This window comes from Carassius auratus, unplaced genomic scaffold, assembly GCF_003368295.1.
Source record: "Carassius auratus strain Wakin unplaced genomic scaffold, ASM336829v1 scaf_tig00020715, whole genome shotgun sequence".
Taxonomy (NCBI): Eukaryota; Metazoa; Chordata; class Actinopteri; order Cypriniformes; family Cyprinidae; genus Carassius; species Carassius auratus.
The window spans coordinates 198,790-260,891 of NW_020525049.1; the positions used below are offsets into that span (position 1 = coordinate 198,790).

General features: G+C 36.9%; 3 protein-coding genes across 3 annotated transcripts; 2 read left to right on the top strand and 1 right to left on the bottom strand.

Annotated features, from left to right (window-relative positions):
- Nucleotides 1-6,964: 6,964 nt before the first annotated feature.
- On the bottom strand, nucleotides 6,965-14,246 carry LOC113076558 (hepatocyte cell adhesion molecule-like). The gene is made up of 6 exons (XM_026249257.1): nucleotides 14,239-14,246; nucleotides 13,098-13,105; nucleotides 12,462-12,758; nucleotides 11,948-12,226; nucleotides 7,106-7,210; nucleotides 6,965-7,023 (listed from the first exon to the last, which is right to left on the bottom strand). The coding sequence occupies exons 1-6, from the start codon at nucleotides 14,244-14,246 to the stop codon at nucleotides 6,965-6,967; spliced, it is 756 nt and encodes a 251-aa protein (XP_026105042.1).
- Nucleotides 13,977-16,319, top strand: LOC113076559 (uncharacterized). The gene is made up of 3 exons (XM_026249258.1): nucleotides 13,977-14,686; nucleotides 15,806-16,090; nucleotides 16,171-16,319. Exons 1-3 carry the CDS (start codon nucleotides 14,413-14,415, stop codon nucleotides 16,317-16,319), a joined length of 708 nt encoding a protein of 235 aa, XP_026105043.1. The 5' UTR covers nucleotides 13,977-14,412.
- A 14,819-nt stretch (nucleotides 16,320-31,138) lies between these two features.
- LOC113076560 (uncharacterized) lies at nucleotides 31,139-48,701 on the top strand. Its single transcript, XM_026249259.1, has 7 exons — nucleotides 31,139-31,375; nucleotides 33,824-34,144; nucleotides 40,692-41,039; nucleotides 42,195-42,317; nucleotides 46,610-46,909; nucleotides 47,481-47,789; nucleotides 48,284-48,701. The coding sequence occupies exons 1-7, from the start codon at nucleotides 31,330-31,332 to the stop codon at nucleotides 48,301-48,303; spliced, it is 1,467 nt and encodes a 488-aa protein (XP_026105044.1). The 5' UTR covers nucleotides 31,139-31,329; the 3' UTR covers nucleotides 48,304-48,701.
- Nucleotides 48,702-62,102: the final 13,401 nt, after the last annotated feature.

Here is a 62,102-nt window from a genome sequence, read left to right on the forward strand (position 1 = left end):
TAGGCCCTCTGCTGCCTACGCCCCTGTATGACAGCCTTGTTATACTAGTTAATTTTTCATTTCTCTAAACTTTCTTTATTTTTCTAGATTTAAACATTCTTGGAAACATGTGGGATAGTTTCTGTACACAAGTAAACTAAATATATAACACTGTTCTAGTGTTTTTTGGATATTTAAAAAAAGTCTTACATATTTTAACCCTTTTGCACGTGAGTTTAAAATATTCTATCTGAGCCACCAGCGTGCGTTTCTTTACTGTGCGTTCACACTATACGTGACTTGCGCAAATGGACGCTTGAACATTTTGAGTTTATTCGTTTAATTCGCGTGTGTAATTTGCATCATTTGTGCGTGAAATTAACTTCACAACAGACGCTAATTCACGTCATGGGAGGGGCTCCTGCCAGTTGAGTTCACGCAGCATTGTGATTTCAACCACCATTTACTCAAATATTACACCATTTCAAAATATTACTGTTATCGTGTCATGACATGTAGTTTTAAAAGAATTACAGACTAGAATGTAGTTGTTTTTAAACTAAAATCTGCGGTTTATTTATAAAGACAGTGCCTATTTAAAAATTTTGTTCGCCGATTTCTGAGACAATCAGCTCCATGCGATCAGCGAGAGCTCAGTGCTCATGTATCCGCCGAGAGCACTCTCACCTCGGCTAGACCTTCTGATATGTGCAGCTGGCTCTGATGTCTCTTTAGTTGTTCTAACATAAAATATAATTTGTTTTGGGTAAATCTAACAGGTGATCTTTTGGTCTTGATTTCTTCCCAGCGAGATCCTTTTTATTCCTGTTTCTGTAAAAGTATGAAGAAGTATCATACAGCTCCTGGTATGCACATTCATCGATGATAAGTTTGTCCTCCATTGTTGTTTCGGATTTTCCTCTCCGCTTGCTAATCGTAATCACATCACTACTAGAGCAAGCTCCTGATTGGTTAACGCAGCGCGAAATTTCGCCAAAGTTCAGATTTTTTAAATTGCGCGTTTCGCGCGTCAAAATGCTCGAAACGCTTATTTCGCGCCGCAGGTTGTCTATTCGCATCTTTGCACTGATTTAACATGTAAAGCACTCACGCTTAATGCTTCATTCGCATCAGGAGTGAACACACCATTAGGCGACCGTTATTTTAGAATGTATCACCTTATTGTTTCGCTTTTATTTAATTTTCCCTGTTTTATTCCAAATATTTGCAAACATACTCACTATATTATGAAATATCTGATATTCAGATTCTGCAATATGTACAAGTAAATATATTTGGTACTTTAAACACTTTTATATCGACCATGTTAGTTGATCTATATCGGGTGATGGGCGCTGCCATGTTAGTTCGCGCTGAATCTGAGCTGTGGGATTCATCAACACGCACATTCATCCTCTCCTCCCGAAACACGTTGAAATAGGTCTCCGGTAAATTCAGAGAAGGGCAGAGTAAACTTTATAGCTACTTAGACAATCTCTATATGATATCAATAAAAACAGGAAGTCAGATTATATTTGTAAGGATCATTATTGCCGTTTCCATAGACATCAGCGTGTATTTTACAAACTGCAAATTTATGGTTTTGTGGTTGACGCACTGAATGTTCTAATCACACCGGTGTGATCATGCGTTTCAGGGACCAGCCAAGACTGATCACACCGGTGTGATCGTACACGTTAAAGGGTTAAGATATGTAAGATACATAAATAAATCCATGCATCAGCACTAAAAGGTTATATACACATGACCAAAGAGTGATAAAGAAACATGCATGAATGAGAAAATGAAGAGTGGAATGCGCTAGATGTTAAATAAGCACAGCCGGAGCACGTATTAAGTGGACAGCAGCATCGTTTACTTGCCTCTTATCATTAATGTTGAACAAACAACAAAAGGCAAAAAGAAAATGCTCTTGACCGAATCTCTTTTGGATCTTTTATTAGAATTAATTCATGTTTGATTAATATGTGCAGTGTTTTAGTTATACACTTGATTATTCTTTTTCTTTATTAGGCCTATTTATACATGCTAAATAAACCTACTTAGCTCAAAGTATCTGTTTATTTGATCTTTCTGTCAGATCATTACTGCATTCTATTTAGTTGGTAATGGCTGTTTGTTTTACAAATTCTAATCAAATACACGTGTGCTGTATGTGAAAGGTTTTTATTTTAAATCTCATTAAGTTCTGATATTCTGTTGTGTAACGGTTACTCTGTTGTTACCAAATGCTTCTGAGTGGCTAAAACATGATCTCGATGCACTTGCATTTGCAACAACAGTAAAATATTGGTAAGGCAAAAATGATCGTAGTTGTTGTTTTTTGAGCAGTGTGGAATACAAACAGAAGAATTATTAACATAATGAAAAGCAGTGGATGCTGTCGTCATTTATCAACACTTTAAGGCAACTTGCATTCAGTCACCATGACCAATGCACAAACCTTTGTATTTTATATGGTATTTAGATGTGATGTATTGACCTTTATATAATATTATTAGGATTGTTTTGAGACAATCTCACCTAGATTGTAAAAATAGGCAGCTGCTGTGAAATAAATGCAATCAAGACAAACTGTTCTAACTTCTCAGAGCGGCTCAGGCACCTAAACTATAAGCACATGTGTCTAATTCTGCTCATAGACGGCCTAAAAATCCCCTAGAAGGCAATTGTAATTCTACATTAACATTAAAAAGTTTACCATACCAGACTTTGCCTTTAATTTGCTGGAATCATCTCCCACAACTATGTAAGACACCGGAAATGATGTCACTCTCTGATAAAATCTGAACCACTGAAAAGTATGTGTATTTGTCTTGAGTGGGTTTTGAGGCTTCATCTAGGTCAGGGGGTTTAATTAGTGACCCCTGCTCACTGGGGACACACTGGGTTCTCTCAAAGCCAGAGTTGTAGATTAGCTGTAGATTAGCTGGATGGGCCAGAATGTCATGTGGCTCTGAGGATAACATTTTCTCTGCTCTGGCATGTCTGGCTGCTTCCTCCTAGCGTCGTAACTCCATCACCACCATGGGATGGCGCTCAGCTAGAGTAATCTTTTCCTGTGTGGGTGTTGTTGTTACCAACCCAAAGCCTCCACTACGTGCCCTACTATCCCAGTTTCTGAGGGCAGCCTTTGCATTTGCTAATGCTGCACCCAGCTTCCATTTCTTCCCAGTTGCCAAGGTGGCAGCATCACCATGTACTAAGGGATAACCCTGGGACTCGGGGAGAAAATATCATCCCCTGGAATTATAAGGTTCTATCTGACGTTTTTGTCAAAATTGAGTAATTCCCATATTGTTATTCTGTGACAACTTATTTACATTATGTGATTTTTTTTTATGTTGTATACATTGGGATACAGGGGGTTTTATATATATATATAAAAAAAAACAATAAAGTTATATCTACACACTCGAATGGAATGCAAAAACTTTGAAGCTCGATATCTCAATACTACAAAGAATACAGATAGAACTTTATAATTCCAAGGGGATGATATTATAATCTGAAAAGTTCTAATACCAAGAGTTTTGTGTCACCACAACATTAAAATGAAAACAGATTTCATCACTGGTTACACAGAGGATTATTCAAAAGTATTTTAATAATGGTTCCATTTATGCATTTCTCTTTGCATTTATGCTAGCAAGTGGAGTTTTGGGCAAAATTTATTTTATAAAAATAGATTTGTCAATTCTGTTTCTGTCAGACTGTGTTACGTACCAAAGTAGAGAAACAATGCTGACAGTATGTAACAGAATTGACAGTCCACCAGTCAATCCTGTGAATTATTTTGCTTTACACTTCTGTTACTTGATGTTACCTAAAGTTAGAGAGTTGGACTTGTAACCCGAAGGTCGCAGGTTTGAGTCTCGGTGCTGGCAAGAGTTGTAGGTGGGAGGGAGTTAATGAACAGCTCTCTCTTCCACCCTCAATACCCATGACTGAAGTGCCACTGAACCCCCAGTTGCTCCCCGGGTGCTGGATATATATATATATATATATATATATATATATATATATATATATATCCGGATGGGTTAAATGCAGAGCACCGATTCCGAGTATAGGTTACCATACTCGGGAAATGTCACGACTTTCACTTTCACTATAAAGGATCTACTCTGTTTTTGAACTATTTTCACAAATAACCTTTTTGCACCCCTATAATAATATAAAAATATTTTTTTTATTTTATTTTATTTATTTTTTTTACTTGATGTCGTCTAAAGTGGACACAGACAGTGAAGGAAGAAAATAATTGTTGAATAAATTTTTTTATGCCTTGATCATGGTTGCATCTTTGAAGTAGGTCAGAAAGCCCTTGGATTTTAATAAAAAATATCTTAATTTTGTTCTGAAGATGAATGAAGGTCTTAGTGTTTGGAATGACATGAGAGTGAGGAATTAATGACAGAATTTTCATTTTTGGGTAATCTATCCCTTTAATGTACACAACGCACGTGTGTGTGTATGTGTGTGTGTGTGTGTGTGTGTTAGTCAATTTTCTCTCTGTAAAATTAATTTACCCATTAAAGTGAGGCAGTATATGTCAGTGTAAATAAACTAGTATAACTGAATGAATACAGTGTAATAGAAGATATGGTTTTAAACTTTGGGGTCTATAGCAAAGTTGTCATGTTCATTATACTGAGTGTCTCACAGAAGCCTGATGAGGTTTCGCTTGGTTCCCAGACAGCAAGCTCTTTCGGCTGGATGTGGGCTGGATCTGGGCCAAAAGAGCTTGCTGTCTGGGTTCCTTTGGGATGTCCATGGTCCATCGACTGCGTTAGAAGCTCCTGCAGCCAGACTCGGGACTGAGCATGCGCAGCTGCTCCAGCATCAAATAAGCTTTTCACGTGAGCAGAAGAAACAGCATTTATGGGGAAATTCAATCACATTTGTTGAGAATTTCCCCATTCAAAAAGATAGGGCTTGGTATTGAATGCCCAAAATATTTCCCTGGATGCTTTTCAAAAATTGCTTAGAGAATGAAGACTTTCGTTGAAAAGTTATTGGATGGATATTATTAAAATACAAACAATTCAAATAAGTTATCACTGACAAATTTCCATATACGAGTGTTTAAAAACCTAAAAACAGGCCTATGTGTGAGCTGTTTCCATATTATCCCAGTAAGAAGTTTTAGTTTTTTCTTCTTTCCTTCAAGTAGTGAAAAGGTTGTGATAACGTTTTTATCCTACGTATATGACAATTTTTTATATATATATATATATATATATATATATATATATATATATATATATATACTTTTCACAGTGTTGCAGAAACGCATTTATAACGTTTTTATCACGTTATCGTGTCTCCTTGCAATGTTTAAGAAACTAACTTACCACGTCCAAACTGGTACATTTCACGTGCTGTCATCAAAATACAGTCACAAGAGGGAGCTAAAGCAACATCACCTGCATTAGGAGAGTCATGTTGCTGTACAACATCATATGAAAACAGTAAAACACCATGAAAATGCTGAAAAAAGAAAGTATTGAATGTATTTTATTTGCATATATTTTACTGGGAGGAGACCATTTCATGAACCCATCTCAGATGAACAAACAAATGATTTTAATCACTATCACTATAATTGACATTAAAGACATCTGGTCAGAGTTCAGTGAGGAAAGTGAGCTGTAATAAGTCTGTTGACATTTCCTGACCAGACACACAATATAAAGGTTTTCACAGGAGCTCCTAGTCATGATGATCTGATCAAATATGAATTCAAATCAAAAACAGGATCAGGCAGTGAGAACACATAAATAGTTTAGGAAAATATATTTGAAAATCGTGTTGTCTCTAATATTTTGCCTAGGCTATATATATATATTTCTAATCCTGTATCACAAGGTTAAACATGAATACAACGAGTTAAAATAGTTGTGATGAGAGATTAAAGATCAAACTAAGAGCAGAACTAGGACAGAAGTTCACACTTATTTTTGCGACCGTGTGATTGTCAGCTTGGTCTCAGCTTCTCAATTCACACGCAATGCATCTTTCCACTTCAGGACTCCAAAATGAGTAAGAATGCAACCTGTATGACTATACCTCAATGAAATCCGGTTTAAACTGGGAAAACCCTTCGTGAGAAATCACTTTTGTTAACTTTTTAATGTGCATATATTTAAATTCACAAAAAAAAAAAAAAAAAAAAAAAAAAAAAGTTACTAAACCAAAAACAGAATGCCAGTTTGATCAAGAGTTGGTCAGTGTCTCGAGAATCCAGCGTTCGCCTCATTATCTGCTCTTTACACCTCTGAAAGAAAACACAAATGCATTTTCACAGATGTATTTTTTTCCATGAAGACTATAAAATGTAACCCATGTCTATACATTCATTCTTGTTAAAAAGTTTTTTTTTTTTTTTTTAAGCTCTCTAGCTCTTTTCATTTAATTTAACACAGGCAGTAGCTTTCTCGTTTTTTGAGTTTTTGTGAAACTCTGCAGGACTGTGACCATCATGTTCTAGTGCGTAACCTGTACACATACAGTTCAGTAATTTACGGGAGTGTCAATCGCATTCTAAAAACCAAATTAACTTACCAAATTAACTTAAAATGAGTTTAAAAATTCTACACAGTGTGTACGGAACCGAACAACTAGTTAAGGATTAAATTGCGTGTTTAAATGCAGATCAGGGTCGCGTCTCTCTCTGTATCTGGGGAGCAAGAAATAACAGGGAACGAGGTGGCTATGTCTTGACTCATGATGCCAGATCTTGCTTTCAAAATAACCACAGATTAAAAAAATAAATAAATAAAAAAAACTTTCTCAAATGCTTTATCTTGGAAATAAGCTACTGTATATATGAAAGTCATTCGACAAATGTCATTTGTGGTGCTGTGTTTGTAAATCATTAAAAACACTCCTTAATCTGAGTCCAATAATCCAGACACACAGCATACACAGAAATTAACTCACCAACTGATTTCAGTGCTTTTCATTTGTAGAATATTGGATCCGCGTAAGTGATCTCTGCTCCAGTCTCAACAGTTTCAGCTATGATTTCAGAAACAAAACACTAAATGAAATTATGTCTGAGAGTTAGAGAAAATAAAAGAGGTAGGTATTCAATACTTGCCTTCTTGGTCTGTTTTTCTGTGTTTCCTGCAGATGAAGAAGATCCCAACTGCAGCTATGATCAACAGAGACCCAGGAGCAGAAATCAGCGCTATCCAACTTACATCTGGAGGACATGAAGGAGACAGTCATTGGTGCAAATGAATGTGTACATTAATATACACCTAAAGGATTATAAGGAACACCTGATCAATTTCTCATTAATGCAATTATCTAATCAACCAATCACATGGCAGTTGCTTCAATGCATTTACAGGTGTGTTCCTGGTCAAGACAATCTCCTGAACTCCAAACTGAATGTCAGAATGGGAAAGAAAAGTGATTTAAGCAATTTTGAGCATGGCATGGTTGTTGGTGCCAGACGGGCCGGTCTGAGTATTTCACAATCTGCTCAGTTACTGGGATTTTCACGCACAACCATTTCTAGGGTTTACAAAGGATGGTGTGAAAAGGGAAAAACATCCAGTATGCGTCAGTCCTGTGGGCGAAAATGCCTTGTTGATGCTAGAGGTCAGAGGAGAATGGGCCGACTAATTCAAGCTGATAGAAGAGCAACTTTGACTGAAATAACCACTCGTTACAACCGAGGTATGCAGCAAAGCATTTGTGAAGCCACAACATCCACAACCTTGAGGCGGATGGGCTACAACAGCAGAAGACCCCACCGGGTACCACTCATCTCCACTACAAATAGGAAAATGAGGCTACAATTTGCACGAGCTCACCAAAATTGGAAAGTTGAAGACTGGAAAAATGTTGCCTGGTCTGATGAGTCGTGATTTCTGTTGAGACATTCAGATGGTAGAGTCAGAATTTGGTGTAAACAGAAAGAGAACATGGATCCATCATGCCTTGTTACCACTGTGCAGGCTACTGGTGGTGGTGTAATGGTGTGGGGGATGTTTTCTTGGCACACTTTAAGGCCCTTAGTGCCAATTGGGCATCGTTTAAATGCCACGGCCTACCTGAGCATTATATCTGACCATGTCCATCCCTTTATGACCACCATGTACCAATCCTCTGATTGCTACTTCCAGCAGGATAATGCACCATGTCACAAAGCTCGAATCATTTCAAATTGGTTTCTTGAACATGACAATGAGTTCACTGTACTAAAATAGCCCCCCAGTCACCAGATCTCAACCCAATAGAGCATCTTTGGGATGTGGTCGAACGGGAGCTTCGTGCCCTGGATGTGCATCCCACAAATGGGGGCGCGGCCTGCTGCTGACCCTGTGTCTCACTGTTTTGTGGTATTTGTTTGTTTGTGGATCTAAGTTGTTATTTTATTCGTTTTTAATTTTGGTTTCTTAAATTGGGAGCAGTATGAATGTGTGCATGATCTGCATGGCCTTGGCGCTAGTTGGATTGGTGCTGGCGGGCGAAGCCTTTGAAGATCAACTGGTTTCTATGGTGTCGAGTCGAACTTATTCAAGAGACTTCTTGTTATCGTTACGATATACTAATTATTCCATCGATTTAAAGATTCCAACAAGTGGATGTTTTCGTAAAAGAAGGAGATCAAGAATTAAGAAGCGAGGGTCGAGAGGAGGAATTCGCAACAGATTGCGGAGGCGAGGAAGCCGTCATCCCCTTCCAGTGATCACGCTGTCTAACGTGAGATCTCTTAATAACAAGATGGATGAGGTCTTGCTTCGAGTTAAACAAGAGGAGGAATTTAGGAGCAGTAATCTCATCTGTTTTACGGAAACATGGTTAAATGAAGATCATAGTGTGGATATCGGGGGATTTACCACTATACGAGCCGACAGAGATAAGGTAAAATCACGGAAATCTGTTGGTGGGGGACTCTGCATGTATGTTGATAAGAACTGGTCATCACAGTATACTATAATTGAACAGACTTGTACCACGGACTATGAGACTTTGGTTGTATCTTTTAGACCATTCTATCTGCCGCGGGAATTTGGTCTAATAACCATATTCCTAGTATATGTACCAGGTCCTAATAATAACGAGGCAGCGGAGCATATTGCAGAGTGCTTTACAAGGATCGTAACAAAGTCGGCAGATCAACCAGTCTTCATACTAGGGGATTTCAATACACTTTCATTAACAGAGACTCTTCCACACTTGCAACAATATATTGATTGTCCAACCCGTTTCTCACGCACACTGGATTTGTGTTATGGCAACATTGACGACGCATACAAGGCAGTATGTTGATCACCGATTGGCAGATCGGATCACAATGTTATCCATCTACTGCCAAAATACAGACAACTTGTTAGAAGGGATAAACCAGTGGAAAAGAGAATTCAGGTTTGGAGTAAGGACAAAGAAGACATGTTAAAGGATTGTTTTTGCACTACAAACTGGGATGTCTTTTTTGATTCATGCAGAGACCCCCACGAACTAACTGACTGTATTACCTCTTATATTCAATTTTGTGAAGAAACAGTTATTGACACTAAAATGGTTCAAATCTACTCAAATAATAAGCCATGGCTCTCTAAAGATTTAAAGAAACTCCTTAATGAAAAGAATTGGGCATTTTGTGAAAATAATCATGAGGGGTTTAAACTTAAAAGGAAGGAACTGAGAGCTATGATACAGAAAGCAAAAATTGATTTTAAACATAAGGTAGAGGATCAGTTAGCGAATCAAGATGTAAGGAGTGCTTGGCAAGGCTTGAATAAGATGATGGGGCGTGACTCAAAAAATGTAAATAAAGATATCACTATAGGGACGGATGGTTTTAAATGGGTTAATGATTTGAATTTGTTTTATGGAAGATATGATGCAGCCGACAACTGGAATAAGATTGAAGAAATAAGTGATAAGATTCCAGTGGGGCCGCCCATTCGGTTGACAGGGGACCAAATTAGAAGGTCCCTTAAATGCATAAAGCCCTATAAAGCGCCTGGTCCAGATGGCCTTAAGGGCAGAGTTTTAAAGATATGTATAAATGAACTAACCGACCCCTTAACAAAATTATTTCAGGTTTTATTAGACTTACAGACGATACCAAGTATGTGGAAGTTATCATTTATACAAGCATTTTTGAGAGCAATAGACTTAGATGACTTTCATCCTGTGGCATTAACCTCAATACTAGCTAAATGCATGGAAAGAGTAGTTAGTTATCATCTAAAACCATACATTTCTTATTCTTACTTAAGTGACATTCAGTTACTTAAGTGACCCATACTCAGAATTTGTGCTCTGCATTTAACCCATCCGAAATGCACACACACAGAGCAGTGAACACACACACACAGTGAGCACACACCCAGAGCAGTGGGCAGCCATTTATGCTGCAGCGCCCAGGGAGCAGTTGGGGGTTCGATGCCTTGCTCAAGGGCACCTAAGTCGTGGTATTGAAGGTGGAGAGAGAGCTGTTCAAGCCCGAGACTAGAACTCACAACCTTTCGATTGGGAGTCCAACCCTCTAACCATTAGGCCACGACTTCCCAGCCGACGTAACAGAACAATTAGAACAATTAGATGTACTGTAATTTGCATATAAATCGCAAAGAGGAACAGAGGATGCAACGCTCACTTTGGTCGATACAATTGCTAGCCATTTACAACAAGCAAAGGCTTATGTGCGTGTTCTTTTTATAGATTACACCTCTGCCTTTAATACCATGCAGATACATTTACTCTTGGAACGTCTCCTGGTTCTAGGTGTGAATGGGGGAACAGTACATTGGATAAAGAATTTTTAACAAATCTATCACAGCGAGTTTGTGCTCGGGGTTTTAAATCAGATATTATATCCTTAAACACGGGGGCACCCCAAAGATGCGTCCTGTGACCCCTTTTATTTTCTGTTTATACAAGTGGTATAAGAGTGCAGCATGAGAATTACAAACTATATAAATATGCAGATGATATGGCACTTGTGGCACTTTTATGGAAAGACTGTGTACATCTTGAGTACGAAGAGCAGGTTTTGAAACTAGAAAAATGGTGTGAAGAAAGTTATTTATTGATAAATGTAAGTAAAACAAAAGAGTTGATTTTAAATCATCCAGAGCCTCTAACAGAAATAATGTTATGTGATCAAACTGTTGAAATTGTGAAGACTTTTAAGTATTTAGGAATCATGATAGACTGTAAATTGAACTTCTCTGATAATGTGGCTCTTATTTGTAAGAAAGCAAATCAAAGGCTATTCTTGCTAAGGAAACTGAAAGAATTTTGTGTGAGCAAAGCTGTGTTGCAAAGAGTTTATACAGGCTTAATTGAGAGTGTTTTGGGGTATAATATAACTCTGTGGTTCGGACGAGTTACTTCTGTGAATAAAGTTAAATTAGACAGAATTATAAGAGTAGCTGGGAAGATTATAGGAATAAAGCAAAAGTCAGTCACCCACTTATACCAAATTGCTATTCAGAGAAAAGCTTTGATTATAGAACACCAAAAGCAATGAAAGCAATATATAAACAAACCTTCGTACCAAATGCAATAAGTCTTTTGAATAAGAGGTAGGAATGTATATTTTAATTTTGTTATTGTGGATGTGTGTATGGCTAGATGTATTCATTGGATGTTGTGTATTGTTAATTGTTTTGTTTTGTGATTGCATGGCAAGACCAAAGATCAATTTTCAGCTTAGGCTGAACAATAAAGTACTACTAACTAACTAAAAAATCCCCATCAACTGCAAGATGCTATCCTATCAATATGGGCAAACGTTTTTAAAGAATGCTTTCAGCACCTGGTTGAATCAATGCCACGTAGATTTAAGGCAGTTCTGAAGGTGAAAGGGGGTCAAACACAGTATTAGTATGGTGTTCCTAATAATCCTTTAGGTGAGTGTATATATATATATATATATAATACAATATAATATAATATAAAATCACAGACATACCTGAACATGGCTGACAATATTCAGTGTTGTTGAGATGTGTGGTGTGGTTCCTGATGGGATTGTTCACCACACAGCTGTAGAAATCATCCAGACACTCCAGATGTAAAGAAAGACTTCTGCTGAGATCAGACACACTGATGCTGGACAATAAACTGTTTCCTTTGTACCAGGAGAGAGTCACATCACTCACATTCACCACTGAACACAGAAATGAACATGATGATGATGATGGTGTATTCTGTGAAGATGTACTGCTGATGAGAGGAACAGACAGACAAGCTGAAATAAAAAGAATAAATGGAATTAAAAGAGGTTTATATTTGTTAGAATTGAATTGTTCAGTCAGAAAAAGGGCTAAAAATGTCATTGTATATGTTATGGAAATCTTCATGAATTAAAAAAAAAAGACATGTACACAAGGATCAGTGAGTCTCATTAACTTACTACTTTTTTGTCAATTTAGAAGAAATTTTACTATGAAAGTGTGTGAAAAGTAAACCTACTTTTAACTTACCAAAGACAGTGAGATTGAATGTATTGAGTGGCGTCTCTCTTCTGCTGCTGGTGACTTTATAAAGTCCAGAGTCAGTGGTTCTGGTGTTTGTGATGATCAGAGATCCAGTCTGATCCAGCTTCAGTCTGTCTCTGAATCTCTCATCATAAAAATCTCTCTTATTGTCTTTTCCGTTGATTTTAGCTATGAGAACGAGTTCAAATGTCCACATTATCAGATCATCTCTCTGTATTTCAGTAAGATCAGTCTTCAGAGTGACAGAATCTCCCTCCATCACTGACACTGACTTCACTTCATCACCAAGCACACCTGAAGAACAAACAGGAATATTTATGCAATAAAAGACACCATGTTTAAGCTATTAAAACATTTAACCGATTTATAAGCATTTATAAGCATTTAAACATATATTTAAAAAGTCATTGCAAAACAATAATTTACCCTGCACTGATATTTATTGAAGGGCACAGCAGCACGAATGATAAGCATTTGAGTATATTAGTCTTATACAGGATTAGAAATATATATATAAGCAAAATATTAGCGAAAACACAGAGTATATAAATATCAGAAGTGTGCTTGAGGACAAATTAAAATACATAATAATAACAGAACTGAAGCCATAAAAATACTTACCAGCCAGCCTGCATGAGATCAAGCAGATGAAAATAAACATTTTCTTCAGTAGTTCACAACAAAACTGTGATAATAATGGAGCCCTGCTGACACTCTTGAAAGTGAATGAAGCTGTCGGTCTGTAATGAAGAGGTTTAGTAAAGCTCTGCTGCGAGTGTTGAAAAACTCCTCCTCCCTTCGTAGACTGAATATGACTTCTCAAAATGACACTCTCTGATCTACAGAAAGAAGAGGAGCAATCAAAGAGTATTTATTATTACTGTTATGTTGTTAATATCAACAATATTAGTATATATAGTGATAATTGTATTTTACAGAACAACAGTAAAATGACAATAGTATTATTTTATGGATGTCTTTTTTATCGTTATTTGATATATTTATTTGTTACTGAAGTTATATCACAGAGATTTCATTTGGTCAGAAATAGGAGACCTTAAATCTTCTCGTTTGATGAAAATATCATTTTAAATGATTCCTGTAATAAATTTGGGAACATGGTTAGCTCATGCTGCTTTTTCAGAGATGTAGATTAACATTTGCTGTGGTTCTACTGTGATTTATTTGGTGAAATGTTCTTTGAACGGAAAAAATCAAACAAAATGTAAAATGTAAGCTACTTTTTTTCTTGTGTATGGAATTGATATAAAATCAAAATTAGAGTCATATTTAGAATCTTGCTGATAATCAGGGTAAAATAGCACTCCTGATATTGCTTAAATATGATATTAGCCATATAGACATAAGGAACTTGTTATTGTAGGGTTTGTTTGCTTGTTTTTTTCTCCCCTTAAACTTGAATTTTGGAGGTACTTTTTGGTCTATAAGCCCTCTTTTAAGTCAGACGTTTGACGTTTTTAATATCGGCAGGATATTTTAAGTAAGCCAGTTTTTACACTTTATTAGTTGCTGAAATAGGTTTGTCTGTGTGGGAGGAGCTACTGGAGGAGTTTGTTCATTGACTGCAGGAATCACTTTACACATTCAACTTTTTCAAGAGTGTCAGGGTGCGATTATTATAGCAGTTATCGGTGTTGGGAAACTGGCTGGAGAACTGTTTAAGAAAATGTTTATTTTCATTTGTTTGTGCTCATGGAGTCTGGCTGGTAAGTGTTTTTTTTTTGTTTTTTTCACGTTTTACCTGTACATGATTATGTTCTTTATTGATTCCATCATTCATTTTGCCTCTAATATTCTCAATTTTCCATAATCCCCTTGAGTGCGCAGTAAAATTCCAAATGTGAATGAAAATCTCTTATAAGTAAATATTTGTTCTTCAGGTGTGCTTGGTGATGAAGTGAAGTCAGTGTCAGTGATGGAGAGAGATTCTGTCACTCTGAACACTGATCTTACTGAAATACAGAGAGATGATCTGATCATGTGGACATTTGAACTCGTTCTCATATCTAAAATCAACGGAAAAGACGATAAAAGAGAGTTTTATGATGAGAGATTCAGAGACAGACTGAAGCTGGATCAGACTGGATCTCTGATCATCACAAACACCAGAACCACAGACTCTGGAGAATATAAAGTCACCAGCAGCAGAAGAGAGACGCCGCTCAATACATTCAATATCACTGTCTATGGTAGTAGTATCCTTATCCTTAGTATCCTTATCTTATATACATCTTTTGACACAAACACTATCAGAATTATTGAAAGTGTTATAAAAGATAGACAATTATGTGATTCATTTGCACATTTTATGCATTCTTGTTTATAAATTAGGGGTGGGATGGTTTGCGGGAAAAAAATCTAACCATGCGGATCTCCACGCACGGTTCGGCATTCACTAGTACTGCGGTTCAATTTAAAACTGACAACTCATCTGTAAAATGGTTTCTTATAAATCACACATAAAAAACAGGGTTAGGCTAATGTATGTTCTCTTGATGGATGCTCATTCTAACTTCCCAGTACATTACAACAACAGTGTCGGGGAAACAAAAATCTGAATGCCGTATGCGGGTCGGGTGATGATAGCTCACGCACAGGTGAGACCTGAACAGCACACGTTGATATCTTTTTAAACTATACTAATTTAAGCATTGACACTTTTGACATTAAAGAGCCAGAGGACGCAAGCTTCTGCGCTCAGTGAGAAGATTTGCTCATCCGAATCGTGCAAACCCGCGTCTCAGAACACACACAAATATTAAGCTTTCTTTGAAGTATTGTGTTAGAATGGACGAATTCACACAAAAAGTATGTCAAAATGCCCGTCTTGGTAAGTATCTTACTTATCAGCGCATTCTCTTAAAGTGACAGTCTCTATATTATTCAAACAGGAAAAACAAAGAAATCCCTCACTGCTCCTGACTAAATAGCTTTTGTAACTTTAATTGAGATAAATCTTTAATTTATACAGTCAAATATGCAATTCTGTTCTACATTTGATAACTTTATTCAATTTCTGTACCTTGCTAGACCTACCTGAAAAATCCTGAAAATCACTGTTTATTTTATTTGTATCTTTACTCTTCTGTATTTATTTGTGCTGTTGCTTTTAGTTATAGCGAGTATTCTATTCGGTGATACAAAGCAGACCGTGAAAAGTTGAACCATTCCACCCCTAATGTAAATATATTTATAATCACCATTTCCTAACATTTGTTTCTCTGCGACTTTCAGTCAATTTTAAATATTAATTAAATATCACTGCTCTCTTATTTACTGAATTAGCTTTATTCTCCATTATCTTCCAGCTCGTCCACCTGTTCCTCTCATCAGCAGAGACTGTTCATCATTATCATCACAGCAGAATTGTTCATTGTTGTGTTCAGTGGTGAATGTGAGTCACGTGACTCTCTCCTGGTACAAAGGAAACAGTTTATTGTCCAGCATCAGTGTGTCTGATCTCAGCATCAGTCTCTCTCTACCTCTGGAGGTGGAATATCAGGATAATAACACCTACAGCTGTGTTCTCAACAATCCCATCAGAAACCAGACCAGACACTTGGACATCACTCAACTCTGTCACACATGTCCAGGTTTGTCAGTGGCACTTTTTTTCACAAACCAAATGGACCACATTTCACATTTTACAAGTGTTCCTCATTTCTTCTCTCAGAAGTCTGCACCTGCTGCTGTGGTTCTACTGAAGCTGTGATCCGATTGGCTCTCTCTGTTCTGGTGGGCGTGGCTACTGTTGCTGTGCTAGTTTATGACATCAGATACAGATGTCTTCAACAGCAGAAATCACAATCAAATGCTGATTAATCAGATAGTCAGGAAGGTGGAGATGTTTTTGAACTACTTTGAGTATAGGCCAAGGGTAGTGATCTCTGGTCCTGGAGAGCCGCAGTGCTGCAGAGTTCAGCTCCAGCCCTATAAAACTCACCTGCCTGTAGCTACCTAGTAACCTTTCAGACCTTGATTAGCTTGTTCAGGTGTGTTTGATTAGGGTTGAAGCAAAACTCTAGGTGTTTCTCAATGTCAAGGAAGGATCCTTGGAAGCCAGTATTTCGAGGATGCTACGTCATCGACATCCGTCGAAGGACTGTTCCAATGTCGAGGATCCTCGGAATTTCAACCAAGGACTGAGTCCTTCGTTTGAAAAATATGCCATACACAGGAAAGGATGCATATGTGTATCCTTCGCGCTCTTCGCGCTCTCAAATCACCCACAATCCTATGCGCGCAGCTTTGCTATCTTGTTCAAAAATAAAAAAATGTTGAACGTTAGCGGAGTCAGAGCGTTAATGGTTTTTATTTACGTTACCAAACATTTGTTATAACTGTAGTAAATATAAGTAAAGTTTGACGTTTAAATGCCAGTACAAATTACCACCATATTGATATTGTAAATTATACAAATACAATTGGTTAACTGAACTGGACCTGTCATTTTACAATTGTTAACTTGGTTGTGTCATCGGCGTTTCTTTTATAAATAACTAGTTAAGTTGTCCAAAATAATTTAACGATACCATTCACAGCGTTATTCAAACGGACCTTTTCACTGACGTAATGACGCAATTACGTGCACTTGCTAGCCTGTTCCATTTACGTGTTCTCCGAATGCTAAAGAGGAGTCTTGCCTAGCCTCTGAAGGAAGTGACTTGGAAGGATCAGTCCTGCCAAGGAAGTATCCTTGACATTGAGAAAAACCTTCTGCAAGGCTGTGGCTCTCAGGGACCATCGTTTGCCACACCTGAAATAGGCATATCCCCCATAAATATATATGTACTTTAAGTGATTATTTTATGTAATGCAAATGCTCTAATAAATTAGGTTTCCCTTATCAATCCATTATGATTAAGCAGACCATAAAGAAAGCTAATGTTTTTCCATGTATTCTGTTGTATTACCCTTACGAAAAAGACGTTTATTCAAGTGTGCTATTAGTATAGTTCTTTTAAACGAAAAATAGGAAAGTACGCTTTTAATTTACTTTTTATGTACTTCTCAGAAATGGTCTTTATGTACTCCTCAGAAATATACTTAAAATGACATTTAAGTATACCGTATTTTTCGGATTATAAGTCGCACCTGAGTATAGGTTGCATCAGTCCAAAAATACGTCATGACAAGGAAAAAAAACATATAAGTCGCACTGGACTATAAGTCGCATTCATTTAGAACCAAGAACCAAGAGAAAACATTACCGTCTACAGGCGCGAGAGGGCGCTCTATGTTTTCAGTGTAGACTACAGGAGCACTGAGCAGCATAGAGCGCCCTCTGGCGGCTGTAGACGGTAATGTTTTTCTCTTGGTTAATTTGTCTTGGTTCATGTCAAATTAAGTTTGATAAATAAGTCGCACCTGACTTTAAGTCACAGGACTGGCCAAACTATGAAAAAGAATGCGGCTTATAGTCCGGAAAATACGGTACTTGACTTATACTTACAAAAAGTCTGCTATACTCTTGAGTCCATGTTTTTATTGTTATATGATAGAGGTCGCTAGTACACATCTTCTGCACAGAATTTCCAAAAAAAAAATCACAAGTGAGGAAGAAAAAAGAAACAACAGATACTAACACATGTAATCTTACACGATCATCTGACATGAAAAAACATTAAAACTGTAACATTATGGAATAAAATGTCGACCGATAAAGAGGTAATAATTAAAGTCAAGCTTTGGGGTGTTGAATGACTCCGTCTATGTTTTGATTATCATTGTGAATCCAATTCATAGTCTTTTTTTTTCAGCTTTTTGTTCAAAATGTTATTGTTTTATGTTTTATGAAACTTACCCACATTAAACTGTAAAAAAAAAAAACAAGCAGATTCCCTGCTCTTTCTTTGGATGTTTTGTATGTTAAGATTTTCATACAAAAAATATATATTAACATGAAAACCTAAATAGGGACATAGTAGTTTACTTACAGTATGATGTAAAGTTCACTTAAAGAAGACTTATGAGTATACTTGCAGTATAAAACTACTAGTTTACTGAGAGTATACTTCAAAGTATTTCATTAGTAAACTATCAGTATACCTATAAGTTCACTTTTAGTATAATTGCAGTACAAACTACAAACATAGAGGTAAACTAGTTGTGTACTCAAAGTTTGCTACTGTTATACTTAAAATATACTTAAAAGTATACTTTTATATACTAGAAGTGGGCCAATTTAGTCCTAAGCAGTATTGAAACATTACACTTACAAGTATACTACTAGAACACTGACATTTGTATACTTGCTACATAAAGTATACTTAAAAGTATATTTGAACTTTACTTAAGTATACTTAATAAAATAAACTTGAAGTTTACTACTTTTTGGTAATTGTAAGATGAGTTGAAGGCTAAAAGACTCCAACTGCGTGAGAAAATGATCTATACACCTGTAAATATCTTAAAAGGATTTGTAATGGTACAAAAGGCACACAAGTTATGTTTAAAACAGTAAAAATGCACAAGAAAGGCATAGGCCTATTGATTTATTAGAATTCATCGGACTCTCCAATTTTGTATTTTATATATATATATATATATATATATATATATATATATATATATATATATATATATATATATATATATATGTATGGAGAGAGAGAGAGAAAGAGAGAGAGAGAGAGAGAGAGAGATATTCTAACAAGCACTCAATATTTATATAGGTTCTATAACCTTCAAAGAGTTTCAAAGAAGCAAATTTGAATGTCATTGCTTAGTATACAAAGCAAACTTTCCAGTGCATTGGTCAGTTTCTGCTTTGGTTTTCACACTTTATCTTTCTCACACACATCTGCATGCATAGAAAAGCAGAGGTAACTGCAGCTTTTTAACACTTTTGGCTCCTGCGAGGTTCAGCTTCTGTATAGGACAGCTTGTCTGCATTTATTTTAGCAGAAGCACATTTAAACCACAGCGCATTTACAAATAAAGTGTTTCTATACTTCTGTTCTTCACTCCGCTCTCTATCTTGTATCTGCTTTCAATTGATCACTTGCTATATTTGCACAAATATACACAGCGAACACCAGTGTTAAATGAACACTGTTCCGTGTTTATATAATCCACATAACCCCAGTTCCACAGACAAGGCTTAAGCTAGTCCCAGACTAAAATGCATGTTTGAGCTGTCTCAGCTGAAAATATCTTGCTCTGACATATATTAAAATATGTCAGTGTCATTGTTCTGTGTCAAGATGCACACCTGTAATGTTTTCTTCTAAGGCATTTTTGTAAAAGTTGCTTAATATCTCAATTTAACTAAGGCCTAGTCCTGGCTTAAGATAAACCCCCTTTGTGAAACCGGGCCTTAGAGTCTTTAAACTTAACACTAAGGCCCGGTTTCATGCACGGGGCTTAGCCTAAACCAGGACTAGGTCATAGTTCAAATCATAGAAAAAAGCATTACTGGTGTGCATCTTAAGACAAAACAACGCCACTGACATGTTTTAAGATCAGTTAGTACAAGTTTCTTTCAGATGAAACCGCTCAGATTTACATTTTAGTCTATAACTAAGCTTGTGTGTGAAACCGGGGGTAAGTAGTGTTAAAGTTAATGAGATATAGTGATTAATTAAGTTCTAAGATTAATTAACCAAAATGTGAGCATTACAGTGGGTTACTTCCTGATGGTAAAAATATCATTGTGTAATGATCTGGTCAACTGGTTTTATCTGGAGACTAGTCTATGCTATTACTTTACTATTAGTTACTATAGCAAATGTGTTTTAATGCAAAATCATTTCTGTTTGATAAAAAAAGCTAATCCTGCAGATTATATCATATATATTTTTGTCTATTCTTTTCAAATGATTTTGTTCATGAACCTCTTTGTAACATAGAATGCCTAGACACACAGAGAGCTCAAGAATCAGTGTATGAATTTCAACAATGGTGACATGCTTCATGCCGCAATGCATTCTGGGTGTCATGGATGAGTTTTGAATGACGTACCAAAAATACATTGCTGCATGAAGCATGTCACCATTGTTGAGAGTCATATACTGAATCTTGATGTTTGTGTGACAAAGAAAAGTATTTTTTTCCCCGAATTCTTGAAATTATATGATTTATATTCAGCTGGGTCTCAGGCTGTTGACCCATTGAGTCGCTTCAATAAACAATACACAACGAAATCCATATGTTAGGTTTGATGAAACCATCTAACCAGACCACATATGCAGTGATGTTTTAATCATCAGCAAGCAACCAGCATTACGCACATGTTCTCTTGCTGTTTTTGCCATAATAAAGATTACAGCAGTTAAAAATCCACACTGCCAAGTCAAGTGTCAAATTACACAACTAAAGCCAACACTTACCACCATTATGGTGACATCAAACCAAACTATTACTTTTAAACAGACATCAACATCCAACATCTAAACATATGCTTAAATCTTAATTAGAATGTTAGAGGATAATGTTCTAATAATGTTATTAATAAACATTTTTAGAATGTTTTTAGAGAACGTTATCCTATCTTTTGAGAGAACATTCTGGGAACAAAAATAAAACTACTTGCTAAAAACATTGTTAGAACAATTGGTAATGTTCTACGAACATTTTTAGAAAAAAAAAATTCTAGCTGGGACAGTGGTCTGAACCACTGTTGATAAATTAATACTCTTTCACTGTTAACCTTATTATTATGATATTAGTATGAAAGATGCACTTTTGTCATTTTATAGATTTAGATTTAGAAGTCTCTTGTCTTGTTTTATTTTGTTCTTCTTACATCAGTGATCTCATTATAATTATCTCATGAACTTCAGGACTGCTTCAGTGTTGTGTTTTAACACGAGTTTGGTTTAACGCTGAGTAGTGTTCATCAGGTTTTGTTCACATAAATGCTGAATCCTTAGAAACATCTAAATGATTGTTGTATTACCTGTGGTTGTCTTGCTGAAAATCTTTTCATTTGGTGATTCAAAAATCCCCTGACCGTTCCTGGAAAAGAGTCAAAGCTTCGTAGAAAACAGCGCGCCATCTGGTGGCTGGTAAAAAAAAAAGAAAAGAAAACAAAATTGTGGCCTCATAAACCAAACATTGTTTTTTTGAAATTCAAAAATTGCCTGCAGTTTTCTGTGAGAGTTATGTTTAGGGGTGGATTAATATAGAACATATGATTAACTCAATGTAAACCATTACGTCTATGAGAGTCCTCGTAAACCACTGGATATACAAGTGCATGTGCTCTATAATAAATTAATTCACCCTATATATTTCCTCAAAAATTTTTGAGGTTCCTGGAGATTGCAACAGTGGGGGAACCTTAAAGGTTCATTTTTTTAACCTTTTTGAAAAGGTTCTAATTGGAACCTTCACTTAAAGGTGCATTAATGACCCTCATTGGTTTCTTTTTTAACCTTTTTCTAGATAGCAATAGCATTAGTAATATTATTGTTGTTGTTATTATTATTATTATTATTATACATTACTAATCCAATTTCACTACAAAGACAGATTGTCCATAAACTGTTTAATACATATGTATTACAAAAAAACCAACAAACAAATAAATAAACAACAATCATCCATAAATATGTATTACAAATATATATATATATATATATATATATATATATATATATATATATATATATATATATATATATATATATATTTTTTTTTTTTATTAAGATTCCAAAAATGAGTCAGTAATAAATATTTGACTTTTTTTTTTCAACCTGTCACAATGTAATAGAGGCTCTGAAAAGAAACATGAGGCAGTGTAGTGGTCATGAAAAATTAAATTACGCAAGAGTCCCTTATATTATATGTTGACATCAGTGAGAAATTATAATTATAAATATAACAAATTGTAATCAAAAGTATATGGCCCCATTAAAAGGATATTTTGTCGTCATTTACTCTCCCTGATGTTTTTCCAAACCTGAATAACATTTTTTCTTCTGCAGAACACAAAATAAGATATTTTTTTTAAGAATAAGAGTGTTAACCCTCTGAATGTCCATATGATGAAAATAACTGGGTACCAGAAATCATGTCAGTGATTTTCAGTGACATTCTTGAAAATAATTTCTTTCACAGAACAAAAGAAAGTCATTCAAGTTTGAAACAACATGAAGGTGAGAAAATAATGACAGAATTTAATTTTTTGTTTGAATATTCCCTTTATTCATTCTTGCTGCTGTTCCTGTGGAACCTGCATGGAAACAGTTCCACAGAATAACCCTATAAACAATGTTTAGAAGAAATCATAACCAAGGGAAGGGGTTGAAAAAGAACAAATGATAGGTTTAGATATTATGGATACAAATACACTCACCTCACTGATGACATAAAGAGATCTCAGACTCTGCTTTAATAGAAGTGGAAACAGCAGGACAGCAGCATGAGACCTTTAATGGAAAATGTGTTAAATTGAATATGGCATACTATGATTCTGATCATTGTGATTCTTAGCTTTACTGTTCATGCAAATCAGTGATTTATTACATATATGTGCCAAATCAATTTGTTTTTCTTCATCCAACTCAGTAACGATATCTACCCCAACTGCTCTTCTTTGGTTCTCGTTGATCACTATTTGTGCCACCAGTTTGTGACTCTTACCCCAACTGACCTTGGCTTCCTTTGATACAAATCTTGACCGGACAGATCATATGTAAAAACACATACCTGAAACACTCTCACAGGATAATAGAAAGAGTGTGAAGACACCTTGTTGTGTTCATCTTTTGCATACCTGAAAATAGAGAAAAAAAAAATTACCCTCACCATTCTCTAAAATTATAAATTTACTGCATGGGAATTACCATGTATATCTGTATTTAATCAAACAGACCTTTAATTATTTTTGATCTTATTTGCTTTGTCCTGTCAAAGAAGAAATCTCTGGACTAAAGTCATTTTTACTATTATTATTATTTATTTTTTTATTGCTACAAACAAGCAATATGTTGTCTCGAGATTGATCCAGGTGAAATATCAATAGGAAGTCCTACAAAAAGGTTTCCAGAAAAGTGCATGTTAGTATGGTAAAAACAGCTCAATGATTTGCAAAGATAACAATATAGTATAGCTAAACATGTGGTCACCTGACCTAACCATCACTCCTAATTGAGCATCCCATTAAAAAAATAAAAATGCAATAAAATTGCTGTGTAATAACAACCAAACGCATAAATATGAGAAAATTCTAAAGTCACTACGTTACGTACATCCCATTAAAAAATTACAATAGTTTATAATAATTAGTAAACACGTGGGACCCACTTTATATTAAGTGGCCTTAACTACTATGTACTTACATTTAAATTATTTATTTGGTACAATGCACTTATTGTGTACATACATGTTTTTACATTGTACTTATATTTGAAAAATATCTGCACGTAATTACATCTGTAATTAATTTCTGTTATTGCATGTATAATTACACGGTTGACCCATCCCTCACACCTTAACACACTCTTAAACTTACCCATACAAAAAAATCTGTCCCTAACCTTACCTGTTTCCCACCTCAATAGCAGTAAAACAAATTAACAATACAATTTGAACACAATAAGTACATGTATTTATTTTTTATGTAAGTACATAGTAATTAAGGCCACTTAATATAAAGTGGGACCATTTAACTTAATCCATAATTTTTGGGAATATTTAAGCTTTCTGTCTCAGTTAGGTTCATTAAAGTGTCTCCATCAATGTCAGTCTCTGTTTAAACAACAGGAGTCATAAAATTTAAGTTAGAAAGTTAGAGTTAGAAAGGCAGTTACAAAGTACATACAAACAGGTTTTTTTTTTTTATCCCACATATTACCTATATAGGGACAACGGTGTCTCTTATGAGGATTGATGATAATAGCACCCTCTGTCGTCCAGGTTCAGTTCTTCATGAATGCAGTAAGTTAACATTAACGGCACACGACCAAGCAATCAGTGTAGCTCGCAGCTCTCTCTGTTGGTGAAAATAATAAATACACGAGTGCTCTGGAAACCAGCAGGCTAAAATCTTAAAAAATATCTTGAAATAAGACATCTGAGATGAGATATTGAGTTGTTTTAGTAACCATGATATTTGCGGAATAATTAACTCTGGGCGGTAAACTGACTTAATATTGTGGCCTCATTAACATCGTGTGTGCTTAATTTTTCTACAATTCTGTGGTACGTCGTCATTTATTCATTATGTAACATACAGGTAATTCTTTATTTGTAAGGTTTTGTTGTCTTACCTCAGATATTCGTGCTGCTCTACACTAAGTTCCGCTACTTGCGCTTGAATGTTTGTAACAGTTTTTCCGCGCGACTTATGATCTTGCGCGTAACAGATTTCAGTGCTTTGCGTTGCATTTACATTTATATTTAATCATTTAGTAGGTGCTTTTATCCAAAGCAACTTACAAATGAGAATATTAGAATCAGTCAGGTCAACAAGAGAACAACAAGAGTATACAAGTGCCATGACGAGTCTCAGTTAGTCTAGTATAGAACGCATAGCCAGGTTTTTTTTAATAAATGAAAAGAAAAGAAAAGAAAAGGAAAAGTGCTGGTATTAGTTGGTTAAGTGAAGGCGTTGCGTAACGCAACTTGCGTATTAAGCGGTATTAAGCCCAGAAACCTGATTGTTTTTATTCTCAAAATTGAGACAATATAATAATAATAATAATAATAATAATAATAGTAATAATGATGATGATGATGATGATAATAATAATAATAATAATAATAATAAAACAAATACTAATAAGAAAGAAAGAAAGAAAGAAAGAAAGAAAGAAAAATAATCTTGCTGATGAAACCTTACACAACAGATATGCTTCACATTTGAAGAAGTGTTACAGAATGACATAATGGTGTTCCTCAATAATATAAACGTGCCAGCCCCACACTGAAAAAAGTAATAAGTAAATTTACTTAATTTTTATTTGGCAAGTTTTTGCACAAGCATTTTTCAAGTAAATTTAACACATTTGGAAATTAAGTAAATCTACTTAACTAAGTTAAGTAAAAATAATAATAATAATAATAAGTACATTTTATTGAGTAAAATTTAATTAAATAATATTAAATTAATGCATTTAGTAGACACTTTTATCCAAAGCAACTTACAGTGCATTCAGGCTAACAATTTTCACCTATCATGTGTTCCCAGGGAATCGAACCCCCAAACTTGCACTTGCTAATGCAATGTTCTACCACTGAGCTACAGGAACACTTCAAGATTTTGTGAAAAATAAGTGAACATTTCACTTACTTACTTTTTTATTTTGGAAAAGATTTTACACTAACAAAAAACCCGAAACAGATATTCTAGAAATTTCTAAATGTAAAATATTTTTTTTTTCAAAACAGTTTTATCAAATGAGGGTAAATAAGTCTCTCACTTCTGTCCCTTTAAACCAGTTTACAGCAAAGACAGCACGAAGGACTGGATGCACATGATAAATATTCTGCAATTAAGAAAACAGACAAAAGAAATAGCACTGTAAAACCCGATAAGTAAACTTTACTCAAACCGTTTGAGTAAATAGATTGCCTTGATTTAAACCATGTAAGTTTTAAAACTTTGCATTCAAGTAATTAAGTGATTAACTAAGTGCTGATTGAGAATTAGTGATGAACAGCTGCTGTTAACAAACAGAATCACTGAAGAAAAGAGAAACACAAGAACTACTACAACTGACTTCAGACACAGACTTAGATGAAATCAACTGAAATCAAATACATGAAATCTCTCGAGATCTGATTAAACAACCCCACAAACAGCATCACCAGCTCCACTTATTAATAACCAGACTGACTTTATTGCTGTCAGATGTCTACAGAAGATCTTATTGAGAATGAACTAAGGTTTAGATGTTGATTTATTGTTTCATTTGAAGTAACCATGTTAGAGATCAGTGTTTGCTTTAGTTGGGCTCTTGACCCTTGATTTCTGTCTTAGTCTTTTCTCTGGCTGTTATAACTGTGTGTTTCTAAAACACATTTGTTGTAACTCAAAAGCCCAGAGGAAATGCCATCAGGTGTTAACCTGTACCTAGGTGTAGATTGTTATACTTTGTGTCAGTGATGATAATCATCAATTATTGAACTGTACGGAGTCTATAATCTCTGATGATATATGTGTTGTGTAATATGATTGATTATAGTGAAAGTGATTCTAAGAGGAAGTGGTTCTGTGATAACCAGTTAATCTGAATGACTTTTCAAACAGTGTGGTCTTCTACCATGTCTAACAGTCACACAAAGACATCAATAATCAGAATATGAACCTCAACAATGGTGACCATAAAAAAAAATGCTGCAGAGCATGCTGGGAGCCATGGATGAGTTTTGTACTACAATAGTACCCAGCATGCATTGCAGCATGTTTTTTCGTCACCATTGTAGAGGTTCATATTCTGATTATTGATGTCTGTGTTTGACCAACTACTGGCATAGAAGAAAAAATGTATGTGTACAAAAATGTTTAGAAAGTCATTTTTATGTTAACTGATTATCACAGAATCACTGGCTCTTAATGTCACTTTTACTAGAATCATCTACTAATTACACAACACCTACTTCATTACACTCCATACAGATAAATAATTGATGATTATCATCACCAATATAAAGTATAACAACCTACACCTAGGTAAAGTTTAACACCTGATGGCTTTTCTTCTGGGCTTTTGAATTACAACAAATGTGTTTTAGAAACACACAGTTATAACAGCCAGAGAAAAGACTAAGACAGAAATCAAGGGTCAAGAGCCCAACTAAAGCAAACACTGATCTCTAACATGGTTACTTCAAATGAAACAATAAATCAACATCTAAACCTTAGTTAACTCTCAATAAGATCTTCTGCAGACGTCTGACAGAAATAAAGTCAGTCTGGTTATTAATAAGTGGAGCTGGTGATGCTGTTTGTGGGGTTGTTTAATCAGATCTTGAGAGATTTCATGTATTTTATTTCAGTTGATTTCATCTAAGTCTGTGTCTGAAGTCAGTTGTTGTAGTTCTTGTGTTTCTCTTTTCTTCAGTGATTCTGTTTGTTAACAGCAGCTGTTCATCACTAATTCTCAATCAGCACTTAGTTAATCAATTAATTACTTAAATGCAAAGTTTTAAAACTTACATGGTTTAAATCAAGGCAATCTGTTTACTCAAACGGTTTGAGTAAAGTTTTCTTATCGGGTTTTACAGTGCTATTTCTTTTGTCTGTTTTCTTAATTGCAGAATATTTATCATGTGCATCCAGTCCTTCATGCTGTCTTTGCTGTAAACTGGTTTAAAGGGACGGAAGTGAGAGACTTATTTACCCTCATTTGATAAAACTGTTTTGAAAAAAAATATTTTACATTTAGAAATTTCTAGAATATCTGTTTTGGGTTTTTTGTTAGTGTAAAAACTTTTCCAAAATAAAAAAGTAAGTGAGTGAAATTTTCACTTATTTTTTACAAAATCTTGAAGTGTTCCTGTAGCTCAGTGGTAGAACATTGCATTAGCAAGTACAAGGTTTGGGGTTTGATTCCCCGGGAACACATGATAGGTGAAAATTGTTAGCCTGAATGCACTCTAAGACGCTTTGGATAGAAGTGTCTGCTAAATGCATTAATTTAATATTATTTAATTAAATTTTACTCAATAAAATGTACTTATTATTATTTTATTTTTTTTACTTAACTTAGTTAAGTAGATTTACTTAATTTCCAAATGTGATAAATTTACTTCAAAAATGCTTGTGCAAAAACTTGCCAAATAAAAATTAAGTAAATTTACTTATTACTTTTTTCAGTGCAACCTGATAATGTCTAAAATGTGTTTTGCCAACCGGATTAATTTATAATAATTCACTTTTGTCACTTGTCATGTTCTGAGCTGAATAAGTAGGCTGTCTGAGATTTAAAGCTTGAATGTGGTATGGGGAAAATTTAAAGGATGTGGGTGTAAAATATGAAGATAACCTATATTGAAATTTTACTTCACCCTCTCAATTTAACACAGAACAGCTTCTTTTTCATATATGAACATGAAACTGAACTTAGTTTTTTTCGTGATTTTTAATTTGTGTTCTAAAAGTTGACAAAAACACAGTGCACTAAAGATTATTGTGCAATTTAGAGATATGTGAGGTGGTCATGAGTACAGACGAAACACACTGTATCAACAATGTTGCTACAACTGCTTCTGACATAACAATTAGTAACTGAATAAGAGTAAATTCATTAATACTGAGTATGTTAATTAGTAATTTACTAATGTAACAATTAAGCAAATCATGTTCTAACTTTCTTTACAGTACATCTTAGAAAAGGTTCATAAAAGAACGTTATGCAAGGTTCTAATATGAACCTTTTACCACAACAAAGGTTCTTAAAATAACTGAAAAGTAACCAGTGGATAATTATAGAACCTTTAAGTTCAACTTTGAACCTTTTTGATAGCTAGAAGTTAATTTTTTAACTCTAAAGGTTCAATCTCTTCTAAGAGTGTTGGATTCGAGCAGGAGTGAGTAACTCTGTCAACACGGTGTCTAGATCCCGAAGTACAGATGTTTCCAAACACCCATGTCACGTACACTGAAAAAAGTAATAAGTAAATTTACTTAATTTTTATTTGGCAAGTTTTTGCACAAGCATTTTTCAAGTAAATTTAACACATTTGGAAATTAAGTAAATCTACTTAATTAAGTTAATAAAAAAAATTTTAATAATAATAATAAGTACATTTTATTGAGTAAAATTTAATTAAATAATATTAAATTAATGCATTTAGCAGACACTTTTATCCAAAGCAACTTACAATGCATTCAGGCTAACAATTTTCACCTATCATGTGTTCACGGGGAATCGAACCCCCAACCTTACACTTGCTAATGCAATGTTCTACCACTGAGCTACAGGAACACTTCAAGATTTTGTGACAAAAATAAGTGAAAATTTCACTTACTTACTTTTTTATTTTGGAAAAGTTTTTACACTGATAAAAACCCGAAACAGATATTCTAGAAAATTCTAAATGTAAAATTATTTTTTTCAAAACAGTTTTATCAAATGAGGGTAAATAAGTCTCTCACTTCTGTCGCTTTAAACCAGTTTACAGCAAAGACAGAACGAAGGACTGGATGCACATGATAAATATTCTGCAATTAAGAAAACAGACAAAAGAAATAGCACTGTAAAACCCGATAAGTAAACTTTACTCAAACCGTTTGAGTAAACAGATTGCCTTGATTTAAACCATGTAAGTTTTAAAACTTTGCGATTAAGTAATTAATTGATTAACTAAGTGCTGATTGAGAATTAGTGATGAACAGCTGCTGTTAACAAACAGAATCACTGAAGAAAAGAGAAACACAAGAACTACTACAACTGACTTCAGACACAGACTTAGATGAAATCAACTGAAATAAAATACATTAAATCTCTCAAGATCTGATTAAACAACCCCACAAACAGCATCACCAGCTCCACTTATTAATAACCAGACTGACTTTATTTCCGTCAGACGTCTACAGAAGATCTTATTGAGAATGAACTAAGGTTTAGATGTTGATTTATTGTTTCATTTGAAGTTAGAGATCAGTGTTTGCTTTAGTTGGGCTCTTGACCCTTGATTTTTGTCTTAGTCTTTTCTCTGGCTGTTATAACCGTGTGTATCTAAAACACGTTTGTTGTAAACCAGAAGCCCAGAAGAAATGCCACAGGTGTCAATCTGTACCTAGGTGTAGGTTTTTATAATTCTCAATCAGCACTTAGTTAATCAATTAATTACTTGAATGCAAAGTTTTAAAACTTACATGGTTTAAATCAAGGCAATCTATTTACTCAAACGGTTTGAGTTAAGTTACTTATCGGGTTTTACAGTGCTATTTCTTTTGTCTGTTTTCTTAATTGCTGAATATTTATCATGTGAATCCAGTCCTTCGTGCTGTCTTTGCTGTAAACTGGTTTAAAGGGACAGAAGTGAGAGACTTATTTACGCTCATTTGATAAAACTTTTTTGAAAAAAATAATTTTACATTTAAAAATTTCTAGAATATCTGTTTCGGGCTTTTTTGTTAGAGTAAAAACTTTTCCAAAATAAAAAAGTAAGTAAGTGAAATTTATTTTTCACAAAATCTTGAAGTGTTCCTGTAGCTCAGTGGTAGAACATTGCATTAGCAAGTACAAGGTTGAGGGTTTGATTCCCCAGGAACACATGATAGGTGAAAATTGTTAGCCTGAATGCACTGTAAGTTGCTTTGGATAAAAGTGTCTGCTAAATGCATTAATTTAATATTATCTAATGAAATTTTACTCAATAAAATGTACTTATTATTATTTTATTTTTTTACTTAACTTAATTAAGTAGATTTACTTAATTTCCAAATGTGTTAAATTTACTTGAAAAATGCTTGTGCAAAAACTTGCCAAATAAAAATTAAGTAAATTTACTTATTACTTTTTTCAGTGTAACATAATTAGTCTGGCAATAAATGTCAGCATGAATATGAAGTAATAGGATAATGTGTCAGAGTTCCATAGTATTTTGTTTTCTTGAAATAGTCTAATTCATATTGCTTGCATGATTGTGTTGAATTGGATCAGATTTATGGTTGGAAGATTCCGACACGCAAATGAAGTGAATCTCTCTTTGGACAGAAAGTGACTCTTCTCTTGACTCTGTGAAGCAATACACGCCCAGATACAGACTTCACTGGAGATTGTGCTGCATGCCTTGAAGCTTTAGTGTCATAAAAAAAAACACTTCTTCTGTGTGTATTTAGAGCTTTTGTAAACAATCGTTGCTGTCCATCGATTGGATGAGGTGTTGAAATTAACAACCATCGAAATCAGATTTTGCTGGAATTTATAGCAATATGAAGAGCACTTTAAATTTTTTTGAGGTTTTAATACTAATGTGCGGTAAGTGCGCAATTTCTGTTTCATTTTTTACTTTTTTGGTTTCACTTCGACCCTGGAAACAGTGCTTCATGGAAAATCTTCTTTCATTCCTTAAATTCATTAATCTTTACCTTATTAACTGTGTTTTCATTCATCCATGGATTTTAATTATTATTTGAAGGTGCAGGTAAATGTAGGCTATGTTGTGTATAAATTAACTGAAACCAGGTAAAGCGGTTTATGCTTTTTGAATGTGTTATTCTGAAGCGAAACTAAAAATAAAGATGAGATAATGGACTTCAGTTCCCCCAGACAGGGTGGGAAATTAACACACCACCAGCCTGGCACTGACTGATAATCTTGTCGTAGACTATCTGTCGGCCACCGGGCACTTTCACTCTAGAGGGTCCGACTGAGGTCAGACCCTTATGAAACAAGAATATATGGGAATATACTGTCTGCAACATAATTATAATAATACGATATACTACATATACATTTAGATGTATTGGAAACTAGTGCTTATATTTTTCAATATACAGCAATATATGCATTGGCAATGGCTATATATATATATATAAGATTTGTATTTATTTATTTATGTATTTATTTGTCCCCAGAGAGGAAATGTATGTTCACAGAAGGTGCATATACAACACAATGACAAGTACTTTACAAGTAAGGCTACATACAAACTTGTCCAAATACATAAAAAAAAAAAAAACGAGATTTTTAGTAATTTAAAAATAAACATTAGTTGTTTGATCCTTTATTGAGTATACTGTGTATTGAACTACATCGATGCTCCCATGTAAATGTGAATGTATGTAGACACATATGCATGAGTAAATAAATGTTTAATATATTTTACACACGCAATAGCCTACCACTCGAACTGTGGCATGGTTCGCATGAATATGGAATCAGCACGGACTCGGGTGCGCACTAAAGTAAATAAAGTAAATAAGTAAGTAACCTGCACCTATTTACTTTAATGAAACAGATAATAGTGTTGATGCTTTTCCTTGGATTCGAGCAGCAATCAACCTGCCGTGTATTCATGCGTTGCTCCGCTGAACATATTAGCACTAGATTAATAAAAAAAAACACAATTTAGCTGCGTTCTGTTTTTTTTATCATGTGCTGTGCGCGTTTGTGATCCCAGCTAGATTTTTTTTGTTCTAAAAATGTTCTAAGAACATTCCCATGGATTGTTCTAACAATGTTTTTAGTGGGTAGTTTTATTTTTGTTCCCAGAACATTCTCTCAAAATATAGAATAATGTTGTAACAATGCTATCAATAGACATTTTTATAATGTTTTTCGAGAATGTAATCCTAACTTTTAGCAGAACATTCTGGGAACTAAAATAAAACTAGCCGCTGAAAACGTTCCTAGAACATTAAAAATGTATAGGTGGGATTACGTAATTTGAACACAAACGCGCCACGGTTCCACAAAATCAAGTTTAGTGTGAAATTAGAACCCGCACTTTGATAACAGCAAAATGAGCCCAGTGTGAAAGCCTTATAATGCTCTTAAATAAAATAAAATAAAATAAAATAAAATCACCATGCACCCTTGATTGGTACTCTGACATTTCATATAGATTTCGAACAGACAAGCATGTGAGGCCACTAGAAGACTGGGTCTAACAAAATAATATAACGAACAGATTTATAGGCCTAAGCGTTAAGTTTAGTTTAATTAAATAAAAAGTATTTTTGTGTGCTTATTAGTAACATTAATGAATGACAGACATACTTCTTAACTTTAAGTTTTCTTTCCTGCTATACAAACAAAATTGTGAATAATTTTTTGCACAGTTCTTTTCCATACAGAAACAATTTAATATCACTAAAGTTTAACTGTACCTGATCATAAAATCAATCTAAATAATGGTGTCAGAAGACTGCAGACTGTCTTTGGTTTCTTTTGTACATTTGCTCAGTGTCTCCTGTCATTTTATAAAATTGATCTTCAGTGTTCCACACAGAGTGTAAAAATTCTTGTTTATGAAAAACTGGGCCACACGGGGCATAAATTCTTGTAATTAAGATTACAATATTTAATTATTCTTATTGCTAATAAGAAGTAAATGGAGTCGATTCCAGGAGTCAATTCCATCAACTTCTACAGCAGTAGTAGGGAATGAGAGCTAATGCTGATATGATGCACTATGCCTAAATTGTTTGCCACTCTCAGTGTTTTCTCGGTCTGCTGTCAATCCCTCGATCCACTGTGCAGACATGAAGCTCAACTCAATGAACTGAAATTGCCCTCTGCTCCGCTCGCTCGATCCGTGACAGTGGACCTACAGAGAATGTTGTTTCTCTGCTTTCTTTATTTACACCTTAATAAGTCAAATTTTGTTTCTAATACCAGACTAAATTCAGTTTAATTTGTTTATTTTCATCACCAGCAGTGTAACGTGTTTAATCTCTGTGAAATTATTTGTTTGTTCTGCAGGTGTGTTTGGTGCTGATGAAGATGAAGTGAAGTCAATGTCAGTGATGGAGGGAGATTCTGTCACTCTGAACCCTGATCCTGCTCAAATACAGGGATTTATTCTGATACTGTGGAGGTTTGGAGATCCAGTCATTGCTCAAATCAATGGAATTGAGGCGTCCTATCCCAGACACACTGAAATATTCATAGGCAGACTGCAGCTGGATCAGACTGGATTTCTCACAATAAACAACATGAGAATTAAACACTCTGGACTTTATAAAATAGAGGTCATTCAAAGAACTGGGACTTCAAATATGAAATTCACAGTTACTGTTTATGGTGAGTATATATTTATTTTTTAATATCTTTCAGTTTTTGAAAATAATTAGAAGTTTCTTTTTCAAGTCATCTCAAGTTTATTGTCATTCCGCTACATGTGGGGACATACAGTGAAATGAAATGTCATGCCTCACAGGACTACAGTGCTACATAAATACAGACATACAAAAATGAAGTAAAACCGTATAAACCTATACACAACTGACCTATTGACAGATTTTGACTATAAATATACTATATACTAAAGTTAATTCACCACCAGAGGTCATCATCCACAACACAGACTCTCACACTGCACAGTACACCCTGGACTACATTTTCCATGCTCCATTGCACCAATCCCATTCACCTGAAAACAGTCACACACAACTGCCACAAATTACACACACACAGCACAATCATTAGACATGCTTTATAAGCATTTGATGTCCTTTCGCACACTGCAGAGTATTGTTCTGCACATATCTTTCCCCTAGCAATAGCTGTCATACCAAGCCATTCCGTGTTTGTTTTCACAGTCTTGTCTTAGTTTCTAGTTTTCATAGTCTTGTTTCAGTTTATTGTTTTGATAGTCTTAAGTTTATAGTTTTGATAGTCTTAAGTTTATAGTTTTCATAGTCTTGTTTCAATTAGTTTATAGTTTTCATAATCCTGTTTCAGTTTATAATTTTCATAGTTTAGTCTTTTCTTGCTCTGCCCTGTTACTTGTGTTTTGACTCTTTGCTCTGGATTCTGGATTACACCTCTTACTTATCCCTCTGGATATTGTTTGTTCATCATAGACCCACGCGTGCCCTAAGAACATTCTTTCTCTTGCCCTATATATACCTGTTTGCCAGTGCTTTACCCATGTCTGTTATGACCACTTCTCTGTGTAATAAAAGCTTGCACATTGATCCACACGTCTCATGAGCCCGTTAAAGAATACTCGGCCACACAAGGATCCAGTGGCTTTTCTGGGGAACATTGGACAGGTATGGAAATGTCGAGAATTTTGTAGCCCTTAGACAAGGACCACAATCGCTGGAGAACTATGTTCGTGAATTTTTTGCCATAGGACACTATTCTGACCTACCGGACTGTCTTCTAATATAATTTTACTGTGATGGTATAAATCAACCCCTTTGGTCTAAAATTAGACGCGAGGGTCCACGTTCATCACTCTGTCAGTTTTTGGACTATGCTTTGTTGTGTGTTGGCTCCTCATTTACTGTAGGTGTCATGGAGGAAGAATGTGACACTGCACTCTCTCATGTAGTGTCAGCCGCACTAGAACACAAGCACAAAATGGAGGCAACAGCAGAGCCTAATTGCAAAATGGCAGCCACAGTGGACCTTCACGAGTCAAGTCACCGCTGCTAATCCTGAGTCCAGTCAAGTCACAGCTGATCTTCCAGAGTCTCGTCACGTCTCAGCTGAACTTTCAAAGGCTCATCACGTCTTGTCTGTTGCACCCAAAGCCTCAAGGTCAGCTCTTCAGTATCTCAAACTGGCATCCAGCATGGAGGATCCACCACGGTTACCAGTAAGAGCAGTTCCTAAACCAGCGTGCTCAACCCCTCCTGTTTAGGAAATAATTCCCCAGTCTGAAGTGCTTCCCATGATGGGGATCGCTTTATGTTGCGTTTGGGCTGCGTACACCACTACTGACACTCTAGAGGTGGTGGCGTCCACTATGATTTATCCAGAGGTGGCAGCTAATGCTGCAGAACCTTCCAAAGTAGTGACGCTTGCTGCTGAGTCCCCAGAGGTGACTGAACGAGTGAATTCTGTCACGGCTATGGAGGCTATCTATGAACTCTCATTCTGTCCTGTCACGGCTATGGAGGCCGTCTATGAACTCTCGTCCTGTCCTGTCATGACTACAAAAGCCATCTGCTAATCCTCGTTCTGTTCTGTCACGGCAATGGAGGCCATTTATTAACTCTTATTCTGTCCTGCCATGGCTATGGAGGCCATTTATGAACTCTATAGCCCCTTTCACACTGCACATAGGACTCAGAAAATTGCTCTCTGCTCTTGTCTGCTCTGCCCTGGTGGGCTCCAGTTCTGCCTGCTCCACCCTGGTTGGCTCCAGTTCCACCTGCTCCACCCTGGTGGGCTCCAGTTCCGCCTGCTCCACCCTTGTGGGCTCCAGTTCTACCTGCTCCGCCCTTGTGGGCTTCAGTTCCATCTGCTCCACCCTGGTGGGCTTCTGTCCCATCTGCTTGGCTGTTGTGGTCACCTGCTCCACCCTGGTGGGGTCCAATTCAATAAATCACTTTCACCTGAAAACAGGTGCCATATACAGCTGCCACCACTTACACACACATAGCACAATCAACAGACATGCTTTATAAGCATTGGACTTCCTTTCACACACTGCCAAGTATTGTTCTGCACATATCCCTTCCCTAGTGATAGCTGCGATACCAATATATAGTTTTCATAATCCTGTATCAATTTATAGTTTTCATAGTTTAGTCTTTTTCTAGCTTTGCCCTGTTAATCGTGCTTTGACCTTTTGCTCTGGATTCTGGACTACACCTCTTGCTTAGCCCTGTGTATATTGTTCGTTCATCGTAGACCCACGCGTGCCCTAGAAAAATTCTTTGTGTTGCCCTATATATACCTATTTGCCAGTGTTTAACCCATGCCTGTTATGACCACTTCTTTGTGTAATAAAAGCTTGCACATGGAAGTTACACCCATTACAATATGAATGCTTCACATAAATACTGTATCTATACACAACTAACCTACTGACAGATTTTGACTATAAAAATACTATTTATAAATGTTTACCTATACATAAAAAACTATACAAACTATACAAATGCTTCTCATAAATACTTTACATGTGCAAAGAGAAACATTGTATGTTAAGCAGCTGGCTGGGGAACAGTGTAAGAGGATTTGTAGTGCATGGGCAGGCAAACATACACTTATTACTGAGTCTTTTTTGGGATTATGTACACATAGCAGTGTGCCATACCTGAGCCTTGGAGGCAGGTCATGGCGCAGAGAGGATTGCTGCCACCTTCTTCTCTTGTGGTCTTATAAGGCCCACGTGGTAGCCCAGGTACTTTGCTTCGGCAAGGGCCAGGTGACATTTCTGGGGGTTGGCGGTCAGGTCAGCCCGGCGTAGTTCCGAGAGCACCTTCCGCAGCTGCTCCAGATGGTCTTCCCAAGTCTCAGAGTCTATAATGACGTCATCCAGGCAGGCAGCCACGTAGGCCTGGTGCGGCCACAGGAGGACGTCCATTAGACGCTGGAAGGTTGCTGGGGCCTCGTGCAGGCCGAAGAGAAGGACCCGGTACTGCCAATGGCCACTTGGGGTTGAGAAGGTCGTCTTCAGCTTGGCCTGTTCCGTTAGGGGGACCTGCCAGTAGCCCTTGGTAAGATCGAGGGTCGAGATAAAACGGGCCCTTCCGAGGTGATCCAATAGCTCGTCGACCCAGGGCATCGGGTAGCTGTCGAACTCTGAGACTTCATTTAGGCGGCTAAAGTCGTTACAGAAGCGGAAGGTGCCATCAGGCTTTGGAACCATTATGATGGGGCTGGACCATGCGTGATGGTTCGATGACCCCTAATATCTCCTGTACCTCTTCCTCGATGGCGTGTCCAACTTGTCTTCAGCGGCCACTAGTCGTAGCATTTGCTTCAGGGTTTGATTAAATTGTTCAACTAGCCCATCGGTCTGGGGGTGGTACACCGTGATGCAGAGCTGTTGGACCTTTAGGAGTTTGCACAGGTCAGCCATCATCCGGAATATAAATGGAGTGCCCTGGTCAGTCAGTATCTGGGACGGGATGCCGACCCAGCTACACAGCAGAAACAGCTCCTGGGCAATGGCTTTCGTGGTGGCCTTATGGAGGGGGATGGCCTCAGGGTAGCGGGTGTCATAATCCATGATGACCAGGATATGTTCGTGGCCAGGGGCGGACTATGGCAGCGGCCCTGCCAGATCCATCCCGATCCGCTCAAAGGGCACCTCAATGATGGGCAGCGATATCAGCAGCTTGGGGGAGGGTTGGAGTTATCAGCAGCTTGGGGGAGAAGCGTTTGACTTCAGCCTCCAGGCCCGGCCAGTGGAAATGGTCGACAAACCACGGCCGCCTCTTCTGATCCGAACCGCTCCACTACATGGTGTGTGGTGGGACCCCCGGCCAGTAGCCAGTGTTGGGCAAGTCGAGAAAGGTTGGCAGCTTACGCTTGGGCCGGCTGCTGTGGGCTCCTTCATCAACTCTTTATAGGAATCACTCCGTTCCGGTGTAAGTGCAAAGTATGCCCGTTGCGCTTCTCCCATTAAAAGCGGTGCCACCATCCAAGCCCACTCGTCCCTGGGCCACGCCTCCCGGGCGGCAATGGAATCAAACATTTGCAGGTACATTGCTACATCATCGTGTACCGTCATTTTTTGCAGCAACTGCATCACCTGGACACAGGGGTCAGGTAGCGGAGTTCACTGGGCAGCGGCGATGCGGATCACGGCAAGCTTGCGTTCAGTTTCCCCTTGTCGGGAGGCCATGTGCTCCATAATTTGCTGCTGGCGGATGCTCACTTTGGTGAGGTGTTTCAGCAGGTCTTCCATCTTTGGGGGAGGAGCACCACCTGGGGAAACAGAGTGAATGTGAGCCCCCCCAAAAAAAGAAAGTCACACACTGCTCTCTGCGGGCAAAATAGAAGATAGCATTAGCCGAGTCTTGTGGAGTCTCTCACCTCTCTGTTCATTTGCCAGATTTATAAAGCCAGAGCTTGATGGGGTGCAGGTGTGGCCGCCCAGCCCATGATGAGCAGGTGCAGGTGTGACTGCTCAGTTTCCAGGGCGACACTGATGAGAGCTCGGGACATGTGTCAGAGTATGTTAAATCTTCCGTTAAAAATCTGGGAGTAATCATAGACTGTGATTTTAAACTTGAAAAGCAGAAAAATTTTGTATTTAAAGTCAGTTTTTTTCAGTTAAGGCTCTTGTCTAATGTGAAACCTTTTTTTGTCATTGAAAGACTTTGAAAGAGTTATACATGTTTTTATCTCCTCTCGATTGTATTATTGTAATGCCATCTATGCTGGTGTCAGCCAGGCATCTCTTTCACGCCTGCAGTTGGTGCAGAATGCATCACCTAGACTACTAAAAGGGGTATGTAAGCGTGACCACATTTCTCCCATACTGGCTTCCCTTCATTGGCTTCCAGAACGTTTAGGATTGATTAAAAAAAATTTAGTGTTTGCCTACAAATCCCTAAATGGTCTAGCCCCTACCTACCTTTCTGACCTTATACAACAACATGTTCCATCGAGGTCTCTTAGGTCAGCAGATTGTATGCTCTTGGCTGTTCCTAGAGTAAGGTTGAAACATAGGGGAGATCGGGCTTTCTCAGTTGCAGCCCCTAAACTATGGAATAATTTACCATTGTCTGTGAGGCTGGCCCCAACACTATCTGCTTTTAAATCTAGTATTAAAACACATTTATTTTCCTAGGCTTTTAGTTCAGTTTGAGAGCTGTGTGTTTTTGTCTTTTTGATGTCATTTTTTATTTTGTTGTTGTTGATTTGTGATGTGGGATGTACAGCACTTTGGTCAACTTCTGTTGTTTTAAATGTGCTCTAGAAATAAACTTGACTTTGACTTTGACTTTGATTGCAGTCATAGGTCAGCAGTGTGAAGAACAGAGGGTTTGTGGGTGACCGGTCCAGGATCCAATTAAAGAGGGAATTGTTTAGGCCCAGCAGGTTTACTTTATTAATGATCTGTTGTCGGATTATTGTGTTGAATGCTGAGCTGAAGTCGATGAACAACATTCTAACATAGGATTCTTTACTCTCTAGGTGGGTAAAAGCCAGGTGGAGGGTGGAAGAAATTGCATCATCGGTAAAGTGGTTAGGATGCTATACTAACTGGGGCTGATTGAGTGTGGTGGGGAGGCTGGTTTTGATGTTGTGCATGATTAACCTCTCAAAGCACTTCATCATGGTTGGAGTCAGTGCTATGGGACAGTAGTCGTTTAGAGCATCACACGTGATTTCTTTGGTACCGGTATAATTGTTGTGGATTTGAGAAATGTAAGGACGACTGCCTGCCTCTGCAAGGTGATAAAGATATCTGTTAGGACATCTCTCAGCTGTGCAGCACAGTGTCTCAGTACATGGTCAGGTATGTTTCCAGGACCCGCATCCTTACGTGGGTTAATCCTAAATAGGGTCTTCTTTACATCACCTGGAAACAGACAGAGCGCTTGGTCATTGGGAGGTGTGGGCAGTTTTTGTGCAGGTGCGTCACTGCATTATAAACTGTGAATAAAAGTGGTTGAGTGCATCTTGGAGGGATGTGTCATTATCACAGGCCTGTGGCAGGGGCTTGTAGTCAGTGATGGTCTGAATTGCATGCTACAATTAAACTGATATTCAAAGTACAGCCAGCAAATATTACTTGTAATGTGTTTACATAATGTCTTACATAATTTTAAAACGGCAATATGACAGTAACGATTATTTGCATTAATCTGCATTTGCCTTATGTTGTAACCAGAAGATGAACTAATTGTGTAACTTAATGTGATTTTTGCAGAGTCACCATCTGCTGTTGATGCTGGTGTAACTGAAATGAAGCTCATGTCAGTGAAAGAAGGAGATCCTGTCATTCTTCAGACTGGCGTTCCTCAACTAACCGGAGATGAGCTGATAGTGTGGAGGTTTGGGGATGAAGGAAAACTCATAGCTAAACATGATATAGAGGCCAAAAGCCCACCTTTATATGATGACACTGATGAGAGATTCAGAGACAGACTGAAGCTGAATGATCAGACTGGATCTCTGACCATAACAAACACCAGAACCACAGACTCTGGACACTATAAAGTGAAAATAAGCAGCAACAAACAAACCATATACCAGAAATACATTGTTACTGTCAGTGGTGAGTAACTCAGTTGAAGTAAGTAACTGAAGTATTGATTGTTTATCAGTTGTCTGTGAATAATTCCAGATGATGTGACATTTAGAGAATCAAACCTTTCTTTAAAAAAATTTAACTTCAGGGTACAGTGACGTCATGCAGCTTCAAGAGCTCATAACTTCTTCTTCGGACCTTTTATTATTTAAAACAATTTGTTGTGAATTATATAAAATATAATTGCATGGGCAAACCGGGCAGCTGCCTGGGGCAGCATTTCTTCATGATACATGGGGGGCGGCACGACCAGTTAAAAAAAAATAATAATAATCCTCTGCGCAACTGCCGCGAAGCGGTTTTTTATTATCTATCATTTCACTGTGTGGGGAATTGGCAAATTGGTGCCCCTGTTTGCTGAGAAACGTGCAAGCTGTGTGAAAAGGGGAAAGGGTAGCGGGGCATGGCGCGGGTTACAGTTCACCTCTTGGTCTCTACCAAATGGAACGGACAAGAGGGGGAATGGGGGATCTACGGTATAGAGCAATACTTGAATGGAATTAGTGGGCAAAAGTTAGTCACACCTTGACTTTCCTCCAAATAAAACACATTTCACTCATAATTTTATAAATACAGGCCTATACTTCCTGCACATTTTTGTTTTTCTGAATTGTGTGAAATGGCATATAAAAATAGGTAATACAAAACGATTCTGTGGTTACCAAGTTTAATGGGTTTAGTCTTGACTTCTGGTCGTGAGTGACAGTGTTGTGGGGATGGGAAATCTGTTTATTGTCGAGTGCCAAATAAACACAGAGATGGACAGGAAAAGTTCAAAGCCATCAGGTGCCTATTTAATAAAAAAAAAGAAGAAGAGGAGGAGAAATGAGCAAAAGATAAATGTGTATGCAACTATTTTCTCTCTGTATGTATGTTCTCTAATGAATGAAGGGCTAATGTTAATTGGTGGGCAAAACCCTTAAGTGACTCGCCCTGTGTGTAATTCAATGTAGAACTGCCAATGACTGCTGTCCAGCAATTGGTCATTTAAAATGTAAACTTCATTTCTGTTTTCATTGCTTATACTATAAGTATCACAAGCATTATACCTAAAAGGTTACTGATGTTTCTAGTGCTTGTTATATATCAGAAACACATGACTGTCTCTGTTTATCATTACAGAACCAGGTCTGTCTCCAGTAGCTGTAGCTGGGATTGTTGTTGCAGGGATTGCTGTTGTTGTTCTCCTGGCGACTGCAGCAGCTGTTGGTTTGATTTACCATCGCCGAATGATCGCAGAAATACGTAAGTATTACAGTTGATAAAGCGACAGAACAAATAGCTCTACTGTGTGAAAGAATGAGATTTAAAAGCTGTAGCAAAGTGGAATATTTTAAGCAAATAACCACTTAAATTGCACATAAACTGTTGAATAATTTCAGAAGACTTATAGCGCACAAGTCATGTGGAAAACATTTATGCTGTATTTCTGGTGTCCTGCATGTTTTTTATCTTTGAGATGGTCTTGACAATATACCATTGTATAGAACAGAGCTGCATGAAGATTTTAAAATAAGGACTGGTTTATTTAGTAGTAGGTATGATATGTGTAATGGTTTTCAGACACACAGCAAAATCTCCAGTGTTAATTTAACACTCTGAGGCCCCGTCCACACGGAGACGGAGCTTAGCCCAATCCGATCTTTTTTTTCCTCGTCTCAAGAAATATCCGCGTCCACACGAAACCGCAAAATGATGTAGTATACATGCCAGACCAGTATGTGGCGCTGTAATTCTGCCACAGAGATACACTAAAAACAGAGAAGAAGACTTGGACTATGCTCATAAACCATGCGCGTGGTACACAAACGAACATGGAACTAGGGCTGGGCGATATATCTAACGATATGATCATGCGCATCTAATCAGTAAAGCTGCTTCCGTGATCACCGCTAAAATCTCCATCACCTGCTTATAATTGGAGTGGCATTTAATAGACAGCAGAGATGGGACTTTCAAGTCACAAGCAAGTCTTCAAGTCATATCCAAATCCTCAAAGGGTTAACGTTAATGAGATAATTAAGTGACTAATTAAATGATGATTGTGCATTAATGATGAACTTCTGCTGTTAACAATCAACATCACTGAAGTAAAGAGAAACACAAGAACTACAACTGAATTTAGCCACAGCCTTCAACTGAAAAAAAAAAAACACTATGTCACCATAATTGTGGTCAGGGTTTGCTTTAGGTAGTCTCTTGACCCTTTTACTAATTCAAAGCAATTTGATTCAAAACAATTGCAATATTGTTTTTGCAACAAACATGTTTGCTTTGCTGAATCAAACCTTGTAGTGACAGATGATCTTATGCTTTTTCTGCTTTTATCTCATGTTGATTTGGACTAGATAGTCTTCTTTGGATTGTTGACTGACATTCAGCTTTTACCAGAGTTGGGACTTTCAATTCACAAGCAAGTCTTCAAGTCATATCCCAAATCCTCAAAGGGTTAAAGTTAATGAGATAATTAAGTGACTAATTAAATGATGATTGTGCATTAATGATGAACACCTGCTGTTTTTGAGAATTACAGAGGATCAGATGTTGATGTTTTATTGGTTAAAGTGATTCAACCATAATGGAGATCAGCGTTTGCTTTAGTGGGGCTCTTGACCCTTGACTGTCGTGTTATATCTCTTTATGTAGCATTGCATGAGGTGCTGTAAAGCAGAGAGAAGAAATTAATCTGTATGTGATAGGTGGTCAGATTACAATCAAATTGACATTAGCTCTATTTAAGTTTAGCATAATCAACCCAGTAAAACTACACTATGGAAAAAAAATTAAAGTAAGTGAATTTTAAATCTACTAAGTGCATACAAAATTTGAAAAACTATACTCTGTAGACACACACAGACATCAAGAACCAGCATATGACTCTCAACAGTGGTGACAATCAACAAAATGTTGCATGCTGGGTAAAACCTTAGGTAAAACTCCCGTCATGCACTGCAGTATGAAAAATTGTCACCACTGTTGAGGATCGTGTGAGAAGTGTGTTTGTCTAAAAACCTGAACTGATTGTCTCCTTTTGTGTTTTTCAACATTGAAGCATTGTGATTATTTTTACTTCAGTTCAGTAGTAGCTGAGTGTCAGTCTACTATCCAAAGATAAACACATTTTCATTATGTTCAGTCATCATGAGTTATAAGCAGAAAAAGCATAAGATCATCTGTTACTGCAAGGTTTGACTCAACAATGCATACATGTTTGTTGCAAAAACAATATTGCAATTGTTTTGAATCAAATTGGTTTGAATTAGTAAAAGGGTCAAGACACTACTTAAAGCAAACCTTGACCACAATTATGGTGGCATAGTGTTTTCTTTTCTTTTACTTTTTTTCAGTTGAAGGCTGTGGCTAAATTCAGTTGTAGTTCTTGTGTTTCTCTTTACTTCAGTGATGTTGATTGTTGACAGCAGGTGATCATCACTAATGCACAATCATCATTTAATTAGTCACTTAATTATCTCTTTAGCTTTAACCCTTTGAGGACTTGAATATGACTTGAAGACTTGCTTGTGACTTGAAAGTCCCACCTCTGATAGACGGAGCCGTAGATCGCTGACAAGCCACGCCATATCGCGTTCATTATCGCCTGCGGTAATGAACGCGATATGGCGTGGCTTGTCAGCGATCTACGGCTCTGTCTATTAAATGCCACTCCAATTATAAGCAGGTGATGGAGATTTTAGCGGTGATCACGGAAGCAGCTTTACTGATTAGATGCGCATGATCATATCGTTCGATATATCGCCCAGCCCTACATGGAACAATACATTTATAAATCAGTGTTAATGTTAGTTAATAAAAAGACAATCGTTCAGTGTTTGTCATGTTTTTGTTGCTGTTACGTGACGTAGAGGTGTCTGATTAGGGGGGAGACGTGGGCTGATGACGTCATCGTTTCAGAAAATATACGGATTAGCCGGCCAGATGAAAACGCAAAGACGGCGTTTTCAAATTTATCCACTCTGGGGCCCGGTTTCAAAAAATAGCGGTTTCACCTTGCAAAAACGCCGGATCCGTGTGGACGAAACGCCTATCCGATAAAAAATGTGTGCATATTCACAGAAACTCCGTGTGGACGGGGCCTGAGTGTGGAATCATATAAACTCTGAAGCAGTGTTAAAAGTAACACTGAAGCAGAGTTGAAGTTAATGAGATAATTAATTAATTAATTAATTAATTAAGAAGTTAATTGGGTCATGATTGACCATTATTGAAGACACCTGATGTTAACAAGCAGACTCACCAAACGAGAAAATCACAATTTGTGTGTCACCATTATAGTGGTCAGTGTTTGCCTTAGTTGGGATCTTGAACCTTCAGTTATTTATTTTAGACTTTGTGAGGCTGTGGTAACAGAGTTATAACATACAGACCAGAGCAAAGGCAATCATGTGTGCTATTGATTGTGGTTTGGACTAATTGTCATGGAGTGACGTGAATGTGTGAGTTGATGTTCCTTTAACGTATACATAAATTAATTGGAAAAAAAGATAGCAGTCCAGCATTATTGGCATATGACATGTTTTTAAAAGTTAGTTCTACATAAAGAAAAAATTGTTTAATTTAGACACACAGACATCAAGAATCAGCGTGAGCATCACAACAACGGTGACCATCAAAAAAGCATGTTGTAGCCAATAAAAACTCATCCATGGCTCCCATCATCCATTACGGCATGAATAAATTATGAGCTGAACTGTGTTTTTAACTTTTTATTCTAACTATATTTTATTTTTGCTGCTTTTATGTGAATCTTTAGTATCTAGTTTTGTGATGTTCAGAGTAGATCTGTTTATCTGGATATGCTGTTTGTCACCGTTGTTGAGATTCATACGCTGATTCTTGTTGTCTGTGTGTGCCTAAAATAAAGACTCTTTAATTAAAACAAAAATCAAAATCACTTGCAAGAGATGGCTACAAAATTGTGGGATCAAAGCTGTTACAATCAATAGAAATATTTAGAGAAAACACTGTAAATTAGTTCAGTAACTCAGGTCAAACAACGATTACATTAAAACATAATCATCATCACCACCCGATGACTTTTGCTGTTGGCTTGCCAAACAAATGTTAAAAGTAAAAAGCCACAAGCCAAGATCACAACTAAAGCAAACACTGACCACTACAATTGTGACATACAAATTGTGATTTTCTCGTTTGGTGAGTCTGCTTGTTAACATCAGGTGTCTTCAATAATGCTCAATCATAAGTCAATTAACTTCTTAATTATCTCATTAACTTCAACTCTGCTTCAGTGTAACTTTTAACACTGCTTCAGTGTTTATATGAGTCCACACTCAGAGTGTTAAATTAACACTGGAGATTTTGCTGTGCAGATTCTCTCCTTGCATACATTTATGTGTTTTCCTATGTTAACATTATTGTAAATTGCTATTAGAGAAAAGAGATGACAAACTGATTATTGGAAGCACATGTGAAGAATCACACAGCATCTTTTCAGTGTTTCTGTCATGTCACTCACTTATAATCTCCTCGTTGTTTCTATGTGCTGTTGTGTCATGAAGCGGAGACAGTGTCAGGAGTGGAGGGAGAAGATGTCGAACTAAAAACTGGTGTTACTAAAATACACACAAGTGATCTGATAGAGTGGAAGGGTGGAAATAAAGACAATCTCATTGCTCAAATCAAAGAAGGGACTACCACTTCATATGAGGATGTTTTTTATGGGGTATTCAGAGACAGACTAAAGCTGGACATGAAGACTGGTTCTCTGACCATCAAAAACCCCAGAATTGAACACACTGGACCCTATAAGTTTCTGATCAACGAGAAATGCAAAAAGAGATTTATTGTTTATATCAAAGGTGAGTATCTCCAGACTTCCTGTGTAATAATGAAATAAAAGAAATGGAAATAGATTGTCACGTATCATGTTTCCAGCATGTCAAAACACAAGAGATACAGGTTCAGTTCTTGTATATCGTGTCATTTCTATCTTCTATGTTTTCCTTAAATATAGATATGAACAAGAACTTCATCTCCAGAAGTGCAATAAGAGTTCACATCATGAGCATGAACTCTCATAGTATCATATACACCCTGAAACTCAAACGTCTTCACATCACAACAACCCCAAAATAAAGAAATTATAACAGAAAAATATTAATTATTGTACAGTGGAATGTGCTTCTTAAAGTTATAATAATTATGATATCTGTCTTTGTAAGCTAACCATTTTTCAACTGAAAAAAAAATACTGATATACATTATCAATAACCATATTACATTAATTAATATCACATATTTAATGTGTAGTTCTTTTTACCAATGCTTGCTCTCACATATGAAACACACACACACCTTTAATGAAGCTTTATTCAATTATCAGTGCTCCTCATTTCTATTCTTTCTTCTTTCTCCTCTTGTGACATGTAGGAAAGACACTGACAGTGAAGGAAAATTATTCTGACACTCTAGAGACTAAAACTGAAATACAGACCGGTGATGAGATACGGTGGATGTTTGGAGATAAAGATGCTCTCATAGCTGAAATCAAAGGAGAGACCAGAGAGATGACTACATATGATGGTCCTGATGGGAGATTCAGAGACAGACTGGAGCTGGACATGGCGAATGGATCGCTGACCATCAAAAACATCACAGCTGATCACGCAGGACTCTATAAACTACTGATCCTCAGCTCAGGAAGTACCTTGTGCAGTAAATTCTTCATTTATGTCGGAGGTGAGTATCTCAACTCTTTGAATGTAATAATGCTCGCAGTTCTTCCTCATGCATTCTGTTGTTCTGTTTCTGCAGTTAATTCAGCTCAAACTTGAGTGACGTGAGTAACATAAATCAACGTGACAAAGAAGGGAAATAATATAAAGCATAGAAATCAAGAAGAGAGTAGAGAAAAGTGTTGTGTCTCAAAGCCAATGATGAATTTCTTTGATGTGGTTGACAAAGCTCGGGACTCAGAGTTCCAGATGTCAAAATATAGACTTTATTAATCAAAGTAACAAAGCCACATCTGAGTTGCCTGGTTTGCCACAGTTTATTACTAGTCCACCTGGTCCATTTTTTTAACGGTGGAATTTGGCCAAATCAACCAATAAAACATCTATTATGCCTATTCCTGGTTGGCTGTGGTCACATGAGACATTTCATGTTCAACAATGCTGTCTTGTTGGTTTTTATTTTCACTTGATTCTTTATTGTCTTGCATTTTCTTCCAGAATCCACAGCGAGTGAGTGAATAAATCAGCGAGTGTAGTGAAGCCACTGATGAATGGAGAGAAGATGGATGAAGTGAATGAGGAGGAGGGGAGGAGTTCACTTTAATAACATAAGACCCGCCCACCAGTGTCAACCACTCTGACATCAGCAGCAGATACAACAGCAATTATATATACAGTAAATTATAAATATTATATATTATTATATTATTTACCTTTTTGCATAATAAATTACATGTTATCCAGTTTAATTTAAATGTTTAAATTAATCAGGTTTTGATATCAGATTGTATTTTCAACCCGAATTTATAGTGCCTTTGTATTCATGCTGATGTATGAATGTGTTTGTTTTATTAATTTTCACTAAAGCATCTGCTTGATGAATAAATATTAATGTAGGGTACTGATATGCCGCTGATCTTAATGACTGATCATTTCTGTCCTCTAGCAGAAAATAACACTGATACAAACATCTGTTTTCACAAGAAACGCATGGAAATGTACCTAAATATAAATTTGTATGTGAACGTTATGATATAAATTATTAATAATAATAATTAAAATAGTGTGACATGTGTTGCTGCATACTGTATGTTCTATCAAATGAACATAATATGGCCAGATATAATTGTAAAAAAAAAAAAAACATAACATAAAATGTTTTTCTGGTTGTGTTACTAGTAGTAGTAATAATAATAGTAATAATGATAATAATAGTTGCGTTTCAATTACAATATTATTATTTTTTTATTTTAGGCTACAGTTAACCTTTTTTTAGTTATAGGTTTGTACACATCAGTATTGTTCTTTAACTGCTGTAATCTTTATTGTGGCAAAAACAAAAAGAGAACATGTGTGTGATGCTGGTTGCTTGCTGATGAATAAAACATCACTGCATATGTACCAAATATAGTTACAACAGTTAAAATTAACATTGAAAAGAGTCATACCGCCTAAGTACTGATCACCATAATGGTGACGTCAAAATAAACTATTATTTTCAATAAGCCGTCAACACCTCTGTTAATCTATATAAGAACTTTTTTACATTTATGACAGAAATAAATCTTGTTTATAATAAGTGAAATTGGTAATACTGTTTTTGGAGTAATTTACGCTGGAGTTTGACATCAAACAAAAGTTGGGTTTTCACTTTGAACCAACATTTGACTTCTGAGACCATCTAGTGTGATGGGAAGCTTTATAAGAATGTTAGAGGATAATGTTCTAACAATGTTATCAATAGACATTTTTTGAATGTTTTTACAGAATGTTATCCTAACTTTTAAAAGAACATTCTGGGAACTAAAATAAAACTTGCCGCTGAAAACTTTCCCAGAACATGAACAATTTCTAGCTGGGCTCTTGGCATTCTCTTGATGAGCTTCAAGAGGAAGTCACCTGAAATGGTCTTCCAACAGTCTTGAAGGAGTTCCCCGAGAGATGCTTAGCACTTGTTGGCCCTTTTGCCTTCAGTCTGCGGTCCAGCTCACCCCTAAACCATCTCGATTGAGTTCAGGTCCGGTGACTGTGGAGGCCAGGTCATCTGGAGCAGCACCCCATCACTCTCCTTCTTGGTCAAATAGCCCTTGATGCCTTCAGTGTGAATCTACAATTTTCATTGTCATGAAAATAAAGAAAACTCTTTGAATGTGAAGGTGTGTCCAAACTTTTGGTCTGTAATGTATAGAATTTTGTTACTGGCAGCATTAGTGCACTTCTTTAACTCCTTCCTTTTAAATGGGTTTTTGGTTAAATGCCTAACATAAGTTTTGCATTGAACACAAGCTGTGGATATTTTCACATTTTGTTTGTGACACAAAAGTCAAGATTAACACCACATTGTGTTTATAATTTTTTTCAAAGCTTGAAGTGTTTCTTAGTGTCTAAATGGGACTACTTTTTTTTTTCAAGTGTGCTATTAGTATACTTATTTTAAACTAAAAATAGGAAAGTATACTTTTAGTTTACTTTTTATGTACTTCTCAGAAATGCTCTTTATGTACTCTTTATTTACTTCTCAGCACACCTGGGGCCTGGCAAACACTCCTTAGTGCAAGCTCTGCCAGAAAAGGGGCACACTGGGGCACATTTTGAGCAGCTGCTCAAGAGTGCTAGGGGAAGGGCGGTACCGCTGGCGCTACGACCAGGTGCTAAAGGCTTTGGCGGACTCCATCTGCACAGATATCCAGCTCAACAAGACCCAGGCAGCCCCCAAACAAACAATCACCTTCATTAGAGCTGGGGGGGGGGGGGGGGGGGGAAGACAGCTTAAGTTCCCAGGCAACATCACAGGCACTTCTCTCCGCCCAGAAATGGTGCTAACATCCGAGTCTACCAAGCAAGTGGTTATCCTGGAACTAGGGCTGGGCGATATATCTAACGATATGATCATGCGCATCTAATCAGTAAAGCTGCTTCCGTGATCACCGCTAAAATCTCCATCACCTGCTTATAATTGGAGTGGCATTTAATAGACAGCAGAGATGGGACTTTCAAGTCACAAGCAAGTCTTCAAGTCATATCCAAATCCTCAAAGGGTTAACGTTAATGAGATAATTAAGTGACTAATTAAATGATGATTGTGCATTAATGATGAACTTCTGCTGTTAACAATCAACATCACTGAAGTAAAGAGAAACACAAGAACTACAACTGAATTTAGCCACAGCCTTCAACTGAAAAAAAAAAAACACTATGTCACCATAATTGTGGTCAGGGTTTGCTTTAGGTAGTCTCTTGACCCTTTTACTAATTCAAAGCAATTTGATTCAAAACAATTGCAATATTGTTTTTGCAACAAACATGTTTGCTTTGCTGAATCAAACCTTGTAGTGACAGATGATCTTATGCTTTTTCTGCTTTTATCTCATGTTGATTTGGACTAGATAGTCTTCTTTGGATTGTTGACTGACATTCAGCTTTTACCAGAGTTGGGACTTTCAATTCACAAGCAAGTCTTCAAGTCATATCCCAAATCCTCAAAGGGTTAAAGTTAATGAGATAATTAAGTGACTAATTAAATGATGATTGTGCATTAATGATGAACACCTGCTGTTTTTGAGAATTACAGAGGATCAGATGTTGATGTTTTATTGGTTAAAGTGATTCAACCATAATGGAGATCAGCGTTTGCTTTAGTGGGGCTCTTGACCCTTGACTGTCGTGTTATATCTCTTTATGTAGCATTGCATGAGGTGCTGTAAAGCAGAGAGAAGAAATTAATCTGTATGTGATAGGTGGTCAGATTACAATCAAATTGACATTAGCTCTATTTAAGTTTAGCATAATCAACCCAGTAAAACTACACTATGGAAAAAAAATTAAAGTAAGTGAATTTTAAATCTACTAAGTGCATACAAAATTTGAAAAACTATACTCTGTAGACACACACAGACATCAAGAACCAGCATATGACTCTCAACAGTGGTGACAATCAACAAAATGTTGCATGCTGGGTAAAACCTTAGGTAAAACTCCCGTCATGCACTGCAGTATGAAAAATTGTCACCACTGTTGAGGATCGTGTGAGAAGTGTGTTTGTCTAAAAACCTGAACTGATTGTCTCCTTTTGTGTTTTTCAACATTGAAGCATTGTGATTATTTTTACTTCAGTTCAGTAGTAGCTGAGTGTCAGTCTACTATCCAAAGATAAACACATTTTCATTATGTTCAGTCATCATGAGTTATAAGCAGAAAAAGCATAAGATCATCTGTTACTGCAAGGTTTGACTCAACAATGCATACATGTTTGTTGCAAAAACAATATTGCAATTGTTTTGAATCAAATTGGTTTGAATTAGTAAAAGGGTCAAGACACTACTTAAAGCAAACCTTGACCACAATTATGGTGGCATAGTGTTTTCTTTTCTTTTACTTTTTTTCAGTTGAAGGCTGTGGCTAAATTCAGTTGTAGTTCTTGTGTTTCTCTTTACTTCAGTGATGTTGATTGTTGACAGCAGGTGATCATCACTAATGCACAATCATCATTTAATTAGTCACTTAATAATCTCTTTAGCTTTAACCCTTTGAGGACTTGAATATGACTTGAAGACTTGCTTGTGACTTGAAAGTCCCACCTCTGATAGACGGAGCCGTAGATCGCTGACAAGCCACGCCATATCGCGTTCATTATCGCCTGCGGTAATGAACGCGATATGGCGTGGCTTGTCAGCGATCTACGGCTCTGTCTATTAAATGCCACTCCAATTATAAGCAGGTGATGGAGATTTTAGCGGTGATCACGGAAGCAGCTTTACTGATTAGATGCGCATGATCATATCGTTCGATATATCGCCCAGCCCTACCTGGAACTAACTGTCCCCTGGGAAGAGCTTATTGAAGAGGCCCACGGGCGCAAGAGGGCTAAGTACGCAGGGCTTAGCTCGGAGTGCCAGAACAACGGCTGGAAAACTCGCTGCGAGCCAGTCGAGGTCGGGTGCCGAGGCTTCGCTGGCCACTCACTGATGCGAACCCTCAAACTCCTTGGAGTAAAAGGACTGCAAATGAAAAAAGCCACCGCAAACATCTTAGAGGCCGCAGAGAGGGCTTCTTGGTGGCTGTGGATCCGTAGGGGGGTCTGTGAAGCAACATGCCACTTGGACACAAGCTGGGGACTGATCACCCCCGGTTGGGTCGCCCGGGTGAGGGTGTATGAAGATTAAAGACCCGAAACACCCTATGACCCCAGGTTTTTCACTGATGACGTGTCCAAGTAGCACCTGAAGGTGTATTCAAACTCAGAAATATACTTAAAATTACGTTTAAGTATACTTGACTTATACTTACAAAAAGATTAAATATCTTTGAGCTATAATCCTAGAATTTGTGTTTTCATTGTTTTATGGTAGAGGGTCATGCATCTTCTGTACAAAATTTTCAAAAATACACAAGTGAAGAAGAAAAAGAAACACTACCCAGCAGGCGCAGTACATCAGTGTGACGTCATGAAGACGTTGGACTCCAACTAATCCAACGTCAGTCAGACATCATATTTTGGTTGAAAATTAAAGTCGGGTTGACGTCTAAACGCAACTTTGTTTGATGTCAAACTCAGACAGATGTTGAATTTTGGTTGGAATAAGCACCACACTGCAACAATGGGTGAAATGTATGGCAGCATATTACATATCTCAAGATCTCAGCAGAGGGGGATTAAACAACTCCACAAACAGCAATACCAGCTTCACGTATTACTAACCAGACTGACTTTATTTCTGTCAGACGTCTACAAAAGCTCTTATTGAAAATTAACAGGGGTTTAACTCTAATGTTTTTAATTTCCATAGCAGCATAACAGTTAAACACCATAACAGTGATTAGTGTTTCCATTAGTTGAGCTCTTAACACTTATTATATGTTTTGGCTATTGTGGCTGCTGTGACAGTTTGATTGTCGAACACATTTGCAGCATCAAAGAAAGCTAAAGTGACATGAGATCAAGTGATGGCTGTTACCTGTTAATGGTTTTATAATCATCATGAAATAACCTGGTTCGCTGATGTTTTTTAATCTAACAATTTTGTTCCATTAGTACATTTATATTACAAATCCTGTGTTTCTGCCACATGAGATCCAGCGGCATTATAACAATCAGTTAAAATCTTTTAACAAACATGAGCTCAAAAAACTTAACCTATGCTGACACACACATAGATCAACAATCATCGTATGAATCTCAACAATGGTGACGTGCTTCATGCAGCAATGCATGCTGGGAGTCATGCGTTTTATACTATACTATTATATTATCAAAAACAATTTTACTCAGTCATTTTTCTTCATGATGATGAAAACTACATCATCTTATCTTTGTTAACAGCTCCTTTTATAACAAATGATGTGTTTTGGTAAACACTATTACAGGAACCACAAACTTACTAAGATTACTACTACTTACTACAAACACTGATCACAATAATGGTGAACAAACATTTTTTTAAAAAAAACATCAAAATCTAAACCTCTGTTAATTCTCAAAAAGAACTTCTGTAGACGTCTGACAGAAATAAAGTCAAACTGGTTAGTAATAAGTGAAGCTGGTAATACGTGTACTGCCATGCATTTCACCGTTTTTTTTTTTTTTGGCATCTGCCCAACATTGGAGCGAGTCGTTGGATTTAGACGTCAACCCGATTTTCATTTCCAACCAAAATCCAACGTCAAACCGCTATTATTATGTTTGAGATATCAATCACTGGTCGATAACCATAATGTTTGTATAAACTGTAGGTAACAACTGGTAAAATGTACATCTAGGTCATAAAAACCATAATAATACCTACACTTAAATATTTTCTTCTCAGCCATGTCATCAATTGCTCTTGAGCGAAATCTCCTCATGTGTTGTCTGATTGGAATTTTGCAATGATTTCTGTGTAGTTAAAGTGTGCATAGCCTGCATCTATCAACTTTTTTTTTTTTCTTTTTTGTAACTTAACCACATTAAAGTGTTTAAAAAAAGAATGCATGAAGCTAGAATTAAATGTTTTTGTTTACAATCAGATACACTGTTCTTTCTTTGTATGTTTTGCATGCTCAGATTTTCATGTAACAAAATTTATACAAATTCAAACCTAAATAGGGACATAGTAGTCTTAAAATATGATATATATTTCACTTAAAGAAAACCTATGAGTATACTTGCAGTATAAGTGTACAAAATATTTATTTATTAAACTATCAGCAAATCAAGTTCACTTTTATTATAATTGCAGTACAAACTACAAACATAGAGGTAAACTAGTTGTGTACTCAAAGTCTGCTACTGTTATTCTTAAAGTATATTTAAAAGTATATTTTATATACTAGAAAGTGGGCAGATTTAGTCCCAAGGTGTATTGAAACAGTACACTTACAAGTATACTACTAGAACACTAAAACACTTTGTATACTTGCTACATAAAGTATACTTAAAAGTATACTTGAACTTTACTTAAGTAAACATAATGAAATAAACATGAAGTATACTACTTTTTGCTAAGGGTTTGCCTTTAATTTGCTTGAATCATCTCCCACAACTATGTAAGAAACCGGAAGTGATGTCACTCTCACTCTCTGATAAAATCTGAACCACTGAAAAGTATGTGTATTTGTCTTGAGAGGGTTTTGAGGCTTCATCTTGGTCAGGGGGTTTAATTAGTGACCCCTGCTCACTGGGGACACACTGGGTTCTCTCCAAAGCCAGAGTTGTAGATTAGCTGGATGGGCCAGAATGTCATGTGGCTATGAGGATAAAATTTTCTCTGCTCTGGCATGTCTGGCTGCTTCCTCCTAGCGTAGTAACTCCATCACCACCATGGGATGGCGCTTGGCTGGAGTAGCCTTTTCCTGTGTGGGTGTTGTTGTACCTACCCTCCACTGCCTCCACTACCCTGTTGGACGTGCCCTACTATGTCCCAGTTTCTGAGGGCAGCTTTTGCATTTGCTAATGCTGCACCCAGCTTCCATTTCTTCCCAGTTGCCAAGGTGGCAGCATCGCCATGTACTAAGGGATAACCCTTGGACTCGGGGAGAAAATATCATCCCCTGGAATTATAAGGTTCTATCTGACATTTTTGTCAAAATTGAGTTATTCCCATATAGTTATTCTGTGACAACTTATTTACATTATGTGATTTTTTTTATGTTGTATACATTATGATACATGGGATTTTTTATTAAAAAAATAAAATAAAAATAAAAATAAGGTTCTATCTACACACTCGAATGGAATGCAAAAACTTTGAAGCTCAATAAATCAATACTACTAAGAATACAGATAGAACCTTATAATTCCAAGGGGATGATATTATAATCTGAAAAGTTCTAACACCAAGAGTTTTGTGTCACCACAACATTAAAATGAAAACAGATTTCAACACTGATTACACAGAGGATTATTCAAAAGTATTTTAATAATGGTTCCATTTATGCATTTCTCTTTGCATTTATGCTAGCAAGTGGAGTTTTGGGCAAAATTTATTTTATAAAAATACATTTGTCAATTCTGTTTCTGTCAGACTGTGTTACGTACCAAAGTAGAGAAACAATGCTGACAGTATGTAACAGAATTGACATTACAACAGTCAATCCTGTGAATTATTTTGCTTTACACTTCTGTTACTTGATGTTACCTAAAGTTAGAGAGTTGGACTTGTAACCCGAAGGTCGCAGGTTTGAGTCTCGGTGCTGGCAAGAGTTGTTGGTGGGAGGGAGTTAATGAACAGCTCTCTCTTCCACCCCAATACCCGTGACTGAAGTGCCCTTGAGCAAAGCACTGAACCCCCAGTTGCTCCCCGGGTGCTGGATATATATATATATATATATATATATATATAGCTGCCCACTGCTCCGGGCAGAGCCGGATTAACGCAAAGACAAACTAGGCACGTGCCTAGGGCCCGGTTGGCGGGATGGGGCCCAGACAGAGGGACAAAAAAAAAAAAAAAAAAAAAAATTGTACAAATGTCCTATCTACAATTTACAACTGAGGAGAACTGGCCCCCAACTGAGCCTGGTTTCTCTCAAGATGGCGCCGATCTATGGCAACGCGGTGTGGCTCTTTGTTTATGTTTGTCTTGTTTTGCTTTATTTTGTTGACAATTCTGTCAGTCTGATTACATATGACAGACATGAACTATTATGTACTCGGGACACTTTGCAAAACTTCCCGGCCTCCGATTACTGGAGGAATGTTGCCGGAAATATCGGCAGTCAAGATAATGCTTACAGTCACAAGCGACCTCCAAGGAAGAGAGGCAAACGAGCGGGCGTTTTGGTTCGACTAAGACAGAGGGTTCACCGCTCTCCGCTTCCCAGTATGATCCTGTCTAATGTCCGCTCCCTGACTAACAAACAGGACGAGCTGGCTATCCTGATTCGATCTAAGCGGGATGCTGCTGACTGTTCTGTCATATGTCTGACCGAGACGTGGCTGGATGGCAGCACGCCGGATGAGGGTGTTTTCCTGCCGGGTTTCTCTCTACTCCGAGCTGATCGATCGCAGCAGGATTCACAGAAGAAGTCAGGTGGGGGTGTCTGTTTTTACATAAACCAAAGCTGGTCTACCAACTCTGTCGTCCTTTCGCGACATTGTTCACCGGAGCTGGAATGCTTAATTGTTAAATGCAGACCCTTTTATCTCCCGCGGGAGTTCTCCTCCGTCATTTTCGCCGCTGTTTACATTCCACCTAAAGCGGGAGCCAAGGAGGCTTGCAGGCAGCTGGCGGCTCTCATAACAGAGGTGGAGAATTCTAGCCCGGACTCTGTGGTTTTAATTTTAGGTGATTTTAATCACGTGGACTTAAAGAAATCACTACCCAAGTTCAAGCAGCAGATTCATACTACTACCAGGGGTGAAAAGACACTAGATAAATGCTATTGTGTGATTTCTAATGCATATCATTCTATTGCGTGGCCCCCTTTGGGGCGGTCAGATCATAACACTATCTTCCTCATCCCTCGATATCGTCAGAAACTGAAATCTACTAAGCCGACAAAAAAAGTGATCATACAATGGTCCTTACAAGCACAAAACGAATTAAAAGAATGCTTTCATACTACTGACTGGTCTGTCTTCAGGGATGAGTTTACTACCCTGGACGAATACTGTGATGCTGTTACTTTATATATTCACTTTGCTGAAAATGTATGTTTTCCCTCTAAAACTGTGACTGTTTATAGCAATAACAAGCCATGGTTTAGTAAGGATATTAGAATTTTGTATCTGGAGAGAAAAAGAGCTTTTCAGAGTGGAGATATCTGTCAGTATTCTCTGGCTAAATATGCATTTGAAAGAGCTGTTATAGGGCCAAGCTTGAAGCTAAGCTTGGTGTCCATGATAACAGGGGTGTTTGGCAAAGCCTTCAACAGATTACTAATTATAAAAATAATCACACAGTTTCTGATGATGACCCTTCACTACCTAATAAATTAAATGAATTTTATTGTAGATTTGAATGCAACTCTGAATGTTCAGTCAGTTCTAATTTTCTCAATGATATAGGTCCTCTCGAACCACCTTTTCTGATAGAAGAAACAGAGGTCAGATCTCTGTTGAGGAAACAGAACAGGCCCCGACAAGGTCTCTGCTGCCACTATTAAATGGTGTGCCAATGAGTTGTCGTATGTCTTCACTGACATTTTTAATTGGTCCCTTAGATTATGTAAAGTCCCAGCATGTTTTAAATCTGCTGTAATTATTCCTGTGCCCAAGAAGTCGAATGCGAGTTGTTTGAATGACTACAGACCAGTGGCCCTAACCTCTGTTATCATGAAAGTTTTTGAGCGATTAGTTGCTAATTACCTCTCAGCTACGTCACTTGATCCTCACCAATTTGCATATAGGGATAACAGGTCTGTTGAAGATGCAGTTTCTCTCTGTACCCATAATATTCTTCAACATTTGGAGGGACCAGCTACATATGCATGGGTTTTATTTATTGATTTTAGTTCTGCTTTTAATAATAGTATACCAAAGAGATTGTTTGACAAACTCCTGGGGCTAGGGGTTAAGGAGTCCATATGTAAGTGGATTCTTGACTTTTTAACTGATAGATCTCAAGTGGTTAGGGTTAATAACCTTTTGTCAAAATCAATGTCCACCAGCATTGGCGCCCCTCAGGGGTGTGTTTTGTCTTTTATACTCTTTTTATACCAATGACTGTTTTTCTCATCATGACTCAGTCAAAATGTTTAAATTTGCAGACGATACCACTGTGGTAGGCCTCATTACTAACGATGATGAATCGGCCTACAGAACAGAAGTATCCTCACTGGCTGAGTGGTGCACAATTAACAACTTGTCCCTTAACATCTCCAAAACCAAGGAGATGGTTGTTGATTTTAGGAGCAAAAATATTAAGTCGCTCCAACCCCTGGCCATCAAGGACAAAACTGTAGAGTGGGTGGAAAGTTTCAGGTTCCTTGGGACAACCATATCCTCCGATCTTAAATGGAACCTCAATGTCAGCCAGATTGTTAAAAAGCTCAGCAGAGACTTTTCTTTTTGAGACAACTTAGAAAATTTAAAGTGTCCAAGGCTGGAATGCTCCACTTTTACAGGGCTGTGATAGAGAGCATTCTCACTTTCTCCATCACTGTATGGTGGGGTAGCTGCTCGGCAGAGGATAAGTCTGCATTGAACAGGGTAGTTAGCACTGCGTCAAGAATAATTGGGTTGGACCTCCCTATGATCTGTGACATCTATAACATCCGTCTACTCAAAACTGGTCTGAAAATTCATTCACCCTGCTAATTCCCTTTTCATCCCTCTGCCATCAGGCAGAAGGTTAGGAAGCATAAGATCCAGAACCACCCGTTTTTCTAATAGTACTTACCCGCAGGCTGTGAGGGCTCTCAACTCACAACAACAATCTCTATCTACTTTCCTTTTACAGACACAGCTATGCCCTCCTTCTTCTTAGGGTTACTAAATGCACTAGCACTTTGTCTGATTAGTTTTTATTACTAATTATTAGCAGTAATTTAAGTATTTGTTTTTTGATTAGATTTCATGTTTTTATTGTATCATATGTTATGTTGTACTGTTTTGTGTGAGCCAATTCACCAAAATGAATTCCAGGCGATGTGGGTCGTTCTGGCAAAATAAAGACTTGAACTTGAACTTGAACTTTGATTTATTTCCATATGTATTAATTATTTTATTAATTAACTAAAAATAGGGACGATGTTTATCTTAACCGTAGACTGTTACATTACGTCACATGAACGTCCGACAGCTGTGAACCTGCTCGAGTCATCAGAGCCAGAGGCCGAGCCAGGCCCGGAGACACGGCCCGAAGACGCGGTGGAAGATGCGGCGGAAAATGCGGAGTTTTTCAGATGTTATATAAACCCTTGTCAACCATTTATACTGTAATAATTTAAGCCGCGTGTTTATGATTTGTTTTTGCGCCTTTAAACATGATTCAGTCCATTCAAATTCCTCTATTTCTTCTTGAATGTATTTCCTCCATGCGTTTAATTTGTCTACAGCAGACTCTTTAGAGTTAGACATTATTAAATTATAATATTTTTGATAATTATCTTTTAAGCTGTGAATATATATATAAAAAAATATGTTTTGAGGGAATCTGGTGTTTATCACACAATTCTTGAAATGTAAGAAGTATTCCATCTATATACAAGTCTTTAATAGTCTGAATATCTTTAGTTTTCCGTAGTTTAAATCCTCCATCCTTATATTTATTATTATTTATTGTTAGACAGTTTCTAAATGGTCTTGATGAATGTGAAGGGGTCATGTTTGCCTTCTTGTTCTTAATTACATTTATATATGTTGTAAGCTGTTGCATTTTGCAGAAAATCTTAATTAAATGTGTTGATTAAATGTAAACAGAGCAAATAAGATAAACTTATTTGCTCTGTTTACATAGTTTACTCATACCTATTGGTTATTTACTGGTACTACTGCCTTAACAATGACACTCCCAATGGATGAGGATAATTTAATAGCATTTAATAATGTGTAATGACGTATAAATAATGAATATCAAAAAATAGTCTGATAGACTGTTTAATATACAACACAACCAATTTGTAACCAAAGACTAGGCTATGTAAAATGTGAATTAACTTGTATTAGTAACTTTGGTAAGTTTCAGATTTCAATTCATAAATAACATCGATGGAGGGGGGCCCAAAAAATGCAGCCTGCCTAGTGTAGTCCATTTATTTAATCCGGCTCTGGCTCCGGGTGTGTGTTAATTTCTCACCTGTGTTTTTGTGCACTCGGATGGGTTAAATGCAGAGCACCGATTCCGAATATAGGTTTACCATGCTTGGGAAATGTCACGACTTTCACTTTCACTATATAGGGTCTACTCCGTTTTTGAACTATTTTCACAAATAGCCTTTTTGCACCCCTATAATAATTTAACAAGATTTTTTTTTTTACTTGATGTCGTCTAAAGTGGACACAGACAGTGACAAGGAAGAAAATAATTGTTGAATAAAATTGTTTTATGCCTTGATCATGGTTGCATCCTTGAAGTAGGTCAGAAAGACCTTGGATTTTAATCAAAATATCTCAATTTTGTTCTGAAGATGAATGAAGGTCTTAGGATTTGAAATGACATGAGAGTGAGGAATTAATGACAGAATTTTCATTCTTGGGTAATCTATCCCTTTAATGTACACAACGCACATGTGTGTGTGTTGTGTGTGTGTGTGTGTTAGTTAATTTTCTTCTCTGTAAAATTAATCTACCCATTAAAGTGAGGCAATAAATGTCAGTGTAAATAAACTAGTATAATTAAGTGAATACAGCGTAACAGAAGATATGGTTTTAAACTTTGGGGTCTATAGCAAAGTTGTCATGTTCATTATACTGAGTGTCTCACAGAAAGCCTGATGAGGTTTTTTCGCTTGGTTCCCAGACAGCATGCTCTTTCAGCCGGATGTGGGCCGGATCTGGGCCAAAAGAGCTTGCTGTCTGGGTTCCTTTGGGATGCCCATGGTCCATCGACTGCGTTAGAAGCTCCTGCAGCCAGACTCGGGACTGAGCATGCGCAGCTGCTCCAGCATCAAATAAGCTTTTCACGTGAGCAGAAGAAACAGCATTTATGGGGAAATTCAATCACATTTGTTGAGAATTTCCCCATTCAAAAAGATAGGGCTTGGTATTGAATGCCCAAAATATTTCCCTGGATGCTTTTCAAAAATTGCTTAGAGCATGAAGACTTTCGTTGAAAAGTTATTGGATGGATATTATTAATACAAACAATTCAAATAAGTTATCACTGACAAATTTCCATATATGACTGTTTAAAAACCTAAAAAAAGGCCTATGTGTGAGCTGTTTTCATATTATCCCAGT

Bases quoted from the DNA above. Each gene is read 5' to 3' on its own strand.
- LOC113076558 (XM_026249257.1), bottom strand. The intron at 12,227-12,461 runs GTAAGTTAAAAG...TTTTTATTTCAG, and splicing joins ATTCAATCTCACTGTCTTTG to CTTGTCTGTCTGTTCCTCTC. The intron at 7,024-7,105 runs GCAAGTATTGAA...CTGAAATCATAG, and splicing joins CAGAAAAACAGACCAAGAAG to CTGAAACTGTTGAGACTGGA.
- LOC113076559 (XM_026249258.1), top strand. From the start codon at position 14,413: ATGGAGAGAGATTCTGTCACTCTGAACACTGATCTTACTGAAATACAG. The intron at 14,687-15,805 runs GTAGTAGTATCC...ATTATCTTCCAG, and splicing joins ATTCAATATCACTGTCTATG to CTCGTCCACCTGTTCCTCTC. The intron at 16,091-16,170 runs GTTTGTCAGTGG...TTCTTCTCTCAG, and splicing joins ACTCTGTCACACATGTCCAG to AAGTCTGCACCTGCTGCTGT.
- LOC113076560 (XM_026249259.1), top strand. From the start codon at position 31,330: ATGAAGAGCACTTTAAATTTTTTTGAGGTTTTAATACTAATGTGCG. The intron at 34,145-40,691 runs GTGAGTATATAT...TGATTTTTGCAG, and splicing joins ATTCACAGTTACTGTTTATG to AGTCACCATCTGCTGTTGAT. The intron at 46,910-47,480 runs GTGAGTATCTCC...TGTGACATGTAG, and splicing joins ATTTATTGTTTATATCAAAG to GAAAGACACTGACAGTGAAG.